Source organism: Musca autumnalis, unplaced genomic scaffold (genome assembly GCF_047663935.1).
Source record: "Musca autumnalis isolate F117 unplaced genomic scaffold, ASM4766393v1 scaffold_5, whole genome shotgun sequence".
Taxonomy (NCBI): Eukaryota; Metazoa; Arthropoda; class Insecta; order Diptera; family Muscidae; genus Musca; species Musca autumnalis.
The window spans coordinates 135108755-135180843 of record NW_027412088.1 but is presented as its reverse complement, the minus strand read 5'-3'; the positions used below and the strand labels follow the sequence as shown (position 1 = coordinate 135180843).

The following is a 72089-nucleotide window of genomic DNA, read 5'->3' as shown; positions in this document are numbered from 1 at the left end:
ATTCTGATGAAACACATGCAGAAGCTCCTCGAGGAAATGGAGATAAAAGTGCTGAGGAAATTCATGTTCCCAAAATACGTGATCGTTAAGAACCCAATGTTGAAAAAGAAGAATGCAGCAGCCAGGAGGTCCAACACGGAAGAGACAAAACTATGTGTAGCAGAATAATCCAGAAGTGCGATATTCCATTGGAAAGCTGCGTATTTTTTGTTTGCGACAGGTAAAGTTGGGCTATATCGGTTCACGTTTTAATATAGGCCCCTATAACGGAACCACCCGATTTCAGGTATTTTGACGTTTTTAGCTACATTTCAAACCATATTAGCTTTTATTTGGCATTCAAGGTTCAAAGTTGTCAAAAAATGATGTCAGGTTTTTTTCGTTTTTAGCTACATTTTCAGACTGAATTATCTATAATTTAGCATTTATTATATAGCCTCTTAATAATGGTACCTCTCGATTTCAGGTATTTGGAAGTTATTATCTACTTTTTCGGACTAAATTGGACGTCATTTAGGATTTAGGGCTCCCAGTAGTCAACAAACTTCTTCATTAAAAATTGTGGACCTAGGTCCACGTTTTGGTATAGCCCACATTACCATTACCGCTTAATTCCTAGTATTTTTAGTTTTGTTTCTATATTTTCGGTCTAAACTGGCTCCAATTTAGCATTTAGGGTTTGTAGTGATCAAAAACGTCTCCACCACGTTTTAGAATAGCCCCAATATTTTAGAGTTTTTATCTACATTTTGGGGTAAAATTAGATGTTAAAAATTGTATATCACAAATATTGTTTTTCCATTTAATAAAAATATATTTTTTTCGCGCTACATCAAAGATTTTTGGTATATAGGTTAAGAAAATTCCACAGTGCTAATCTGCTCGCGAACCAATTTCTGGTTGTTTTGATTGCGTCTACTTTTACTTTGACAGGAAAATCGTGAGAAGTGTGGTTTACTCAGAAATCGGAAGAAAACAAAAAAAAAGACAAGTTGGCTTCAACCCATTTTTTTAACATAAATTATCTTTTAAGGCCAATATTTTTCCACGTCCAAAAACATTTAATTTTATACAAATGTATTTAATTCATATAATATATAATCAGAAGTCGCGTGTAAACCTTGGCTTCAGCTATGTTAAATTTTCAAAAATATTGGTGATATAGCAAAAATTGTTTTTCTACTGGATACTACGAACCAACCAACTAATCAAATTAATTTTGAGGTCTGATGAAAAAACGTCATTTTCAAATTTCCTGGGTTACTTATATTCGATTTTCGCATTTTTTTCTGTTATGTTGGTCAGTTTGACCATTTTAGCATTTTTGCAGCTAGATTTAGCATTATTTTTTGTATTTAGCCGCAAAATTTTCGTTTAGCATTTAGCATTTTTTAATTATTAATTTAGCATTATTCTCTCCACAAAATTTGAAATATTTAAGTCCTTTTTATAAAAAAAATCTGATAAATGTTGGTTGAATTGAATAGAACAGCTGTTTGAACAACTCAAAACAACGAAGTTTTTCGTCTTTGCTCTGATTTAAAGGAATAAAATGTGAAGACAAATAAAATAAATCAAATAAGAAACGTTAAGTTTGGCCGGGTCAAACTTGTTATACGCTCCACCACGAAATATTCAGAACTGATATGGAATAATTAGCTTTTCTTTTTGTTACGAAAGTACCAATGCCACTATTTTAAGTGAGAAGTTTTTAACCACTATAAATACCAAATAACATCCAATTTTGCCCGAAATAAAAAATAAATAAAAACTAAAAAACACACTAAAACCGATGGTGCGGTTATATGGGCCCATACCGAAAAGTTGGCATATGTCCGTGGTTTATGATGAAGAAGTTGTTTAAGCAGTTTGAATCCAAAGTAACTCAAATTAGCCGGTACCTTTTTATAGGAACTATTCCAAAACGGTGACCTATGTCCACAATTTTTAATGGAGAAGTTTGTTGACAACCCCAAATTCTAAATAACAGTTAATTCGGTCTGAAAATGTAGCTAAAACCATTAAAGATACCTGAAATATACCTGGTTCCTTTATATGGGGCTATTCCAAAACATTAACCTATGTCCGCAATTTTTGGTAGATGTTTTTTTGACCGCTGGGAACTCTAAATACCAAAATATAACTAATTCGGTCTGAAGATGTAGCTAAAAACGTCAAAATGCCAGAAATCGGGTAGTAACGTTATATAGGGATTATTCCAAAACATGGACTCTATGTTCACAATTTTTGGTGGAGAAGGTTTTTGAAACCTTAAATACCAAATCATAGCTAATTCAGCTTGAAAATGTAGCCGAAAACAGAAAAATACCTGAAATCGGTCTGTACCGTTAAATAGGGACTGTATCAAAACATGGACCGATATAGTCCATCTTCGCAATTTACCTGCCTGCAAACAAACGCCGCATCTTTCCAAAAATTCAATGTCCTATCTCAATTTTTGTGGAAGCCATAGTGATTACCACAGAGGAATAGACATGTATAGATCGATTAACAATTTTACTGTAATTATGATTTCAATGAGCCACAAACGGAAAAACTAACTTATGGGTACTTTACACTATATGTTTTTACATATGAGCTGTCATTTTGCATATTTATTTTGTATGGGAGAGGTGACAACTCATATGTAAAACACATATCGTGTAAAGTACCCATTAATATACCTTCTATACTGTGGTGGAGGGTATATTTTATTAAAAAAAATAACGTTTTTTAATTTAGCATTATTTTTGGCATTTTAATATTTATTTTAGCATTTTTAGCATTATTTTAATGCTGATTTAGCTGTAACACTTTTTTAAATCTGGTCACACTGATGTTGGTACACATGTCTGTTATATACAGTGACTGTCCCTGAAAATGATGCAACCTGAAATAAAAAATATAAACTATGATAACTTGGAAACGAGTGGAGATTTTGTAACAATTAAATTTGTGGGCTGAATAGTTGTCTTTAAGATGGCATAAAAAAATATTCTGTTTACAGTACCGTTATACTAAAATTTTACCGAAAAACAAAAAGTGGGCATTTTTAAATTGAGCATTGAAAATGATGCAGCACAATAATCGTTCAATAATTTCCATTTTTTTTTTTTTTTGCTTTTTATGCCATTTTAGTAATCAGAATGGTGGAATTGGTTCCCTATCGTTTTCAGTAATTTTGTCATTGATTCCGATAGAAAAAATTATGTTCCTGGCGTAATTTTGGCATGCTTGTAATTAATGTCCCTTTGTAGGCAATTTGACTAGAAATTTCTAGTTTTTGAAGTTATTTTCAAAAAAAGGACTATGAGAAATCATTAAGGGTTATGTCCATAGTGCGTACAAACAATCTAACGATATATGGAAAGTCCTGTACGTATTAGCCAGGCTTACCCTATATTATACTAGTCTTTAAAGACGTTGCCCTGATAGAGGTAAAAATCAGGGCATAGACCAACATTTTTGCACTTTTCTTTGAAAATAGTTTTCAAAAATATTGTTAACAATGCCTTGACTCTATTTGCTTTTATAAAAACAAAAATTTCAACACCCTTTGTTTTAGTAACACGGTACCGTAAACAAAATATTTGTGTATGCCATCTTAAAGACAACTATTCAGCCTACAAAATTGTTTTTTGAATTGTTAAAAAAATCTCCACTCGTTTATCAACGTTCATATTTTTTATTTCAGGTTGCATCATTTTCACTATATTTGGATTGCCCGTTTATTTTTAACAGATAAAAAGGTTAGTCGGGTTTTGGTGTGCTCTTTGATTTTTACTATTCGAAAAAAATGGATCAAATAGTATAGTTCAAATTCATCTCGTTCAACTATATTTATCCCGTTGTTCTTAAATTTTATATAAGCCTATCCATTTTTGGCATACATACGTTTGTATGTTTAAACTTAATTACATATACATACATACATACATACATACATATGTATGTAGGTGAAATAAATGCGTTCTACATCTTTAATTTGTTTATTATAGAAATAAAACACAGTATACCATGTCTACATTTATAGTTTTTTTACTACAGATCATTTGTCAAAAGATAAGCCGAACTTGCACACTTCGCAATCATAATTCGGATTGTCAAGGTACTTATGAATATTTATTTTCATAAACAGAGAGGAAATTTTTCGCACTTTTTGATAACACTTATATTTAAGTTTATCTACATATTTGTTGGTATATGTATGATTGATAAGCAAAAGAGGTGTCTGGACTCTAGAGAATATTGTAATTTACACTGGATCACAGGGAATAAATGCAGTCACAAAGGCGGTTGTGCCAATTTCTAATTGTTTTCGAAACTTCTTCTGCAAACTAGTCTAGGGCATATATCGAAAATAAGAGCCCCAACTAATTCTTGGAAGTAGAGTTGTACAATCTAGTTCATTTGAAAGATCTAGTTCAATAGCTCAGCTCTTTAAACTGAACTAGGTCAGTAATCTAGTTCATAGTTCACTATCCAGTTCAATCATTCGGATAAAAATCGTTCTCCGGCTCTTAATCGGTCGTTTGATGAAAACGCATACATACACCAAATACAAACAAACAAAAGACTAATATAATTTAGCTACTTTATAACAAAAATATTACATTTACATGGTTTTATCGCATTCTTAAAGAAAGATTAATTATTTTTAGAAAAAAAACATCCTTCATTTAGTTGGCTGGCAAAAAATCTTATGTTGTGTGTGTGTGTAGAAATTGCCATTGCGAGAAAGCTTTGTGTGTGTGTGTGTTTCTTTTTATGTTTTCCCTTTTTCTATCCAAAAAGACAGATCCATTAGGTAATAGATTCGACATATTGTAATATGTTATGTCTCTATGTTTTTGTAGAAATCTTCATTTTCGGACAGCTATTCAATGTACCTTGATCCAAAACATAAACAAACTGATCACATTACAAAGGCATCCCTTACCATAGACGACGCCGTCACTTTATGTATTTGTGAACGACATGTTTAACTAGATTGTGAATCGTTCGTTGATCGTAGGGTCACCGACTGATTATAGTTCAGTGAACTATTGAACTATAATGAACTATATCGACTGATCTAGTTCATACGCTCTTTTCAATGAATCGTTCAATTGAACTAGTTCGTTCATGAACTATACAACTCTACTTGGAAGTTCCTATTCGCATTATTTTTAAAGTTTCCTTAACGTTTTTAGCCACAATGTGCCGATGGTCTCAAGGGGTTTACACCAGGATGTATGTATGTATTGTGTTTACCAATATTCGGTTGTTAACTTTGTTATTATTAATAACAATTTAAATTTTTATGTAAGGAAAAATTTTTGATTTGAGGGTATTATGATATTTCCCCCAGATCATGAGAAAAGTGGTAGGAGATGGTAACCCTGTTAGGATAACAAATGCAAATTTTTCCAAAAATGACACTAACATGCCCCAAAACAACAAATTTATGTCAAAAGTACAGCTAATTAAAACCGATAACACTATAATTTTTAATAGTATTCCCTTGGTGTTTTTGTTTTGAACTCCCAATTCTCAACGATCAGTCAATATTGTTGTTGTTATCCCATACAACTACAAAGTACAGAAACAACTTGTTGAAAGCTCTCTGTACATGACAAAGAACAACTGGACACAAAATAATTTTAAAAAATTGTAACGGATCCATAAATTTGAGTTAATGCGTAATCCTGGATGTGTTGCTTTTAATATGCTCAACACTGTAGGATCCATTGCATTATACTGTTTATTTAAATTAATATTCAATTAAGAAAAACATGATAATACAAAGAAAAATTATCTGGTACATCTGTGGGCCACAGTACGCAGTAAGTACACAGGAGAATTATGGCAAATCAAAAAAAAAAAGTTCAACACTAACGGTGAAACACATGAATAGCACGTGTAGAAGAGTCACAGGAAAATGAGGAAGGAGAATATATGTAGTACATATTATGTACATTTAGCGGTCAGTCATTATCTTTTTTTATTAAATATTGAGATAGCTGTGTCGATCGTTTGGCTAACATTGAAATAACAATTTCAATATCTCTTGAAACTTTGTGGGCCCATTTCTCTGTTGTTGTTATAAATAAAACCACAATTAAAAAACAAAACGCAAGTGCAAATTATGTATTCATATGTTTATGAATTTCCATATGTAACTACAAATGGGCAGCTAAATGATTCCATGTAAGAGCATAATGTCGGAGCAAACTTTGTATACCCTTCACCATGAAATATTCTGTACTAATATTAGTAATTCTGTGCTAAAATTAATATGTAATTAGTTTTCGTTCTGTTATGAAAATACTAAGGTGTACAACTTTTGGTGCGAAAATTTTCTGACCATTGGAAATCCTAATTACCAATTAGAGCAAATTAAAACTCCGAACTATCTGATGTCATGTAAGTGCTATATCCTATGTCCACAAATTTAGGTGGAGATGTTTTCTGACCAAATTATTGCTAAGTCAACCAAAAAACAGCTAAACTTCAAAATACCTGAATTTCGACGGTATTGTTATATTGTAGCTATACCAAAACGTGGACCTACATAAGTCCCAAAATACAAAATTTCAGCCATTTTCGTAATATAATGTGGCCGAAACCTTCAAAATACCGAAAATCGGGAGGTACGGTACTACATATGATGACTATATCAAACGTGGACAATTTTCAATACCAAACATCCTATACTAACAAAAGGGGCCAAGCCCTTTTAGATTTCTTGAATACTAACGACCTAATAACCCTTAACATAGGTAATAAAGCCACCTTTGTTAACAAGATTAGGGAAGAGGTATTAGATATAACAATATGTTCCGAAAATCTTATAAACGAGGTGCAGAATTGGAGGGTCTCGGAAGAGCACTCCTTCTCGGATCATCGTTATATAAGATTTGAACTAACACGGCCACCGCCGAAGCCTATAAGTTTCCGAAATAAATCCAAAACCAATTGGATAAAATGTGGGAAACTAATAAAAGACAGGCTAGGGCACGATAGATATGAATGCCTAAGCACGGAAGATATAGACAGAAATGTCAACATTATAACGGAGGTCTTAGTAAAGTCATTCGAAGAAAGTTGTCCCCTTCGAGAGAGGAAATCTGCCTACGAAAAACCCTGGATGACAGGAGAAATTCGTAACAAAGGCAAAGAGGTCCGAAGGCTTTACAACAGAGCTCGACGAAAGAAATTAGCTGTATTCTGGGACAACTATCACACAAAACTTAAAGAATACAACAAAAAGAATACAAATCGAAAACCCATACACAAACCGAGATGATGGTGAATGATATGGGAAATAAGATGGAAACAATCGAGGACACGCTGGGGCTTTTGATGAATACACATTTCCCGCCGAACACTGCGACGCACGCAGGGGTGCCGGTAATGAGGGAATGTGTTACAGAGGAAGTACCAACAATTGATGAAGCGATGGTAAAGGATGCCATCAAGAGATTCAAACCCTTCAAAGCAGCGGGGCCGGATGAGATATTTCCGGCCTTACTCCAGAAAGAGATGGACTTCATTGCGCCCAAACTATCTGGAATTTTTAACGCATGCTTAAAACTTGCGTATACCCCTAAAGCCTGGCAGGAGGCGAGGGTAGTATTTATCCCCAAACCTGGGAAGGCAAGTTACGCAATTCCTAAGTCTTATCGTCCGATAAGCCTAACATCCTTCCTGCTTAAAACCATGGAACGAATAGTCGACACCATGATTAAGAGCAAGATTCCAAACGATATGCTTAAATACAAACAACATGCATACGTTAAAGGTAGATCAGTGGAAACCGCATTACATGAGGTTGTACACCACATCGAGAGAACCTTCGACAGGAAGATGTATACACTAGCGGTATGCATTGATATCGAGGGTGCTTTCAACAACGTCAGCACCGAAACCCTTATCCAATCCTTAGATAAGTTTCAGGTGAATCGGGCCCTTAGGGACTGGATAAGCCACATGCTAAGGAATAGATGGATAAGCTGCGGGCTACTTGACGTAAAAATAAAGGACAAAGTTGGTCAGGGTACGCCACAGGGGGGGATTTTATCCCCACTCCTAGGGGTCACTACCATAAATAGCCTATTAAGGACTTTAACCGATGAGGGATTTGACCCAGTCTGTTATGCAGACGACGTTATAATACTTCTGAGGGGTAAGAATCCAAACTTGCTATGCAGAAGAGCTGAATCAGCCCTAAAACTAGCGTACAACTGGGCTAGACCAAGAGGTCTTAATGTAAACCCGGAAAAAACGGAAATATGTCTGTTTACTATGAAAACAAAACTGGGACACTTTGAAGAACCAGTTTTCCTAAACAAGACGATCAATATTTCCAATAAAGTCAAATATCTGGGAGTAATTCTGGATAGGAAACTTAAATGGAAAGACCATATTCAAGAAAGAGCCAATTAAGCTCATAGATGTTGGTCAACCTGTAGAAGGGCTATAGGCGCCAAGTGGGGTCTTAATCCTAAGATGACACACTGGCTATACAAAAGCGTAGTTAGACCTATTCTAACATACGCTTCAGTAGTCTGGTGGACAGCTATGGATAAAAAGTGTAATATTAAAATACTACAGAAAGTCCAACGAATGTGCTGTCTAAGTGTAAGCGGCGCAATGAGGACAACATCAACGAGGGCATTAGAAACTATTCTATATATGTATACACCCAATAGAAATCCAGATAAGGTATGAAGCGGCTGTCGCAGCTATTCGACTTAAAGCGATGGACGAGTGGATCAGTAAGGACCACGTAACATACCATCAAAACATTCTACAGGTAACAACGGGAGAGTCAATGGATAACATTGTATCGGACCGTATACCTGAAACTTTTGTAGCTGCCTCATGCGAGACATTAATTCCAGACAGAGACTCGTGGATCGGCGGAAATCTAGCACAAATGCCGACTGGAAACTGTTGTTATACAGACGGCTCAGTGCTAGGTGGGAGAACGGGACTGGGTCTCTTTAGAGTTAAGCGTCTCGGCTAGAGTTAAAAAATTGGGCAAAAAATGCCCACTTATCCCTATGGAATAGAGAGGAATTAGGGAAAACCACAAAAATCCTATGGGGAGACCCAAATGAGGAAAAAACAAAAAACCTATTACTGCTAGGTAAAGCAGAGTTGAGTAGACTTACAGGTGTTCTTACAGGTCACCTGGGCTTACAAGCTCATCTGCAAAAAATTAATTGTGCAGACAACAGCGTATGCAGGGCATGCGGAGAGGATGATGAAACATTGGAGCATTTTCTCTGCCAATGCCCCGCTTTCGCAAACATCAGATCCCAGTTTTTAGGGAACGATACAATACCAGATCTTAATCAGGTAATTGTAGACGACCTAAAACAATTACGGGATTTTGTTAAGGGAACAGAGTTCCTTAATTAATTTATAGTAGAGTCCCCTTCTTCAAAAAAAAACTTAGACTAGAGCGCACAACAGGCCTACTTCATGGCTTATGTGTATGTCCACCAGGACATGTGGCGAGTACTCGCCCCTCTTTTCAACCTAACCTAACCTAAACATCCTAGGAGTACTAAAAACTTCTCTAACAAATTATTCAGCTCTATCTTAAATATTGCGAGCTGTATCTTGATTTGAAGGACGGACAAAAGGCATGGTTATATCGACTTACAATTTTATGCTGATCAAGAATATATATATGTAGTTTATAGGATCTCCAACGAATATTTCGTCGTGTTACAAACGGAATGGCAAATATAATTATACCATCCATTTATGGTGGAGGATATAAAAATGGAAAATTGGGATTATCACCTTGCACATAACCGGATTTAATGAACCCACTGGGTCTCAAATGTCAATTCCATAGCGCAAACGTCAAATAAATCCTCATAAAGAAGGCTAACCTGGCAAAATGCTCTATTGCAAACGCCGTTTTAGCGACTATTGCGATATCTCCGTTATTTGACTACCTACGCCAACCTACTTTGCATCATTGTAAAGGTGAGATTTTTCTACTTTCATTGTCAGGCTTTGCTTTTGGAAGGTTCCTATCCAAAACTGCGATATTCGACATTATATTTCAAATCTCAAAAAATTGTGTTGGATTAGCGTCTATTACGATATCTCCGTTGTTTGATCACTGTAAATGTGATCTTTTCTTCTTCCATTGACGGGCTATGTCGTTGGAATACATGTAATAGAGACGGAGATATTCGCATAAGAATAAAACTTTGACTTTTTCTCCAAATAAGTTGTTTGCCCATTCCGACCCCTGAATATTATGCCACCACCACCAAATTCTCTGGGGCCTCAATCAGCAAAATATCCAATAAAAAAAATACGACCTGTAGCGTAATTACAAGGGTGGTTATAAAAAATCGATGTCGGATTTTTTTAGGTGGCACTCCCTAAAGAGTTTAGTCTTGTTAGATTTTAATATTGCTAAAGTTTGAGCACAATAGGAATATGTTAACACGTGTCACTAGGGCCTTAAAGTTTCCGAGGGCGCTATACATATATAGCTAATATTAAAATCCGAGCCGATTTTCACAATTTTTTGTAGAATTAGTTTTTTAGCCTCAACAAATAACTGGTAAATTTTTTCATCGATTAGACGATAAATGTGGTCTGTAGGGCGATTTGGTGAAAATTCGCCTTTGTCTCATACAAACTACTATGGAAACTTCGAGGCCCCAGTGGTACGTGTCAACATATTCCGATTGTGCTCAAACTAAAACCTAACACTTTAGGGGTGCCGCCTAAAAAATCCGACATCGATTATTTCCCTTTGAGTTGAAACCAGTCTAGTGATTACAAGTTTTAGAAGGACGGACACACATAACCAGATTGAACAGATCGTCGAGACATTCATTTTGGTATATATAATTATAGGTCTACGAGCATTTTTTTGATGTGTTACAAACTTTAGGGCCAAATCACGAGGGTATATACACTTTCATACGTGCAAAATGTTCCTCATCGAAATAACGGTTTTAGACCCCAAGTATGTTTGGACGAAATCCGTATCAGACAATTTGGAGTCGATTTAGCAATGTTCGTTGGTCTGTCTGCCTAGCTGGCTGGTGCGCACGATAACTCTCGAACGGATGAGCCGATTTGGTCCAAAATTTGGCTTTCATAATATTTTGCCCAAGCTTAGTTTAAGTTCGAAGATGGGCCATATCGGTGCACTCTCTCAGGTACCTTCCCGACAAAAGTTCGAAAATGTTCGGAAAATTTGTGCGGATACTTTGCACATCGTGAAATTTCTACCAGGCATAACTGAGGTTCCAATATGGACGGTATAAGGTTTTATTAGGGGCAAGTCCATACTTCCTGAGAAAATAGCCAGAAAGTTGTAAAAATCCCCTATGGCACAATGTGTGGAGGTTGGAGCACACGGTAACTCCCGAACGGATCTGCTGATTCGGTCTAAAATTTGGCCATCGTAATATTTTACGATTTAGTTTAAGTCCGAAGGTGAGTCATATCGGTCCATTCCTTTAGGTACATCTTCCACAAAAGTTCAAAAATATTCGGTAAATTTGTGCCCACGATAACTCCTGAAGGCAGTAACTGATTTGGTCCATACTTTGCACATCGTAATATTTCTACGAGACTTCGAACGGGCTTGAATATGGACTGTATATGTCAAATCCTTCAGGTACCTCGCACACAAAATTTCGGAAAAAAGTTTAGGCCTGTTTTCGAATCGCTTTTATCTTTGTTGTAACAACGTGTATTCGTTGTCCCCTTGACGACGGTGCAAGTTTTTTTTCAGGGGCAAGTCCATACTTCGTGAGAAAATAGCCCGAAAGCTGTAAAAATCTCTATGGCACTATGCGTACGATAACTCTCGAACGGATAAGCCGATTTCGTCTAAAACTTGGGCTTCGTAATATTTAGTCCAAACTAAGTTTAAGTTAGAAGATTGGCACTGTTGGTGCGCATCTTCCAGTACCTCCCCCCACCTCCAAAAGTAAAAAATGTCACTAAAATAGTACGCGCTATATCAGCTGAACGGAGCAACCGTCCAAACCTTGGATCTCAAAATATTTTAACCAAATTTAGTTTTACTTCAGAAATTGGTCTTCTCCTTAGGGACCTCCCCCCAAAAAAGTTCAAAATTTTTGTTTAAGCGCAGTTTAGGATCTGTTCCAAGAACCTATGGAAAATTATACCGATGCTATTCTCTGTGGTCCTGTTTAAGCGATTTTAGTTTTTTCGTGGGCAAGTCCATGCTTCCAGACATCGTGGCCCAAAACCTCTAAGTTATACGGTGACCAGCTGAAATGACTGGTGGGCACAAAATCTATCAAAAGGAATGAATCCCAAAATAATATCCTCTTCCAAAATGGACTATGTCGGTCCATTCCTTCAAGTACATGCTCCGCAACACATTTGAGCTTCAAACCAAATATATTTTTTGTCGGCAAATTTCAAAAAGGGCTACAAAATCCGTAATCCGTAGATTCGATTTTGTCAATAGATGGACGTTTCAATTCACACAGGCTGAGGGAATATCTATGTCGGCAAAGTCGACTGATACTTTTTTACTTGTTGGAACATTCGGCCATTATCTAGAAAACTTTGGAACAAGAGGTATATGAAGATGAAGAGGTGTAAAAAGGTGTCACCCTAGATATTACGGCATCTCAGGGCGTGTATCGCAGGAAGAATTAATTTCCCCTAGCAAAACAAAAATATAATGTCACAATCAACATCACAAATACTACCCGCTTTTAAAATTTCAACGCGATTTGAAAAGTGACCTTCAGCGGGATTAAAGCCCATATATTTTGAACATTTTCGGAGGAGGTACCTGAAGGAATGGTGCCGACATGGTACCGACATAGTCACAATCAACATCACAAATACTACCCGCTTTTAAAATTTCAAAACGGTTCGAAAAGTGGCCTTCAACGGGATTAAAGCCCATATATTTTGAACATTTTTGGAGGAGGTACCTGAAGGAATGGTACCGACATAGTACATCTTTGAACTGGATCTAATTTTGAGAGTTTCCTCTTCGGTAGTTATCGTGCCACCCAAACATTTTAGTTGGTCATCGTAGGATTTAAAGAATATTAACTAAATTATAAAAAATATATCATTGTAGTCGGAATCACGAGAACTACCTCCTATGACAGTTTTAAAGCAATCCTTGAACATCCCGTAAATCGTACTTAAGCGAAAATTTTTAACTTGTGTGAGGGAAGTTCCGGAAGAAGTAGTCCAATATAGACCATCTTCGAACTTGATTTAAGTTTGCATTTTAAAATGAGCGTTTTTACTTTTTCAGCATATGTACGAATATTGTTAATGGTACACTTTTAATTTTATTAATTTTCTTGTACAAGTTTAAACCGTGTCAAAAAAGATTAAAAAAATTATTATATAGATAGGTATAAATATTTTATTTTAAATTATTTTATTTCCCCTCTCCTATGTTTGTTAGCAAGCAACTATTTGACTTACTGTTTGTGTGTTTGTTGAAAAAATAAAAAATATATGCCCATAAAACATCCGATCGTACGAATAGCTGAGCAATAAAATGTTATTGTGTGTCCACATTTCGTTTCATTCTGGACATATTATTACTTTGTCTCAGCGGACACTTGCTCATCTATTTCTGATAACAAAACGTGCGATTTTAATGTGGGAGCGAAAATCCATAACCTAGAAGCCGCTTCACCTATTGAAATACATATATAATAAAAAAGTACTGATAAACAAACAAACATGTTTTATTCTGATAAGTGACTAAACTAACTTTAATTATAAAAATAAAAGTTTGTTTTTATTGTAAGTTTTAAGTTTCGGGTAAAATGTTTACAAAGCGACGACCTACGTCACTGTATATTATATTACACTTAAAATTTATACTAACGATTGAGCTTGTTATACGTTGTTCGACAACTCTTCCACACTTATCATGAGAGAATGTAATAGCTGACCAGCGTCCATTCTTGTTTCTACAGTTCATACGTAATCTGAATTTTTTTATGTACGAGTATGTATAGTCTATTTGCAATATTAAGACTCAAATATTCTATCCTCAATCACATGGATAACTGGAAAACCCCAAAGTCATAATTTAATGGGAAGATCAACGAATTTTATCGGTATAAATTACCATAGCTTCTGGTAAATAAATAGCTTCGTTCCAGAACTAATTTTTTTACACATTTAACACATTTTTCCCCAAAAATGCGTTCCTGTATACCAAAAAGTTGCGAAATGGTCACTTCTCTTTGAACAAAACTGACGCTGAATAGATTTCTCTTTAGAAACTTTTTACACGACAAATTTGAGCGAGCAAAAATGTGCAACATGTTTGCCGGCTTCTGATTGGCTTCTTGATTAGCATTTTACATGTCTTTAATACACCAAATAGAATCAGAGATATATATTTGTCATTTAAATAAAAACTTCAAATATCAAAATTGGATAGCTTAGGGCCTTTTGCAATAACGTTGATACTATAACATCAATTCATCACATTTTTTACTAATTTAAAGCTCAGGTAACCTAGTTTCTTTGCCAAGATCTCCCCTTGGAATATGTCCACCTGAAACAGATCACTGAGAATTTGCTAGTTTTTGTAAACAGACAATGCTTATAATATTCAAGCAAAAGTCGAAACGCATAATCCTTGATAGACCAGGCAGCCACAGTAACAGTGAGAGAACGCAATCTTGATTTCCCAGCTTTGGGAATGTAGGCAACCTTCATTTCTCTCCACCTTCATAAAATTAGCAATCGAGTCTAAAAGTGTGATTTCATTCGGCTACTCCATTTCAAGATGACCTCATGCCATGTCAGTGCTGCCACGAGCCTATTTATTGCGATGCATTCCTCGACATTCGGAATCGCAGCGCTAACTAAAGTGTGGCTATTATTCCCTTGGTCTCCAAATCTTGAAAACGCATGCTCAAGGGCATCTTATGCTTGGTTTACATTACGAAATCCACTCGATTTCAACTGTCAATTCCATTGCGTATACGTCAAATGAAAACTCATCTGAAATCCATTGGATTTCGTTTCGTAAATGTAAACCAAGCATTAGCATTGTTTTCCTAACCGAACAGATTATGAAAGTAGAGCTAAAAATATAAGACAGTATCGACGTTTTTAAATTTAACGTCACACATTGGGGTAAAATCCGTAAAAACGGAGACTAATTCAGGGAATCATTTGGGGTTTCAAAGCTTTATATTTTTCGAATCTCGGTGTTACATTAAACTGAAAAATTGCTAAGCACAACTTAAAGTTAATAAATATGTTTTTTATTAATATTTTAGTTTTAAAAGGTTACTCCCAGTTGCACATACATGCAACAATTTTTAATGTTTTTTTCTAAGAAATCTACCAAACTTTTAATGTTTTGTTTTTTCGCCTAAAATAGTATATTTTAAGCTACTTTCGGAATTTTGTTGTTTAAAAATTATTACATAGTTTTGGTCCAAACGACAGTCTACGAAAACTCTCTTTTTATTAAAGCGGTTTACGGTGACTACTCTAACTAGAAAACGGTTGAACCTATCATCCTATATTTGTGTGGGCTTATTTAGAATATAAAAACATTGCCCTTCATCGGCGGATTTTAGAAAATAGTAGGTTGCACAAAAATGGAGGACAGTCAAATAAATATAAAGGACTAGATTTCTATGTATGTCCTAAATAAGCCCACACAAATATAAGAAGATATGTTCATTAGTTTTCGTGCTAGAGTGGTCATTGATTTTAAGTTTTTATTTCACGTACAAAACACATTCGATTTTTCGCTTTCATATCTCAGTAATTTTTTTCAGATCCGAAATATACAACAATTAATATAGTGTCCATTTTTGGTTTCAGCTCCAATTAAATTTTTGTAATATTTGCTGATATTTCGGGATTTAAAAAACTTTTCTCACCTCTGCAATCGAAAAACTAGCTATATCCTACACTGACGAACAATTTTGTAGAATATTTTGAACTGAAACGTTTTAAAGTTTAAGAAACGTTTTAAAGGAGATTTTGAAAAAAGGGACCAAAAAGACCCCTTTGATGAACCACATGAGGGTTAATTTTTTAACAGAAAAATTCCTTGTCGGTATAGTTGTCAAAGACATTAACACCTAAAATGCAAGTATGCAAAAATATCTTGACTCGAATATTTAGAAAAAAAGTAGAAATGGGGAACTTGCCCCGCCTACTTAGGTTACTACCCGACGCACGTAGGGTGAAAATCCGAAAAAACGGCACTTAATTGAAAAATCGAAGCATATTTTTTTCTACCTCAGTATCCAAAATATAGCAATGTCGTGTGTTGTTTACTTTTCTTGTTGCACTTTGTTAAAGTTGAGAAATTTTTCAAGTTGTTGCGAACAGTTGAAAAAACATGAATTTTTGTGGTTCTGAACCGTGATTACGTAGTTTTTAATATATAAAAGTGTGATTTTTAGTATGGATATACCAAATAGAGATAATTTTCAATATTTTAGAAAAAATTGTTCTAACAAAAGTGTTGTAGAAATATGTCTAAAAAATCTTCAAAATATGTCCATATTTTCCATAACTTTGAAATGTATTAGAGTATAGAAAAAAAGAGTGGCGAGAAGGTCGTGGGAATTTTTTTGTATTTTTATCTTGAGTGTTCTCTTTGATTTTCCGCTTAAACCTCATGCCGTTTTTTGCGTATTTTGAGTTATGTCAAAAATTGTGAAAATAATCATGGTTCATAGTTTTGGCATTTTGGGGTTTTGTCTTTATTTTTTCTGCTATTGTTGTACATTACGTAGTGATTTGCATTGATCAAAGTGTTCATCCTACATAATAATATATATAATACTCGGCACTATATATAATAATCGAAGCTATATACATACATTATTTATATGAAATGATGGCGATGGGTGTTAATGCCGACACTTTGGAGTTCATTTCGTTCTTATGAACGTTTGTTTCAATTTTCATAAAAACTTCAACTCAGGGTGCAATTACCAGGTGATACAGTAATCCTAGCTAATGTCTATTCTGCTATGAGTATATATACATATATTTTTGCTCTAACAAAATAATAAAAACATATTTAAATCCTTCCAAAAATATAATTTTACTACGAGCTAATTTAAATTTTTTCAACAATATTTTACTTTTCTACTCTTTATGATGCATTTCTCGCTATAAACAATTTTAACATAAAAGAAGAATAAGGTGTGAATTCGCTTCCTGTGCTATCTTACAAAATGAATTAATTAAGAAATACATCAAAATCCTATAAACTAAGCATTAAAAACAAATTTAAACTGATTATTTTTATTATTCAGATAAAATCGACACTGCCAGAAATTTACCTTTCCCAAAGCAGGTGTTGCTCCCATTACACTATTTCCAAAAAGTGAAGGATTTTGTTAGATTTTCACCCACTTTTAATTTTACACGATTCCATAATCACTAATATATTAGTCGGTTTAAAATATTAAAACAACAACAATGGGATTAAGCCAGACTATTTTGAAAAAAAAAAACGAAATTTTAACAGATATCCCAATAAAAAACGCCACCAATGTTCTATTTAAATAAATAAATAATCAAAAACTATAAATATATGTATGTAAGCTAAATCACAGAACCGTTTCCAAATAATCGCAATAGAATAATATTTTTTTTTTGCCCTATTGTGCTACTTGGGGTAATTGTTGTCGCACAGTGTAATAATCTTGGGGAAGTCAAATTCATTCGAAACTGCATTTTTTGAGATGTGACACTCTTTGAGCGATATATTCTTGATCAGGGTAAAAGTCTGAGTTCGTTTATACACGTCAGCCTATGTGTTGTAATCACTCCAGCAACCAGAAAAATTGAGATAGGACTCTGAAACTTTGGGAAGATGAGTTTTTGTTTGGAGGCAGGTCAAGCTCGTAGATGGCTCTAAGTTTTGGTAGGGCCACCATATATCGGTACCGCCCGATTTCGGCTATTTTGACGTTTTCAGCTAGGGTAAGTGCTCCTAAGTTCGGCATGTACCAGTAGTCGGCATCTTTTGTATATGAACTCAAATAACTCAAAATTACTGTAGCAAAATATGAAAATAATCTTAAAAAAGCTTCAACAATACTGTCAGCTAACTTTGTGTAAAATTTCATAGAGCTATACCAGAATTTAACTTTTTATTAGTGAGCGCTTTTCATCACAACCGAAAATGCATGTCTCTTAAGAAAAAATTAGTGGAGACGTCAGCATAAATATGTCTGTAATTTTATTAAAATTTTCAACAAATTGTTGTTGTGTGGGTAGAGAATAGTCAAAAGAACCTTTAGAAAAATAAATTATTAAAATATTGTTGTAATCCTGCCATTTCTGCCGATGCCAAAGATTTAAATACATAAAGATTGGAAAACTCAATTGTTAACATTTGTCAATATATGGAGTTAAGCTCTGTTGTTATGATATCATAACAACATTCTGTTAAGTAGTTAACCATTTCAGGCGGTTTCAACCGCCAAATTCAATGAACTGGAAACACTCGATGTTTCATTAGCTAAAATGGTGGAGAAAAACTGGAAAAAAACTGGGTGCAAATGGATGTTAATGGAGGGCAAAGTCATTTGCAAAACTGGAGGGCAAATCGATGTTAAACACTTGGAAACTGCTATGAGTCCAACTTTTCGCTTTCCTACAATTTGTATAAGCCGAATTGCGCCTTAATGGAGTTTTTATCATTAACATACCCCTGTTGTTGGCAAAATGTTTTTTATACTTTGTTTCTTAAACATTTTTGCATTATGCATCTTTTCCAGTCTTTACAGTTCTATGTCTTTGCCGATGCCGACTTTAGGGACAGCTAAATGTAAAGTTTGCCAGAAGTCTGCAAAGAGTGAAAAACCTGAACGTTGTCCATAATTTTTAGCTCAAAATTGTACAAAAATGTTAAATAAATACTTTAAAGCCTATTTAATAAAAATAGCTTCAATAAAATAATGAATTTTAAGTGATTTTAGGTTATAATTGGCATTGTTTGAAGGGCTTACGTTTGCAATTGGGTAATAGTCGCCGACTATAGGAGCCACCGAGTTTATTTAAGCAATATATTTTAATATTCTTACTTTTTAGATGCAAATCAATGGGAATGTGAACTAATAATGCAGAAACTGTTGGCCTTTCAAATAATTGCCTTACGTTAACACAAGGTGCCGACTATTGGAAAATGTTGCCGACTACTAGCACAAAAGCACTATTTTTACAAATTCGGAAATTTCACAGGTTTTAAAAGAAATAATTCAATATTACTTTATATCATCGAATAGTAAACAAAATTTCGAAGCGAATAAGCTTTATTTCATTGCAATTAGACAATTTTTCTCGGATTGGTGAAGGATTGAAGTTAGGAAAATTCTTAAAGTGCCGACTATTGGTACACTTACCCTAACCTAAGGCTCGAAAGCGTAAAGGAACTTGTCCACAAAAATTGTATGTACTTGTTTCTAATACGAAACTAAAATTGCCATAAATAAATTCAACATTTCTTTTTTCAATTTTTCAATACACTGTGCGTCATATAAAAGAACAACTAAAAAGTTCTGTGTATATTTGAAAAACATATGTATGTTGTTTTGGGGGGAAATAAGCTCCAGTTCTCTTGATGGTTATTTTCTTATGCTCTGTGATTCTCTTTTACTCCTCCAAAATACATATATCAAATCTGCTAACTGTTATCGCTGAGGAGAGAATTGAGAGAACATCCAAACAACACATGGCCACTACAGCCAGCGTGACCGTTGTGCCACTAAAGTATCAATTTTGACACTTTTTTCGGCATTGATAATTCTGTGCCACTTTTTTATATTAATACCAATGGTACCACGCCACTATTTCATACCGTTTGACACTTTTTTAAATTACATACAATGTAATGTAAACACCCAATTTATCCAGATTCATCGATAGCAAAATTGGTTGGTACATACATATATAGTATACAATTTAAACCATATGGTTGTAGCAATGATTTGTACGCATTGTAGGTAACTTGCAGACTTACTATAATACCCTAGACAGACGGCAGAGTTAATTTGCATTAAAAATGTCCTAATTTGAATTAATTTTTCACCCTGACAGACGATAGTTTCTGCATTTATGAAACAGCTGTTTGTGTTGTTTGTTTGTACCCAGCAGACCATTTCATAAAGCTATACAAAAGTTCGCCACAATATGCGAATCAAATACACCTTCTACCATTGACATTTTCACCGCGATGAAGCAAAAATAAATTTAATTTATTCGCGATATTTTTGAGTCTTTTTAATATTATAAAAATATTGCAAAACTTTAAAAAAACATTTGAAGAAGATATAATTTTCGATAGAATTGGTACATAAAAAGAGATTTGTTAGAAGGCGTGAAAAACGATTAGCTGCTATTCTAATCGCGAAAGACCACTACTTATTTTAAAGAAACGCGAAAATTGCTGATTTGCTTTCCTTTTTTATTTTCTTAAACTTGGAAATTTGACCAAAGACAATAGATTTTCAACAGCATTGCCATATTGAAATAGCTAAATTCAGTTTAAATTTATTTGATTTTATGCATTAAGAATGTGGATAATGCACGAATTAATTTGAATTAAGGCAATTAATGCAAATTAACGCTGCCGTCTGTCTAGGGTATAAGTCAAAACAAAGTACAGTTCGTAGGAAAGAAAGGTTTTCAACTCAGATGCAGCAACAAATGTTCAGTCTAATTATCGATGAAACCACTGACATTTCTAATAAAAATGTTTGGTAATGGTAGTCAGACAGTTTGATCAGCATAACCGTCACACTCGAGACTCTTTCTTCTTATCAGAGCAGCTGAAAAGTGGATCAAGTGAAAATATTTGTAATATCATCCTATCTACATTAGAACGCCATAATATTCCGTTGAAGCATTTTGTGGTAATTTCTACGGATAATGCGTTTCTTCATTAAAACGCAAAATACTCAACATTTTCCACAATGGATGTGTTTGCCATTCCATTAATTTAGTAAATGCTTCATTTCTGAAATGCATTCCCGATAAAGTGGGGCAACTGTTAAGAGACATTTTTAATTTCTTTTTTAAATTATTTTAAAAGTGCATAGACAGTACCTGAGCACAAGCTTTTAAGGCTGAGTGATACAAAATGGCTTTCTTTCGAATCAGTATCAAAAAGGGTATCTGAGCAGTGGTCTGTATTGCAACAATGTTTTATTAGAGAACAATTTGAGACAAAATGTACAAGACAATTGGAAAAAATATACACAATTCAACATGAGCTGTCAATAACTAATAAGATATGTATATTCACAGTTTTTAGTTTATATTCTTAAAATGATAAACTCACTGAACGCTTTTTTTTCAAAACTAATCATCTCAAATAATATATCTTTGTTCCAAAGACATAGAACTGTAAAGATTGTACATAGTGCATAATGCAGTTCAATTTTACTATTAAACCATAGATGGTGTTTGTGTATAACAGACAACTAACAGAACCCGACGGCAACAAAAACAAGTACAACATAAATTCATGTCACCATGTTGGAATATAACATTATGTTAGACCTCCAGCGCCATCTGCCGATGTATAGTAGCAATGGAAATGTCCCATCTTGTTATATTTTATGTCTTTGTTTGTTCTATGCCAAAAGACATATCACTTCAACTTTTTAGAAACTTCTTTAAAAAAGAATTCATAACTTTTCCAGAAGTTTGGACCATTGACTATAAAAATAGTTTACACATCATGGATGCTGCCAAAATATATACAGGTCATGAGGCGGAAACTTTAATTTGTTCTAAATGAAATCAATGTTTCGCTAATTAAAGGAAATATACTTAAGTTTTACCAACATTTATGTGATCAAGACTGAATATTTTAAGATTTTTAGACCCATTTAATCTAAAATCCAATGATGATATAGATTATATTAATTTAGTGACTGAATATTCGTGCGTAATAAGTGAACTAAAATTATTAGAAAGCAAGTCGAATGATAAATCGTATTAGTACCTTTTTGAACTTTTCTGGCACAAAATTGGAAATTTAAAAAACAATCAAAATGAGTACATGTACCGTAATCTATATTACCGTAATGTATATGCGTGAACGGATAATGCAAGATTCCTTTCACCAACTAAGATTTGATATTGCATGAACACCTGGCCGCAAAAATGGATTTTTCTCGCAATATCCATCAAAATTGGTCAATCACTCAAAAAAGGCTATTGTGGATTAATGCAAAGAAATGGTGAATAAAAAGAATCGCGGTGCTTCAAACGGCATTTATAAGATCGTCACAGATGACGAATCTTGGATCTATGCTTAGAAGCCCGAAACAAAACAGGATCGACCTCTGGGTCTTCGAAAGCGAGCCAAATCCAACGAAACTTGTTCATGGAAGAAGACCTTCGAAGCAAATGGTCGCCTGTTTTTTCGGCAAAACTGGCCGTGTTGCGACTATACGGCTTGAGAAATGTAGGACAGTTAATTCTGAGTGTTACACTACAATTTGTTTGCTTGAAGTCTCCTGAGAAATTCGAAAAACGAACAAGAGGAGACGAATCGTTCTGCATCATATGCGAGCTCTCACACATCGATTCAAGCCAGCGCCTGTTTAACCAGGCAAAACGTGGAATTGATGTGTCATACGCCGTACAGCCCTGACTGGGGATCCAATGACTTCATTTGATTCCAGCACATCAAGAAAAAAGGCGTGGAGGTGTCTCAATCAAGCCACTGTAAACAACCCAACACATGGTCGTATGTCAAACTGTCCTGAGTACGCTTAGGCTAAAAACTGTCAAACTTTCCAAAAAAAATGTCAAATAACACCTGGCGACACTGCGTGTTGCCTAGGCCAGAAAGTTTTTGAGTGACCCTCGTAGAAATGGAAAAAATGCGACTTAATCTATTTTCTTAATATACTATATGAATAATATGCTATATATAGTAATAATATATACATATATAAGTGTTCTTGTTAAGATTTTATACTATTTCTTGTTTAATAAAAGTAAAAAAATGTGCCACTTTTTCAAAAGACTTGTGCCACTTTTTTTCGAAATGATACTTTTTGTGACACTTTTTCGAATTTTCCAGCGGCCACGCTGACTACAGCACTTGGCTCAGGTTTGGACGATGAGATGAGAAATCACGCAACAAGCCCGCAGGCAGGCATTTGTTGGGGCTTGTTTAACAGTTTTGAATGTTGTTGCTCTTGCCGTGCCTATTGTTGTGCTTTATATGCGATAACATTTTGCATGTTAAAGTCGGATGAGATATTTACGCTTTACACTTTGTCATCGAGTCAGTCGGTCGTGAGACACTGGTGCGAGTGGTTCGTTTAAATAGAATAAAAAAGGAATTGCGACGAAGAATACCAAGCGGAGTGTGTAGAACAAAAAAGAAAAAATCATTTTTGGCAGCATAATATTTTCTACAGCTGGTTAGTGTGTCTTGCAGCGCATCTTCTTATGTACATCAATTTGATATTTTCTTGAAAAGTGTCGATAAATGTCAAATGCAATTTTGCAATATTAGTACAACGATTTTATAATATTTATGCAATACATTTTTTCAATTAGATATAAAGAAAAAAATAATTTACAGTTTTTACGAGTCCTTATTTGTAAATTTTCGTGAAATTAATGCAAAATTCAATTTTAAGAAAAGTCTAAATTTTTATGTTGTAAACAGCCCATCGAAGGAGTAAAATATTATACACAGGCTCACACACGCACGCCCAGGAGGAGAGAGAGTGCACCATTCCCCAAAAAAGTTACGTCAAACCTTCGCATCGTTAAATAAAAGGTATGTACAAATTTATTTGTGTCGTCTGTCTGTATGTAGGGTACTTAATGGCAAATAACAAACAAACAAAAAACCAAAGAAGAGGAAACAAATCAGAAATTAAACTCAACATTCGACAAAGACTTTCTCCAATACAGGTTTAAATACATATGAAAACATCGACTAAAGTCTTAATATTGAGTAACGATAAATAAGGAAACAGCACAAAATTTGCAATGCGAATGCATTTTAACCTAAAATCAGTATGGTATTGTTGAAATTATCACCGCTAATCGCTCTACCGAATGCTACCACCAGTGCAAGCCACAATGCCGGCATTGTTCTAAAAAACCAATATGTACTGCAAAAAAGAAACTCACTGTCAAGCGGCATATGTAAATATTTTTTTTTCGAAACTGCATATAATAGAGTGGAGCGATATAAGATGGCAACTTTATATCTTATGTCTTATCAGACTTGAAATAACATTTGACTTTTATTACTACTATGGAGCTTAACACAAGTATGGTGAAAATGTGAATACTTAATAAACAATTTGAATAGTTAGTTCCTCTGAATATCTATCGATATTAAGTCTGTTTGATAAACTCAAACACTGAATGTTCTCAGTTAACACAAAATCCTAATATGTATGATTTTACTAATATTTTCACATTATATGTACTTCGTAAACAATATACAATGTGGAACAGTAAGAACAGCTGATTTCCTCCCTATTGTCAAATTCATTTTAATTGAGAATTAATCATATGACTAACGTAAACAAACATTTTGACAGCTTGGAGGTATTTTAATCACAAGTCATTTTGTTGTAGATACTGGTTTGCCTTATTTATTACATCATGATAATAAGGTACCTATAATGAGGGCAATTTATTTTATTTTCGTATTGATTTTCTGCTCAAAGTTTTGGTGAATCAGCTGTTTGCTTGTTTGCTGGTTTTTACAGGATGTTGTCTGTTAAATTTTTACAGTATTTCTACAGAAGAGACTAAAACTACCCTCCGAAAAACGTTATTGAGAATATCTTGCAAGAAAATTAGGAGCTAGACTTAAAGGATTGCTATTAGCTATTTTCGTCCAAAATTATATTTTTTTCTAAAGTATTTCGAACTTTTAATTCATATGAGTCCTTGCAAAATTTTTAATAATAATTATCGTTATTTTTATCTTTTTCCACAGCACAGGCATTCCAAAAGAAGAAAAGAACAGAAATTAATGATATTTTGCTTAAAAATTTTTAAATACCACAAATATAAATAATCCTTCCAGTAGTGAGATTCTCTAACTCATTTTTTGAGTTAACGACAAATGTCGGTAAAATTAAAACTCAAAATTATGAATGAAAAGTTCAAATAAAAGATGACAACACTGTTGCTATCGATAGAACTTTACGACTACTTTCTCTTGGTCGCTAACTTACTTAAAAATATCGTAAATTACCGAATTTTTAAGCATTTTAATTTTACCTATTCTTGTCGGTAACACAAAAAAAGAGAATCGCACTACAGGTGTACAAACTTTGCCACAAACACAGGCGCCATCTATAAATTAAAAATTTGTTTGTTTGGTCTCAATGTTTCCATAGTAGTTTGTATGGGGCCAAAGGTTATTTTTCACGAAATTGCTCTAAAGGCCACATTTATTGTCCAATCGAATAGAAAATTTTACCAGTTCATTTCTGTGGCTAAAAAAATAATCCTACCAAAAATTTTGAAAATCTGCTGGATTTTAATGTAAGGCTATATTTTAGGGCCCCAATTGGTGAAATATACTATTGGAGCAATATCAAAATCTTACCCGATTTACATAAATTTTTGTAGGATTTTTTTCTAGCCACAGCAATGAACTGGTAAAATTTTCTCATCAATTAGACAATAAATGTTGCCTTCAGGGCAATTTCGTGAAATTTAACATTTGGTCCCGTACAAATTACTATGGAAAGTTTGAGGCCCCAGTGGCACGTATTCCGATATTCCGATTGTGCTCAAACTTTGGCAATCTAAAAAAGCAGTTGTTTGTTTGTATCCAGCAGACCATTTCAAAAAGTGTTACAAAAGTTCGCCAAAATATGCGAAACAAATATACTTTCTAACATTTACTTTCTCGCCACGATAAAGCAAAAATAAATTTAATTTATTTGTGATATTTTTGAGTATTTTTATTTTAATATTAGTCCATATTTATATTAGGCAATTTTCCTTGCGGCAATTGTCAGTATGTCGGTGAGAGAGGGTGTTGAGAGGCAAAGGGTTACCATATGCCTCACCTCTCTCACCTTCAAACTGACAATTGCCGCAAGGAAAATTGGCTAATGTAAATATGGACTTATAAACAAGGCCTATAGAAGGTCGGCAATTCAGGGTTCTGTTAACAACTTTTGACAACAAACATAATAGATTTTATATTATTGTGATTTGAGTTTCTTTGTATTTTGATCCAAAAACCATATATGAAATTTTATAACTTCAACTCTTGCCACCCGAGTGATCTTTGTTTCCATAGCAATTTGTAACTCTAAATGTAATGATCATTGTTGTGGCTAAAAAACAATCCTACAAAAATTTGTGAAATTCGGATCGGATTTTGACATAGATATTTAGGGCCCAAAATCGGCCAAATATGTGTATTGGAGGTATATCGTAGGTTCCTTTTTACACGTTTAACATGAAACGAAGAATTTAAAGGTAGCAAATTTCAAATTCAATATTTGATGAGTAGGACCCTATTAAATTCTAAAAACTTAATTTACAAAAAAGTAAAAATGCAGCTGATTTTCACTTCTACCTTCTTTAATATACCTTGGTTGATGTAACACCTTCTTAAATAGGCTATTATAGATTTTTGTCGGGTTAACCACCTTTATGAGAATTTATTTGACATACATATACGCTATAGAATTGACATTTGAAACCCAGTGGGTTTATTAAATATGCTTATATGTAGAGGTACTATTAATAGTACGTTTATATTTATAAATTCACTCGATTTCAAATAGCCTGGAGCTATGGAATTAACATTTGAAATCGAGTGGATTTCCTAATTCTGAACGTACTATTATTCCGCCATGGTTTGGATTAAGTGTCATGCTACAAAAAAATTTGTGATAAGAAATTTTGTAAACAAGGTGAAAAAATTAAATCCTCTATGGTATACAGTGTTGATTTTTATCAAACCAAATTACAAGTTATGTTTGATATCTCAACGATAAAATAATTATTTTATTGTTGGTATTAATAGTATAAAGCAGTAAAGTTATAATTTTTCGTATATTGTTAACGACTAATTTTATTTACAACTACTTATTTCGACAGTGCATGTTTGATCAGCTGCGTTAATGCATTTACCTTGAATTTTTGTGCCAAGTTTAAAATCATTTAAAGATTTCTTGAAATTTAGTGGATTGTGGAGACCTTCATGGCTAGAATCAGTCGGTCAATCATTCATAATTTTCTTTGGTGATTATAGAGTTCTTAGAAACTTTGAGCCTAGTGTTATAAAAACTTGAACAAGTCGTAAACTTGTTTAAACGAACTTGATCATGTGAAATTAATAACCAATTTTATGCAAAATTTGTAAAAACATACAAACTTTAATGTTTATCATGACTATGACCTAGTTTAAGGTGTGATTTTGTCCTATGTACATAAACCATTCACGATCACCCCGTTATCAACCTCACTTTTTTGTCTGGACTGGAAGTTTAATATAAAAAACCCTCGACTTTGGTCTGTTAATCGTTGAAAACAGTCTGCCTGCCTTATCAGCATTCCTCAATTGAATTAAGAGATAGTGAATTATATAAATAGCTGTTATTAAAATAGGTACATACTTTTGTTGTTATTGTAAAAATTTGTAAAATGAAAACATATTTGTTGAAATAACTAAATTTATTCCGTTCAAAATAGATTAGTAGGTGCACAGATGTCAAAAAAGTATGGTACGATTATAACATTTGTAATGTATTATGGGGTTATATGTTAAACATTTCTGTTACTACCCAGCAAACACAATGTCGGACGTCCGACGCGTCTGCTCAAAGTCGGAAGTTTTTTCCGGCGCGTCTGACCGACTTCGGTCCGAACTCTGTCCGACTAGTCTGACGAACTTTTCCCGTCCTCTCTCTCCCTCCCTTAAGGGAATTTTTCTATTTTCTCTTGTGCTGCTTTGGCAAAATTAAGTGTAAATAAGCAGAAAGAAAAGAAAGTGTAATTGTTGATGCAGTTCGAACGAAAAATTGAGTGCTCGGGTTTTAATTTCTGTATCGGAGAACAAATTTGGTTTATTTTTGTTATGCGTGTTGATGCATAATAGTGTTTAAATGTTATTCATAGTGATCGGTTGCATACATATTTCTTTATTTTTATTAAGGTAATGAAAGTAAAAATTTTCTTCGTCAAACTTCAACACTATTCCGTGGAAAGTCGTATGTTTTATATTTGTATATGACCAAATTTAAGTTTCTGAACACTTTTATGTGTATCAAATTTTTTTGCATGTGAAGACATGTATTTTTTTCATATATTAATAACAATTGTTTTACATATTTCACAGATTGTGTTGACGCATTTGTTGTTCTCCACAGTTTGTTTTTCCACCAAGTTTAACACAGCATAAGATGATATTAAAACCTTTAATATGTTTATAATAGATAACCTTTTATAGGATTTGGATATTTCATGAATTAACTGTGTATTTTCAACATCTGTTAATAATAGAAACAAATTCTGTCGAATATTGGTAAATAAATCAGAAGTTCATACGATAGTTCATCAGACTTCGGACCAAATTCGGTCCGTAAGTCGACAAACACTTTCGAATTTCATAAAATTTTACTTCCGAATTCGGACCGATATCTGTCCGATAGTCGGTAAATAAATCAGAAATTTATACGACAGTTCATCAGAGTTCGGACCGAATTCGGTCCGAAAGTCGGCTAAAACATCCGATTTTCATCCGAATTTCGGTCAGAGAACACGTCAACCACTCCATATGACTTTCGGACAGAGTTCGGACCGAATTCGGATCCGAACTCGGACGTTTCATCCGACTTTCGGACCGAATTCGGTCCGACCTCTGATGTTTCTTCCGATTTTGGTTTGCTGGGTACTTATTCCTCTCCTCAAATTGTGATAAAATCTAATACAGGGCAATCATGAATAATTCCCTCGGAATTTTTCGCACGAAAAATAATTTTAAAAAAGTGGTATTTTAAAACGTTGAAAACTACTAGAATCACTTAATTATGGAATATTGATGCCGAAACGACAAAAATATTACCTTTTTGGACATAAATATGGAAATAAAAAATTATGAAATTGGGGAAAGGGAACAAATTCCGCACGGAATTTTTATTCATGATTGCCCTGATTGAGTTTCAAAATTTGCAGAATGTCTCAATAACTCCCCGAATATATTCGACAACCATCAATATAACTTAAAGTTTATCATTAACTATTAATACACTACTAAAATGCCGGTCTCGTGAATATTTACTTTTTCACAAATCGTGATTTATGGTCATATTCACTAAAAGATACGTCAACTATATGCATGTACGTACATTTCACATCCATACATTCATAGTATTAAACAAAACAACGACGTCGTTGTATGCAAACAATTGCATAATATTACATTTGTTATTTTAACATTTGGTGTAATTTTCCCTCATCCCCAACCCTTAACTCTTCTACACAATTATCCTAAATATAATTGTCTATTATCTACAATTTGGCGTCATGTTTTTTATTTTCGTTTTAAAATATATTCGCATGTTAGCTTGTTAATTGTTTATTTTTCATTTGAGTCGTAATATCAATAGAAAAAAACGTTTACATTATCTCTTTCTTTAAATTCTATACACTATGGCAGAAATGACGAATAATAGAGATAAGCAAAAAATATTCACTGAAAAAGAATGAGAAGGGTTGAAATTTGTGTTGAATGAAAAATTCACACATGAAGGATATTCATATGTATACAAGAAGAGTCCTTGGGCAGAACTAGTTTATAATTATAGTTAATTATACATGCATGTATGTGTGTTATAAAAATCAGAGAGTTTAATAATGAGTGTGTTCCCGCAAACAACAACTTGAAAATCTTTTAAAATTTTATAAAGTAAAAAATTGTAAATATTTACAAAAATAATACATTCTTGTAATTTCTGGAATGGAACAAGAATATAAAAGAAAATTAAAAAGTTATTGTGTCTTGATTAAACTAAAAACCAACATCTATTTACAATATTAAAACATTTGAGAAAACTTAAAATTTTGTATAAAAATTATATTTCTTAGGGCCATTATTATATGAATTTGAAAACGCAAAATAAACCAATTTGGAGGCATTCAAAATATAATTTTTACATTGAAAGTTAATACCTTGGAATTCAATCATCACTTTTAACATTAAGTTAACCCGAACGCTATAAATCTGTTCGGAAAAATCCAAACTATAACAAAAGATGACTTGTAATAATGGGGATTATACTTTTTAAGCATTTTTAAGAAGTAAATTTTTTCTCTAAAACGTATAGTTTTCCTGTGGTTTTCGGGCCTTTTTTGGAAAGTGTCGAAAGCTTTAAAGGGTAATATAGATGTATTCATTCATTCATGCCAATTCCTTGGTTTTTGATTAAGAAAGTACTCCTACTATACTCCTAACAAATCCCAGACTTTATATGAATGTAACATTTATGATTAAATTTGTATCGCATATTTAAATTTTTCATCAAAAGTCGAAAGTTACAAAAATTCGATTTTTCTGAATTGCTTGCGTTTTAGGCCGATTGCGTGGAAATGCATGGACCAAATGAAGCTTTATAAGCATGGTATGATAGATAACAGACAATACTATAACAAAATGCATAAAAAAACACAACATTTTGCGAAAATATCCGTGTTTCACGTCAATTTTTGCAACCAGTTTTTGTGACTTTTAAACCAGTGGCTTTATGTGGGTTAATTAGTAATTTACTCAAAGAGCGGCATAAATAAAAGTTGCGTTTTCTGAGTTAGCAATTTCGATTGTTTCTACGAATTCTACTTCATCTTGTCTCAAATTTTTAAGTTGTTATCTCAAAACCCATAGAGTTACAACTCATTTACTAGAAGTTTAACATAAATAAAAAAATTTGAGTTTATGAAACACTAAAACACTTCAAATCATGATTGATCTTGTACAGAAATTTATCACTGATATCTAGCTAGTTCTCTGCAAAATATGGTCCAAGTAGTTATATTTGTGTAATAATCTTTTTAAGTTAATTAGTTACATTTCAATAGGCAACTTCAAACGCATTTTTCTCGAAAGTGATTTTTTTGAGATGTGACACTCTTCGATATGTAAAAAACTCTTCTTTTTTAAATTAAAAACATACAAAAAATTGTTCGGAACACTGTTAATGTATTTACTGTATTTAAAATCAGTTATCCTCAACGGCTCCTTCCAACCTCTATGACGGATTATCAAGGTTCGACTGTACCACCTATGCTTTCCATGAAAATTCTAACATTTGGAAATGACAACTTTGTTTTGCCACAATATTTACCATTTTATTATTGTGTTTATGGAAAATATACAAATATAAAAACAACGGAACTCTTCTGCCATGTGCTCTAAATTTCTGTCATTTATTTAAATGAATGACCAGCGCCTCAAATAAAATCACGAGTCTTCATAAATTTATTTTTTATTAGATGAAAGAGTTTTTTCTTTGGCTTGACAATAGAATTCTTCATAAAATAGAATACACTGGGAGAAAAAATTAAATTGACATTATGTATTTATTTAAATGTTTACTATAATAACAAATAATAATAAAATTATAACTACAAAGCATGGTAGAACAAGAAAAGGTAGCAGCAATACCCAGCTGACTGAACTGGGTTGTAGTGTTAGTGTCAAATTCCATTCGACATTTTATGTATTTATTTCTATGTTCGATGTATATTAGGGATATATATTTTTGAAGAACAAATTTATTCATCAGAAAAAAAAACTATTTCCCATAAAGACGGCTTCATATCATTGACATGTAACCTCCTCCAGGTCCGAACGACATGCCGCACACTAAAGCACAGCTTATAGAGGCGGTACAATATTTGTTAATATGTGTGGAATTTTGTTAAACTTGAAAAGAATAAACCCCTAATAAACATGTGCTTTTTTGTTTTCAAAAGCAAATGATTGAAACAGCTTCTCTTTTTTCAATGAATTACCAGCGACCCGAAACATTTTTGCAAGTATTCTACTTTCTGCGAGAAATTATGCATTTAGTGGAATGATATGGAAACATTCAAATTGAAAATCTAACGAGTTTTCATTCATGTTTTCCAAAATATTCAATCAAATGTGAAAAATTATTAGTTTTTTATATTCCAATAATTTATAGACATTTCCTTGTTTTGTTTACATTTACGTTAACACTAAGGTTTACAAACAAAAACAAATTCCTTTGTGGTTGTTGTTCGAGTTGTATTTGTTGTAGTATTAACTTTACCTTTTTTTTGTTCTACCATGACTACAAAGCACTAGCAACAAAGGCTATCGGCTTAGAATTGACATTATAAACTAAATTGTAGAGCGTATGATTAATATTAAGGGGGTGCGTATGATAAATACCTCAAAAAGTATTACTAAACTTTTAGTATGTTTACACATAATTGGATTTAATAAATGTAATAAACCCGCTGGGTTTCAAATGTCAATTCCATTGCGTATATGTCAAAAATCCTCATAAAGGATGTTAACCCGGCAAAAAGCTATAATATAAACAGGCTATTACATTATTGTAAAAATACATTTACATTAGTGCTAATTACCATGATAATCTTCATATATTTGACGTATGTTTTTTGTACATTTTATGTCAAATTAATCAAGATAGAGATAATAATAAGCCCTTGTCAAGTTTCGCTCTAACACGCTTTTGGTGGAGCGCGTAAAAAGTTCGGCCTATCCTGAACTTAACGCCCGCCGCCTCCTTTCCATGTTATTATTATCATACAGAATTTTCACACATCTTTTATAATTAACACATTAACAGAGTAAATAGGTATGTTCATTTTCACAATGTAACAATGTACATTCTTCTTTTGTTATTATAACAACTACCTATTTATTATTCTATAAATTACCCTCATTTGTATCCTAATCTATAGAAATTGTTAATAAGAACCTTTCAATAGATACTAAATATACGTTTTCGTTTTTTATTCATTCATTCGTTAGACACTTTAACGCGTGACAATTTATATATTTTCTTGTAAGGCTTTTCGTCGTAGCCTTAAAAAAAACAAAAAAAAAAAACAGCGAATGTTCTTTTAACGCATGTATTGCCTGTCTGTCTGTTTGTCTATCATTAACGAACTCACAGTCAAGTGAATACCAAATGTTTGTCTATCTAAATATGTGCAAAAAGTGAGATGATGTGAATGTGTGTGTATAACATATACAAATATTAGAATAGGTCACTAAAAGTTGCGAATTACGAATATTGTTATTTAATTTTTTACTTTTGCTTTCATCATCTAATGTTATTAACACCTTTTTGTGATTAAGTGTTAATTAATCTATTAATAGAATTATTTATGAATGCTTTTGATGTTTAATAATATTAACATAATTTTAAAAAAATATTAAAATTGTTTAGTACTTACTATTATTCTTTCATTACTTATTTACCTTGCGCAAAATGTCGAGGCATACTTCTGGTGGTTTGAATAATAAGACATACACAAAAACTGAGACCATAGTAAGTCTCGACCAACTATGAGCTGCGCTGTTCCTTAAATTATTTATGGAATCTCTGTATTTAATGACAGGAAAAAACATTCGTTTAATTATAAATTAGAATTGAACAATTTTCTTGTTATTAAAATAATAATTGAAAAAATAGCGATAGTTGTATACATCCGTGTCTGTTACACATCCATGGAACACAAAAATTACCACTACTCCTAATATTCAAAGTATTTTCTATTTTTTCTATATCTTTCATTATCAACGAACCATTCCAATACACAGGCATATGTTTTTTGTATATTCTAATAAATAAGTAGTACATTGTCTACATAAGAATGCATATAAAATGTTATTTTTTTTTCTAAATATATTTTTTCTGATTGTTGACCTTTAACAAGCGAAATTAGAATTCTGGCCGTAGGAAATGAATTTCATGTGGCATGTGCAAAAAATTGTTTTCATACCTTAAATAATCAATTATGATTTCTATTAAAACATTTGCTAACAATTAATTAGTAATAAATAAATATAGAAGGGGTATTTGTAGGTGTGTCCTGTGGATCAATAACGATAACTCTAATTTTTATACCCTCAACCGTTAGGCCAACAATGTGCCTCATCGAATTAATGGTATTAGACCCAAAGTCTGTTTATAAGAAATCCATTTCAGACAATTTAGAGTCGACTTATTCCTGTCCCTCCGTCTGTTTTTTTCCGAACTTACATTTAATTCGAAGATGGACCTAAAAATTTTAAAAATTTCCCAAAAAACAGTTTAAGGACACGTCTCGGATAATTTGAACTTTTTGTGGAATGTTAAGCTCGCGGTCTCTATTAAGACGGGACATTTTGTTTGAAGAAGATAATAGCCCAAAACTACGGCGGTACGAACCAATGAGAACGATAACACACGAATTGAGTATCCGATTTGAACGATAGAAGAAATGGATGTACAAAGTCTTCGTACTATTTCTTCCAAAGAACACCTTCGCTAATGTGCTGTTTAAGGGCTGTTCGAGCATCGTTTTGCAATTTTTACTGATATAATGTTTTTTTATGGGTGCCACCGTGGTGCAATGGTATGCACACCCGCCTTGCACGCAGAAGGTCGTGGGTTCGATTCCCCGGCCAGGCAACATCAAAAATTTCAACGGTGGCAAAATACCCCTCAGTAATGTTGGCGACATTTCCTGAGTATTTCAGCCATGTAAAACTTCTCTATAAAGTGGTGTCGTAAGGCACGCCGTTCGGACTCGGCGATAAACAGTAGGTCCCATATCATTGAGCTAATATGAATCGGGGTGCACTCATTGATATGAGAGAAGTCTCCCCTGTCCCGTCTGGGATGTTTGTGGAACAATTATATAATGTTTTTCGTGGGCAAGTCCTCGCTTCCTGGCTCAACGATTCAAAAGCTTTAAAATCATACGATAACCAACTAAAATGGATTCATAATAACTATCGATAAGAAATACTCCCAAAATATGATTCAGTGTGTCGGTCCATTCCTTTAGATGACCCCTCCGCAAAAGTTCAACACTTTTTGTTCACTATTTTGGCGCACTCTCCGACATATAATTATCGATACTAGTAGAAGTTCCCGAAGACTGAACATAGAGTACACCAAATGGTGAACAAATAAGTATTGGGATCATTCTAGGGATTTGAAGTCGAGGCTTATTTGTTAGACTCCGACTCCAGCCAAATGTTTTTTCACGACTTCAACATCGGACGCGACTACGGAAATATATTCCAACACTCAAAATGAATACAATATCGACAGTTTTCTTGTCTATTACTCCTAGGATATTTGGAATTGAAAATGTGCTATATCGATCCACGTTTTGATACAGCCCCCATTAAACGGCACTAATTTTTTCATTTGATCAATGTACTTTATACATGAAATTTTATGGCGATCGGTTAACGTTAACCCGCGCTAACCGGGCGATCTTTGTTTCCATAGAAATTTGTATGGGCCAAATGTGAATTTTCACTAAATGATCCTTGACCGATCTCCATAGTACTCGTATGGGGGCCAAAGACAAATTTTCAGAAAATCGCACTACAGGCCACAATTTTCCAATGGATGAAAAAATTTAGCGGCTAATTGTTGTGGCTAAAAAACGAATCCTACAAAAATTTATGAAAATCGGTCCAATATCAATTATATTAATTTGTCAATTATAAATAATTTGGGTCCTCTAATATACCTAATATTAAAATCTAATTTTATTTTTTTGGATCGCTCTAAGGTACACATTTGATATAGATCCCATAAAACGGTACATCTCTATTTTCGGTATTTAGAAGGTTTTACACACATTAAGATATGAAGTTTATTCAGGTTTATTCTCGTCGCATGGGATTGATTTGTCTTAGGTAAGACAGGATTACACATTGCTTGATCGAATGAACCCAGAGAAAAAATATAATTGGTACAACAATATTTGAAGAACAAAATATATAAAAAATATATAAAATATAAATAAATATATATAAAGACATTGTTAGATTCGGTATGTAGTATTATGTCTCCAACAATTGTTTTTGTCAAATCCAACAATAGTTTTTGTCAAATTCACAATATTATTCTCTCTTCTTCGACAGTTTTTTCACATCTCTCAGTATCCGATGTCGTGCTTAATATTTTGAAAAAAATATTTTTTCTCTCCGTGTTATTTCGTCGGGATATGGAAATCGGAGCGCAAAAAGGCTTGCTTTGACCAATAATAATATTAAGAATTGTTATATGATTTTGGGGCAAAACGAACTTATAATATCCTCTCCACATTACGATGCAGGGGACAAGATGATAAATGTCACGAAATTCGAATTCGTTCAAATTCTGGTAGAAGTTATTTTTTAATAATCTTCTATTAAATGGTTACATACTCTGTTCATACCATAATCTCATGGCTTTTATTTAGTAGCATTAACAAGATCGCCTTACAATGTCCGATATGGTTCGTTCGTGTACACACACGTGTCAGATTGTTTGTCGTTACACTTATGCCCCACAAACCTTGACAGTGATCAATGTCAAAATGTGTGCTTGTTTGTCTGAGTGGTCGACGACATCTGTTTATGTTTTTGTTTCTGCGTCTATTTGAAAATCATTACTGCTCTTCTCCTCGGTTTTATTCAAATTCAACTAAACTTTAATGATGTTTACACTCATCTGTGGCACAGATACGATAAATATGGTGGTGATACAAAAAACGGGGGGTTTGAGTTTGAATAGACAAAATGTAAATAGTTTTTTTCATATCTTTAATACTGCAAAGCCGGCAAATGGTGATAAATTGCAATAGCAAATTTTATTTGTATACCTGTACCTATCATACACAGGGTTTTATTTTCCTGCTAATTGTTAAAGTAGATAAAATATTCAGGCATTAAAAATGAATTTAAGTTATTATTTATTTTGCTTAGAATTATAACCTCACGTTTTTAGCGACTTTTGAAATTATGCACATATTTAGCACTTAAAATTGTATTTTAACAATATTTTGTTGTTGGTTTTTTATGACGTCATGGAATGAAATGTTACTTTATTCTTTTTACTACCATTTTAAGAAGGACTTCTTCATTCCTTTGAATACATAAAAACACAATATAATATTTACTACTATTCGATCAACCCTTACATTTTATTTTACCATTTTAATTCTGGAAAGTTTATTTAACTTAGTTTTACTACCTGCACTACAGTATTCATTTTCTGTTGAATCCTAAGGACTATCATTGGAATAATTGAAAAAAATACGACTCACCGTTATTTTTAAACTGGTCATTGTATACTATCGTTATATCTATGCATGTATGTAGTACATATATAGTATGTACCTACATAGTTATGTATATAAAATCTACTATTTATGATTTAGCCAGCTAACGTTCTTTATCACAGATTAATTGGAATTGAGGTTGGTTATTGATATTGTTTATCTGTTTTTGTTTTCATTTGCTTGTCCTCGCCTAGGCAATAACTCACTATTGAGTGATGAGATTGTCAGCTCTATAAACATGACTTATTTACAAAAGGTGTGGAATGGTATGTATGGTCGACAGTCACCTCCTGAACTTTATTGCTTCTTGCAGAAGAAGCGAAAGCCAATAGCTTCCGCATAGACAGTTTGAAGTATTTATGGATATGTATAAATTAAGAGTAGTGCATATGTTTGTGGTTTGGTATCCCGAGATAGCATGTAGATAATCCTAACAACGTATTTTACACGCAAACATACATATTTGTATGAAAAAGTTGCCAGAAAATTGGTTACCAACAGGGTTGTCTTCTATCCACCCATCTGAAAAAAAACTAACAGCATGATTTACATGAAAAGTAACTACTTTCATTTTCGAATAATAGTAACTAATTTGAATCACTTCAAACATACATCAAGTTTTATCAACAAAACATTTAATATATTTAACTTCCATCTAAAAATATTTCTTATACACTCTATATAATCACGTGAATATGACGCCACTTATAATTAAATCCAAATGGCTGATAAAATTAGTGGAATAATATTCAATTGAATAAAAAAATCACAGAGTATTTGTTGTTATAACAGCATGCTTTGTCGTGATTTATTAACAATCATCTAATGGAATTACTTAATTTGTTTTTTCCATTGTCATCACCATTTTGTAACAAATCAAAATAATTTAAACGCTTCTGTTCAATTACGCCGTCTATCAGTGTGAGTCAATAATATTGAAAGTCAATTGAACATTTTTTCAATTGCAAATTTTCTTTTGTAAACAATTTTTTTACATTTAATAGTTTATGCAATGACGGAAAATTTGTATCCTACAATATTAATAATATCCTTTCTGTACTAATTCTCTCTACGGATGCTTTCTCCACTTATTGTACCGTATACTCTTTTCGATACCCAACAAAAAATATTACCAAATAATGGGTTTTTATAGTACTTTTTGGTTGTCATAACTACTTACAAAACCCCCTACTAACCCATTATTTTAACAAGGGCATGTCGCTCTGAATTGCTAGTTATTCTAAAACCGCTAGAATAACTAGTTATTCTATGACCACTAGAAATTGAAAAATAAACTAAAAACCATAAGTTGAGGTGTAGAATTTGTTCTCTCTGCTGGATTTGATTCCGCGAACTTCTGATTTGTAGCCGAACACACTACACCATGTGCTACGCGTACGATCAGTAGTTGTTATTTTTGTTTACATTACATTTTTGAATGGTTGACATAATGGCTAACGGATCCGAATTTTTGCTGGGTAGATACATGTGGATGTGAATTAGGGTAAACCTAAAATGTGTCCCAAAACCGAATTTTATCCTGGTCCCGGCATTTAGACACGGAACGCGATATTATTTTTTGTTGGTCAAATGCATCCCTACGTCGTTGGATTTTGAATTTATTTATTAATAGAGAATTTTGAAGGGTCAATAAATATTAGAAGCTGATATTTTCCTTGATTGACGCCAATACACTTTAACGTGCCAAGTTTGTACGATTTATGGCCAAAAATTCAAATTTTTTCAGATTTCCCCTTGAATTTCCAAAATATCCAAGTCATGCTTGTTGTTAGTCCAAAAATAAATCCCCAATTCTGGCTACGTTGGTGACAAGCAGTGTGACCCTACAGCAATTTGATTTTAGGCTTGCTTAGTGAGAGTAGGGATGCAGTTCTACGTCCGGAGATTGACTTTGATACCTTACTTCCAGGTTCACGCTGCCAGATTCTTTTGGTTTTCTCAAAGTAGAACTTTTTGGTTTAGTCGAGAAAGAAGCAGAGACACAGACCTCCACTTGTAGATTAGAAGACTGACAACTCCGTCTTGCTAGTTCATCAAATTTCCCTCAACATTGTAGTGTCATGGCACCCTACAAAATTGAACAACCCTTCCACAAGTTTTCAAAACAAATCAGCAATTTTGAACAAATTTAGGATTAATGGCAAAGGACCCTAGTGCCTTAAGAAAAGTATGACTATCCACACACACTTTGTCCACTCTACCGTGAAAAACTGTCATTCTCATTAGCAGCACTGAAGCTCCAACTTCTACCCATCGAAGATAATAGCTACGCTATGCGGGATTGGTCTGTCCGGCAGCCTCTAACTCCTAACCGGAATAATTATGTACATGTGCTATGTAAAAGTCCAGAGTTTGCGAAATTTTATCAGTTACACCCCTCGGCTTTTTTAATTAGCCCAACATGGCTGAACATTGTAGCATTTAAAGCCGCCTGGGGAGTACTGATGCAGCCCGCTACACTGTATCTCACTTGGACAGGTTAAGGTGGGATAGACCACTGTCCAAGCTGTAAAGCTATATATAGCGTAATCAAGCCTCTTAGTCGATGGTCGAACACCACACGAAGGTACTTCGCTTCCATAGAAAGGTTTAGTTGCACATCATCCAGTACAGGCGGAATAGTATTAACTCTGTTTTGGCTGGATTCACAGCAAGTCCGTTACGGTGTACACAATGAGACAGACAAAATTTTCCCACTTTTTCATCTGCGTAGGCACTACCCTAGCTCCTACTTTGTCAAATTCCCTCAAAAATCCCGTTCACCACTAGAAGCCACAGCTAGGGTTATAAAACTCCTTCATCCGGGTTTCCTCATGTGCCTGAAACCTAACAATGTTTGAATTGTTAGGTTTGCTTTTCAGCATTCTACCCAAGGCATATTCATATAAGGTAGAAGTGACAATCAGCTGTATTCTTACTTTTTTTGTAAATTTAGTTTTCAAAATGTAATAGGGTCTACTCATAAAATTTGAAACTTCGAAATCTGCTACCATAAAATACTGCTTTTCATCCTAAACGTGTAATAAAAACGACCTACTAGAGTTATGAATGCATTATATTTACATTTTGCTTCAAATTTGTTCTATTCTAGATGATTTCCAAAATGCATTTATGTTTTTCCTGAAAAAAAATTTTGGAACGACCCTATTATTCAATATTTTCTTTGAAAATTAATTTTCAATAACAACAATGTTGTTTTTGTAAATTTGTTAGTTGTTGTAGTTCATGCATATACCTTATAATAAATATACCTTGATTCTACCATTGAACACTCAGTAGCTCTACAACCGAATGGATTGATTTGAATTTCACTTTATTAAAAGCTCCATCTATATACATGCTCTCTTCAATATGTACCACAACTTCGTATATAGCTATTAAAATTACCAATTACCAATCACGTTGCCTCCCGATTTGAGGTATTTTGAAGATTTTTTAATAATTTTACAAAGGAATTGGGTGATAACGTAGACACTGGGGACGAAGAATTACTATGTTATTGAGATACTTTGTTATAAAGAAAATATTTAGTATGGCAATTCCGATTTTTTCCGATTTTTTGTTATCTAAAACTAATCGTTATATAGAAGTTTGATTGTAGTTGAATGGACTGAAGGAATACAAATTCAACTCTGTAGATTCGGGAAATAATATGACTTTTCCTCTTATACCTTTCTTTTCAGCAAACTTAAAGAGAAACTCTTTATGCTCTCCGTTATTTGGGGGTTATACCAGAATAATGTATATATTTGGATCTTTATTAACCACAGATACAGAACGATTTTGTAAAAACTTCCAGCAATATACATACATATCTCAATTAGCTCGGAAGTTATTACATTAATGCCGCAAGATCAGTGATATCGACCGCTTTGCGCCGTTCTGACTCGGCGATAAAAAGGATACCCATATAATCGAGATGAAATATAGAATCGGTCTCCAGTCTTCATTACTTTGTAGAAACATTCTGACCACACTGATTTTGAAAAAAATGTTTATTTCGATATTTATTAAAAATTGGATCGTTTTTATAAACCATTTATGGCCTGTTTCACTAAGACGATTCTAATACAAATTCGATTGAGCTGCTACCAAACTTCTGTTTTTTGAAAAATATTTTAATTGTCTTTTTTTCAATCACACAAACATTTCCTACAACAGTAGTTTGGCAGTAATTCTCATTTCAAAAAGTGAAAATAGTAGAAATATCAGATTCATTGTTTGTTTTAAAACGTCAGTTGTAAGATGATAGCTCGATTAACGTCATGAACTAGGGTCATATAATGTGCTTGATGGGTTCTATGCAAATTTAAATATTTTTTTAAATAAAAATTAATTTACATTACTTTACAACGCTGCTAATCCCCGTTTGATGGTCTTTAATTCCTTCCATAATACTGGTATCTTTCCTACATCCCTTCATGAATGATCCTCGTTTCGTTGTTCATGATAAGCATCTCCTTAGTGTCGTGATTTGAAGTAGCCACCCTACTACACCTACCATACCTACTATTTTCTTTTGTTTTATTAAATGCCTATCCGATAGCATTATTATTTTTTTTTTTTTGTTTTTTTTTTTTTTTTTTTTTTTTTTTTGTATGCCCGTGTGAAGCAATTAAAAACAAAACGCAAATCCAAGATCAAGTTTTTTTCCGCTAAACTTTGGCTAGACAATCAAAAGTCATAAATAAAAGTTGATAACTTTTTATGTTTTTGTTGATTTTGTTTCCATGTGTGTCAGTATAATGAACTCTTGATTTTTTTGTTGCCGAATAACAAAAAAAAAGAATTAAAAAACGATATGCATATGAACGAAAACATGTTCAAATATCAGACATGTGCGGCGATATCAAGACGAGCCCCCTATTAGCGTTGCTTGTGTGCGGTGTATATAATATGTACGTGTGTACAGATATTTATTAATATTGTTATTTATTCTTCTTTTATTCGAAACGAAGAAACGCCACAAGTTTTGTTATTCATTTTTGTATGGTAGTGTGGACTACAAAATTAACATACCTACAAACATATAATATAAAAGACTAAAATATACATAACATTATTTGGACTTTGTTCTCGAACATCGTAAATTTACATACACATCTAAAATATTTAAATTTAATTTCAACTCTTTCACCCAAAATATTGAAATTTTATTTTGATTTCCATGTTTTTACACAAAAACAAGTTTTAAAATTAAGAATGAATATTTTTTTGTATGAAAGTTACTTAAGCTGTTAACACGACTCATTAACATGTTAATTGCTTTTCATTAAGATAAACGAAGATTTGAAATGCTTTTTTTATCAGTCTGATTCATACCAACTTACACAAACTTATTTTAGGAACACCAACAAATCTAACCTAGTTATTCCATTAAACCAAGGTATATTAAAAGAAGGTAGATAGATGCATGAATTACAACAACTAACAATTATACAAAAACAAAATTTTCAATAAAGCATTCAGGGCAGTTAGGTATTTTTATTACGTTTAGGACACGGCACAATTACTAAGGTAGTGGTATCACACCAGCTGTTGGAATATGAAGTGTCAAGCCCTTTATAAAAAAAATATTTTTGTTGTAATTTCCCCAACAACATAAAGAAAATTTTGAAATAACATATTACAAATATGTCGATGCCACTACCTGGTCGATATGCCTTGGTTTAGGATGAGACAGAACATTTTATGGAAGTAAATTTCTTAATTTCATGAGTACACTTTATTATTAGCATAGTTATACATAATAGTACGTTTACATTTACGAAATCGAGTGGATTTCAACTGTCAATTCCTTTGTGTATACATCAAATGAAATCTCACCTCAAATCCATTGGATTTCATTTGACGTTTAGGCAATGGAATTGACAGCTGAAATCGAGTTTATTTCGTAAATGTAAACTTAGAATAATACGCTATTTTGTTCTTGTCGCATTTCTTTTCTGTGTGTACATATTGATCCCCAAAATAGTGACAAAAAACCTGCTTTATTTTCCGGGTAAAGTTGGAAAAGTTTTAAAAAACAAAATATACATATATAACAAAAATTACGCCTCAACCAAATATCTCCACGTGTTTAACATTTTTTTTTTTTTTCAAAAAATAAGAAATTCTCTACAGATTATATTTTAAGTGTGGGTGTTAATTAAATAAAAATCTCTTTTAATAAAAAATTTCTACAAATAATCTATATGTAAAATTGAATTTGGTATAGAATTGAAATTAGTGACGACAAAAAGCAAATGAAAACTGAATCTTTGCCAAAAAAAAAACGCACACAACTAAATGTCAACTTACCGTCAAGGTTAAAAGAGATCATTATTCCCAAATTTGCAAATTTTCATTTCAAATCGAGGTGTTTCAAAATAAAAAAGTGGGAAAGACTAAAATTTAAAGATATTTTTGCACCCAAATAAGCAGAAAAGAAGTCAATTGCTTTAATTTGGAAATTGGCTAATAAGTGGTAATTTTAAATATTTTCATGATTTTCATGGTATTAATAATTTTATTAAGGTTAAAGCTTGCTTCCTCACATTAAGTAGGAACATTAATATATGTATGTATGTAGGTATACATATATTTAGTTATTTATGGATTACAATGCTTTTTGGCGTATTTACACTCACTCTTGCTCTTTGAAGCAAATCTGTCCTCAATCTAGGATGTTCTACAGTGGTCAAGCGAAATGTCAATCGATTCGCAAATACACATACAAACAGACGGATGAATGTAAACAACAAGGGGGCAGAGGTCATAAGTACGAGAGAGTAGAAGGTGTAATAATAAATAACGTCACAATGTAGAAGAATAATAAGGTCATGTTTATATTATAGCCTTTTGCAGGGCTAACCTTCTTTATGAGGATTTATTTGAAATATAAGCAATAGAATTGACATTCCATGGGTTTGTTAAATCCGATTATATATAAACTTACTATTACAATTAAACTGAATGATCAAAACAAATATGACAGAGTGAGAGAAAGCGTACAACAAAAGCAATAGCAAAATAAAAATGAAAAATAGTGAATAAAATTCCATACAGTTATTGTAGAATGGATTCAAATAAAGTAAATGTTTAATGTAAATGTACCGCTAAAGATTAGATTTTTAAATTAACTGAAATTCATATAAATTCATTCTTCACTTTAAAAAAATCGATAAATATTTGTTTGGATTATTTTGAAATAAAAGTAGTATAGCCGCAAACATTTCATTCGAAAACGAAAGGACCTATCTTCATATAGTTTGGTGCGCGTATTAAATACATAAAAATCTTGTCTTTAAGCGAGACAGTTTTTTTAATTTTTTTCCTGATTATTGGTCAAAAAACGGTCATTTTTTGGCGTTAAAATCGAAATGTTGGCTTTGACAGGTCACAATTTTTTAAAGAAGATTTTTTGTTGAATTCTGTTTCACTTAAGGATAATATTATTGGGTTCTTAAAACGCCCACAAAAATTCACGAATATCGGCCCATTCGTTTTCGATCTATCGTTGGCACCGCAAAACCAAGGTGAATTTAATAAGGTGATCCAAAAGTCGAATTCAGGCCGTAGTCTTCATTTGCTGTCATATTTTTTGCGCGAAATATCCATAAAAATTAGAAAAAAACTGTAAAATATTCTTCGCGAAGCTTAAATAAAGATGTTGTACACAGATATTCCTTATAAAACAGAAATATTTGTTATTTATTTTTGATTAAAAATATGTTTTGACAGCAACTGAAGACATCAGTTGGTATTATTGTATCACCTTACACCATTCGCAAAACGCTTTTACAAATAATGGGTCACTTACGAAAGCTATTTACCGCAAAACTGTTTAACATTCCAAAAGTACTATAAGATGTGCTCTTTCATATGAAAGAAGGAACAACTTACAAATAATCATGAAAAATGAGTTTTTTTTTTTTTTTTTTTGTTTGCACAACTATGAATAGCCACCAGTTACTTTCTTAACAGTATTTTATTTATTTATTACAAAATTTAACTTATAACAAAGAACAGTATTTTAATCCCAGTAGTGGAACTCTGTAAGTCTTTTTTATTACCGTCAAAAAGCGGAAATATTAAGATGATGAAAATATTTTTAATGTGAAATTAATGCAAACACATTACTTCTTCAACCATGGTGTGCATATATATGAGAATTATATACAACCAATATAAAAAGTCCAGTAGTGGAATTCTGCAACTCAAGCAGAAAACGAACAATATAGTTCCATGTTTCGGTATACCCGTATGTCCCATATCACTATTCCTCCCGATTTAACGTACATATTTTTAAAGTTTTACAGTGGGATGATTGTAATTTAGTATCTTAGATGCTCATTGATTAGAATACATCGAGGTCTCATTCGCATTAAACATTGTTCAACACTATTAGCATTACTATGACAATTGGTAAACAGTTCAATTCTTTTACGACTTTTGAAATTTTTTCCATTTAAGAAAGTACTGCATATTGTGTTTTATGTCCTCTATAGCAGAATGGAAACAATATCTATGCATGCGATTTGAAACATCCGAGCAATATTTCAAATCGCAAACAATAATATTTATTATTAGTCGTATTGGCAAATCAAAGGTTATCTGCGACAAAAAATAAAAAAGCAAATAACGCAAACAAAATAAATAAGTTATTTATGACCAATGTAACGGGCTATGTATAAAAACATATTTTCAGACCTTTCGTCGGAATATTTGATAATAAGAAAAATGTTGAATGCATTAGCAAGAAAACAACTTTCTAAACACAACATTATACAAAATATGTAGATTAGTAATAGTTATCAGACCATAATACAAAATCTTAAAGCTATATTTTTATTCTAAAGATAAGAAAAAGGTATTATTGTTTTTATATTGAGTGCATTGAGTCATTCCCGATTTCCACAAATTTACATTGTCCGCTTAAATCTAATGTGAACTTTATGACAAAGTTCAATATTATGGCTGGACTGGACCTCAGTATAATTTCAATCGAAACAAAAATATTTTTATCGCCCGACACTCTAGCCTGATTATATAGCAGACCAGAGCAGCCTCCTTTGTTCCATTATACCTCAATTAAAATGCCATAAATCATATTAAATTTGGACTGCATTTATATTATTTTTGTAGTTCTTGTTATTCAAAACAAAACGAAATCAGACCGAAGTTCATAAAACGAATTTTTAAGATTGATCAGTCCCCTTGAATAAGGTTAATTGTTTCAATGTTTTATTAACCAAGATAAAATATGTTAAAAATAAAATCAGTAATAAACATTTTTGGGGAACGTGTTATATGTTATCAATGTGAAGGCATTAATAAATGTTATTGTATGATATTTTAAATTATTGCGTTGATTAAATTTTTAATACCACAGCAACAATTTTGGTATTAAACTCATAAATTCATTTTATAACATTAGATACTTAGTTTATTTTAAATAATGACCCAAGTGTAATATAGTACAGGACCGAATAGATTTTAGAGACTTCTTCAGATAATCTTAAAATTAAGAGTGACTATTCATTTAAATGACTCGAAAGTAGTTTATTTTGCTTTTAAAATCCAATCAATAGGGAGTATATGTCATCTTGTGGACTTTGTGCGACGATATGTTAGCTCTGTTGCAGAAGAATTTACAAGTTTTGAAATTTTTACTATACACATTTACCATAATAAAAGCTCTGTCCCTTTGCGTGCAAGAATCTTCAATTACTACTTTTTACTCGAAAAGCGAGTACACGAGTACATCAAAAAGCATAAAATTCATATATACATATATATTTGTATTTTTTTTCTTTCTTTTTAAATGGGAACATCCATTATATGTACAGTATTTTTCGGATATAAGCACTGCGGAAAATGCAAGCAATGCAATGCATATAAGGGGGACTTATATATCGAAATCCGTTTATAATCACAATCAGTAAAACCATGAAATATTCTGAACTAATATAGAATAATTAATGTTCTTGCTGTTACCAATTCCCACAATTTTAGACGGAGAAGTCTTTTGACCACTAAGAACCCCAAATAACTAATTTTAGAAAATTCGATCAACATGGACCTAAATCCGCAATTTTTGATAGATAAGTTTTTTGACCATGAGGAACCCTAAATGCTAAATTATAGCTAATTTAATGTAGCTGAAAATGGGGGCTATACCAACACTTTGACTATTATAACCAATATTCGAACTGCAAACAAAAGATGCATCTTTCCACAATTTCAGCGATCTATCTCTATTTTTGTGGCTGCTAGAGGGATTAACACAGACGGAGGAATTGAAATGCATATATCGATTCAGAATTTTACACCGATAAAAAATATTTATACTTTACTAGCTGAACCCGGTGCGCTTCGCTACCCCTCAGCACATTTACTTGTAGGCCAAATTCCGTCACACATTCAAAATTTCATTGAAATCGGACATATATAGCGTGTTTGGTATATCAAATACTTGAATTCGGACGAAAATATATATGGGAGCTATATCCACATCTGAACCGATTTCGATATATTTTAGCACATTTTTTGTAGGCCAAATTCCGTCACACATTCCAAATTTGGAGACTGTATCTGTAACCGTTCTATAGATATATGCAAACAAACTTTACATTTTTTGGAGGTACCTCCGATTCTGATGCTATATCTCCGGATCTGAGCAGAATTTCGAAACTTTTTATAACCTTTATTACTTTCAGGCGAGTAATATACCCTGAAATTTTCAGCAAGATCGTTTCAGCGGTTTTTGAGTCCATCAATTTTAAACAAACAATCAAAGAAACATACAAATATTTGTTTACTTTATGCCAAGTTTACACTTGCGCTCCAAAATCCACTGGATTTCACGAAATCTTGAAATACACCCCGGTGTTTACACTTATTTTTTGTTGATTTCAAACATATCACAATGATCAAGGTAGATGCATATGCGCAGCTGATCGAACATGAATTTTCAAAACAAATTTTGTAAATTGAATTAATCATCAAAAATATACGACAATATAGAACATTACAACTTTATTTGAAAAATTATAATAAAATTATCTATATATCGTATTAATTGTGTATAGTAATAAAAAAATGAAAAAATAAAAAAATGATTTTATCGTTGAGACATCATAATAATAAATTTTGATAGATAAAACTTGTGCTCAGAACTTGCAAAATATTACAACTTACAGCAGTTTTCCCGTTTAGTGCTAAAAATGCGTTCCCGTACTCCGAAATCTAGCAAGACTTGCACTTCTCTTTAAACAAAAATAGCGCCGAATAACACCCTCTTCTCCTGTTTTCTGCCATACAATTTTGGCCTAGTAGAAACTAGCAGCAATCATGTTCGTTAGCATCTAATCATGGCGTAAAACGTCCAGCTGATTGCTTTCAATCTGTCAAATTTTTTGTTATTGTGAAAAAATTGTATGAAAACGTAAACAAACATTTTGACATATTGAAGAATTTTCCGCCAAAAATGAGTTGTTGTTGTGCTACTTACGTGACCTATTAAATAGATCTTGGCATCTAATATGATACGTTGATTTTGACATTTATGCTGGAATTTTTGCAATTTTCGTCATTTTTCCGTTCCCGTATTTTTTAAGAAATTTGTATGGGGAAGCAATTTTTGACAATTTGCTCTTTTTTCTAACATTGCCATTAAAAAGTACGGCAACACAATGAAAAATAGCATTGTAACAAATTTAATAGGCCGTTTATATATAACAAGGTTAACCCAGTGGGTCTGGGTTTCAAATGTCATTTCCATTGTATATACTTCAAACAAATCCTCATAAAGAAGGTTAACCCTGCAAAAAACTATAATATAAACGCCGTATAATATTTTCTTCAAATTGTTTACAAATTTGTATACTAAAATATTTTGTTGCAGCAATTGAACATCTACCTTGTTTATTGTGATACGTGAAAAGTGTTGCAACTTTTGGTACTTTTTTAGGCAAAAACAGGGTTGTATATGATGTGTACTGTGATTTCGATGTTGATTTCGCTGAAATCACGAAATGAGATGATTTCATTTTTGTATGCGCAATCATGATAAATTTTGCTTGATTCCGCGCGAAATCACGAAACGACGCCGAATGTAAACCAAACATTATATATAGATAGTGTTGCAAATGATGCGTTACAAACGTACAAACAAAGTTAATATACCCTTCATACTATGGTGGAGAGTATAAAAAGCCAGTTATTTTTGCCTGTGCGTTGTACAAAATAGAATTGAATTTATTGCCTGGCATTTATAATTACTTTTTGTAGGAAATCTCATTTCCTGAATAATCGTTTTCAGATAATTCATTATCTCTGATATGACTTCTCTGATGATATCTTCATCCTTTGGCTCTCCATAACATTGTAAATTGCTATCAGATTGCACGAAACTCTTCATCGGGCATTATATCCAATACATGGTTTTCATTAACACCTCTTCCGTGGTTATTTCACAAAACTTGCACTGCACGTCAAAAACCGCATTGTATGTTAATACAAAAATATACCTTTTTAAATCACTTAATAATATTTATTGATTTTCTAAAATCGTCAATAATTTTTTTGCTTTTTGTCACCGCCATAGACAGTCAGTAGATGGAGTAAATGGTTTTATTACTTTTATTGCAATTAGTTCAGCTCAGCTTTCATAAATAGCATATTGCTTGAAATAACAGCTCCAGACGAACGCATTTGACTAAATCAGACTTTAACTGCACGCTCAATCTCCGAAGACTTGCGCTTTATATTGGGATTTATTGACGAGTCTTTATCCACTTAATTGTCTTTTTCACATTTAGTTCGTTTTTTGGGTATCGTAATATCCAATATGACAATTTAAACCCGGTGAACAAATTTACTATCATCCAAAGTATTTTGAGCCGGTGCATAAAAACAATTTTTTTAAGCCAAAACGAAAGAATGATGACCAAATTTCAAGTGCTTATAAGCGGAATGCATATCGTCACCATAAATGCCCAAAGACGTAATCCACATGAAAATCGAAATTATTTTTTTTTTTTTTTTTTTTTTGATGGAATCTTGTACATAAATCTAAAATACGTGCTCTGGCAAAATTTCAAGCTTCTAGGTTCAAAAATAATGATCCTATTTAAGAATGTTGTTATAATTACGGATCCCAAAACCATGCGTTTTCATGGTTTTAGTTTTATTACTTACCCCCATTCGTACGTGAGTGATACTACTCCAAATACTCGCCCTCATAAGATTGATATTCTATAAAACAGTTTTTCATTTTATAAGGTTTTTTGTTTCTCCAGTAACGCTTTGGTTTTGTGGGTTACATCTTAGGGCATTTATGGTGACAATATATCGAAACAATTTCAATGTATTTTAAACCAAAAATAACATTTGCACAAATTTCATTGCTACTATCTTTTGCTCTGTTCCAGAACCTGCAAGAAGCTACTAATTTTTACTACGATAACATTTTTCCTTTACGTTATCGGAAAAAATAATAAAAATTAGTAGATTCTTGCAGTTCTGGAACAGACCCTTTATGTATTTATCTTTATGACTCACTAAATCATATTTATCGATCGATTTTCCCTGATCTACTTTTCTCGTTTTGTTGACGTTCTTTGATCGGTCGTTGACGTTCGTTTGATCGGCAAGCTATAGAATTTTTGAAAAATAATTTTATTTTTGTTTTATTTTGAAATTGCGCAAATTTCCTATATTTTAGACACAATTTTCAAGTTGAATATGTGTGTATGTGTTTTTTTTTTGCAATTAAATCCGATTGCTTAATTACACTGTGCTACAGTGAAAATTTGCAGGGGTTCTAATGCATAAATTCGGTTTCGTGGGAGTCCACAGAAGACGAAAATACCTTTGGTTTCTTTGGGTCACTTCGGTTTTTCATTTTATAACGGTAAATGTAGTGAAAAATTGGCTTTCTTGGATTTTCAACTTTAAACGTACATTACTTCTTTTTTCCACAACCGATTTGAACACACTGTTTTTCGTTATAAAGCGGAGAGTAATGCCTTTCGAACAAACCATAGATTTTTAAAATTGGTTAACAAATGGCTAACTAATAGTGGTTTAAGTGTGACAAAAACGCATTAAAAAACAGTAAAATGTTTTTCCTTGTGCTCTAGGCTGCGTAAATGACACCTAACAGTACAATTATTTACAGTTAGCAAGTAGGAAATTTAGTTGGCTTTCCAAAATGGGAAAAACCAAGAAAATCCGTTGAAAAATGAATGCGTTATGGCATTTTTTGTGTTTCAACTTTTTGGTTTTTTTCATATTTTCCTTTATAAAACATTGATACCTTGTGCGTAATTGTTAAGCAGGATAATCACAATTAGAATCATACATGCTAAGATAACCCATCTTCTATAAAGGAAAATATGAAAAAAAAAACAAAAATTTTTCAACCGATTTCGTTGGTTTTTCCCATTTTGTAAAGCCAACTAAATTTCCTACTTGCTAACAGTAAATAATTGTACTGTTAGGTGTCGTTTACGCAGCCTAGAGCACAAGGAAAATCATTTTACTGATTTTTAATGCGTTTTTGTCACACTTAAACCACTATTACTAAGCCATTTGTTAACCGATTTTAAAAATCTATGGCTTGTTCGAAAGGCATTACTCTCCCCTTTATAACGAAAAACAGTGTGTTCAAATCGGTTGTGGAAAAAAGAAGTAATGTACGTTTAAAGTTGAAAATCCAAGAAAGCCCATTTTTCACTACATTTACCGTTATAAAATGAAAAACCGAAGTGACCCAAAGAGACCAAAGCTATTTTCGTCTTCTATGGACTCCCACAAAACCGAATTTGTGCATCAGAAATCCTGCAAAAAAATTTTGTCCACTTTTGTATCATAGTGTTATTAACTTTATTGGTTCATGTTAAACCTCTTTACTTCTATATAAGGGTATTTTTATATATCTTTTTAACGAACTTCTTAACATTGAAAATTCCGTTGTATCTGTTGCATATGTATGTGTTTCTATACAATTGTATACCAACCCAGCAAACACAATGTCGGACGTCCGACGCGTCTGCTCAAAGTCGGAAGTTTTTTCCGACGCTCTGACGAACTTTTCCCCGTCTTCTCTCTCCCTCTCTGAAGGGAATTTTTCTATTTTCTCTCATGCTACTTTGGGAAAATTAAGTGTAAATAAGCAGGGAGAAAAGAATTGTACATTTTTCGCTCGCATATTGTAAATGTGTAATTGTTGATGTGCAGTACGAACGAAAAATTGAGTGCTCGGGTTTTAATTTCTGTATCGGAGAACAAATTTGGTTTATTTTTGTTACGCGTGTTGATGCATGATAGTGTTTAATGGGCCGATTCCGTACAGCGAGTCGTGTCGCGTTGCCAAATGCAATTTTTCGATTCCGTATGGCAATATCGCCTGACGTCGTCAAATATTGTCGCCGAAATGTTAATAATAAAAAAAATAAAAATAACTTGTTATCGACGATTATTATCTATCGCTGTACGTAGTGCATTTTTTAAATTTTGTCACAGAAACGATAGACGACGCGACATGACTCGCCTCGCTGTACGGAATCGGCCCATAAATGTTATTCATAGTGATCAGTTCCATACATATTTCTTTATTTTTATGAAGTTAATGAAAGTAAAGATTTTCTTCGTCAAACTTCAACACTATTACGTGGAAAGTCATATGTTTTATATTTGTATATGGCCAAAGTTAAGTTTCTTAACACTTTTAGGTGTATCAACAATTTTTGCATGTGAAGACATGTATTATTTCATATATGTATTAATAACAATTGTTTTACATACATATTTCACAGATCGTGTTGACAAATTTGTTGTTCTCCACAGTTTGCTTTTCCACCAAGTCGCGTATTTAACACAGCATAAAATGATAATTAAAACCTTTAATGTGTTTATAGTAGATAAACTTTTATAGGATTTGGATATTTCATGAATTAACTGTGTATTTTCAACATATTTTAATAATAAAAACAAATTTTGGTCGAATTCTGGTAAATAAATCAGAAGTTCATACGATAGTTCATCTGACTTCGGTACAAATTCGGTCGGAAAGTCGGCAAATACTTTTGAATTTCATAAGATTTTACTTCCGAATTCGGACCGATATCTATCCGAAAGTCGGTAAATAAATCAGAAATTTACCCGATAGTTCATCAGAGTGCGGACCGAATTCGGTCCGAAAGTCGGGTAAAACATCCGATTTTCATCCGAATTTCGGTCAGAGAACACGTCAACCGCGCCATATGACTTTCGGTCAGAGTTCGGACCGAATTCGGATCCGAACTCGAACGTTTCATCCGACTTTCGGACCGAATTCGGTCCGAACTCTGATGTTTCTTCCGATTTTGGTTTGCTGGGAATAGAAATCGTTCCAAATTGTCATTGCATTGGATAAGCTGCTATATTCATTATAACCATGTTTACCTGTATAAACCAATTTACATCTTTTATGACTGGCACACGTTTCTACTTGTTTTGCAAATACTGTGTTTTTGGCAAACAAGTTCAATAAAAATTCAAAACTTGTTTCAAGTTCAAGTTTAAAAAATAGACACTCAGAAATTTTATACTTGCCAATACCAGATTTTTTGTTGACAAATGCATTGAATATCCAATAGGCGATCGAAAAATAACAACATAGTGGCTCAGTTGTTGAGTGTTGACGAAATTATTCACAAACTTTTCTGCCACCATAACAAAAATTAGTGCCACTATTTTAGTCTGTTATGGAAAAGTATTGTTAATTACCGAAATTAGACAAAAAGTAAGGAACTTACCCCCAGTTTTTGTAACTAATTTTTGTTCGTTCGTCTATATTCGAAATAATTTAAGCATCCATAGCTCTGCCCCCAGATGACATACATACATAATTTTTCGTAGACGCGTTCCATATATAGTAAAGAATTCCTCATTTAAAAATCAGCGCTGTACATTTGCGCTAAGGCGAGTAAATCGATCTACAAAATTTGACAATTCGTGTGAGGAGAATAATTTTTTTTACAAAAACAGGGGGTTAGTCTGACCAAACATTTAATACAAACCATATAATATCTAAAGAAGTTTCCTATTCCAAAGAAAAGACATAATTTAATATAACTAGAATCACGACTACGAGCCACTAATAATTTGCGCATTCTGTGAAGCTTTCTCGTAGCAACCTGCTAAGTACCCATGTGTCTGTCATAAGTCTTGATGGGGTTAAAATATTTTTCTTATTAAACTAATCCAAAGTCCTAAACTTAAATTACTACTGTATTACTAACACACAGTTGGCGAGATTCTGCAATGAGAAATTCGTGTAACCAACATGGGGAGAATTGTTTAAAAAAGACAAACATAAAATTGAACATCCATTTATTGCAATTATAGGATGTAATTTTTGATATTTACCCACGGTATAATAAAAGCAATTTGAAGTTGTTGCTCTTATTTCTATCATTCCAATTAACAATGCCAATATTATTAAAAATCCTTTGTTACCACGCAATTGTTTAACAATTCCATTTGTTGTTGCATAAAATTTGCAGCTATAATAACATTTTCCATACACTACTCGCTCACATTAAATGCTCGAGGTTCGAGGAAATCCACTGACCTACAGACATTCATTTGCCATTCACTCAGCAATTCGATTTTGTAATTCAAACAGCAATGTAAACATTACGAACTTGAAACAGAAAACAGAGTTTCACTGAATCAGTGTGACTTCACCAAAGTAGAACCATAAAGTAAAGTTGTTTTGCAGTTTCTTTCAGAAGCTGAAATTATAGTGTTTTCGGTACATGTATCACAGTGTGTCTTAAATGATTATTTTTAAAATCTGTCTTAAATTCAGTATTAAAATGTTAAGCAAAATCACAAAAACTCATTGACCGCAGTCTAAACATTTAGCCGCAAAGGCTCGTATAGTAAATGAAACCACAGTATAAAACCTTTCAAACGGCTTTATTAAATCTACGTCAGAATAATGAACAAAATGTACAAAATGTTTGCTACCTAAGCTTTAGATAACAGATAACAATACCACGCCAACAGAATCAATATTCCGCAACCACAAAAGCCGCATTGTTGGTTTCAATTTTCACACTTCGTTTATTGCCGTTTTTATTTTTGCAATTAATAAATCAAGACATCAACTGTCACATAATTCCCACAAAAATATAATAATTTAATTGATTTTTTTATACTAATTTCAGTTCAAAATGTTGTTCGGAGCAGCCCAATCGGCCTTTAAAGCATTGCGCCAAACATCACCACGTGTTCGCGTTTATTTGTACAACAAAAATGCCTACTCCACTCAGGTAAGTCCATCAAACCCGCATTGAAAGTTAGGATTTTTTAAGTTTGTTATCACTCTCTTCTTGATTGTAGGTTGAATACAAACCCATTCGCTCCGTGTTGGTGGCCAACCGTGGTGAAATTGCCATTCGTGTTTTCCGTGCCTGTACAGAATTGGGCATTAAGTCGGTAGCTATCTACTCGGAACAGGACAAAATGCACATGCATCGTCAAAAAGCCGACGAATCCTATTTGGTCGGCAAGGGCTTGCCTCCAGTAGAAGCTTACTTAAACATTCCAGAAATCATTCGTGTATGCAAAGAGAATGATGTGGATGCTGTGCATCCCGGTTATGGTTTCCTTTCGGAACGCAGTGATTTCGCCCAGGCTGTCATCGATGCTGGTCTTCGCTTTATTGGCCCCTCACCAAAGGTTGTCCAACAGATGGGTGATAAAGTTGCTGCTCGTATTGCTGCCATCGAAGCTGGTGTACCAATTGTTCCAGGTACAGATGGTCCCGTAACAACAAAAGAAGAAGCCTTGGAATTCTGTAAGAAACATGGCCTGCCAGTTATTTTCAAAGCTGCCTATGGTGGTGGCGGCCGTGGTATGCGTGTCGTGCGTAAAATGGATGAAGTCGAGGAAATGTTTATGAGAGCCAGTTCTGAAGCTAAGGCTGCTTTCGGTAATGGTGCTATGTTCATTGAAAAGTTCATTGAACGTCCCCGTCACATTGAAGTTCAATTGTTGGGAGACAAGGCTGGCAATGTAGTACATTTGTATGAACGTGATTGCTCTGTCCAACGTCGTCACCAAAAAGTTGTTGAAATTGCCCCCGCTCCACGTTTGCCCAAGGAAGTGCGTGACCAGATGACTGAGGCTGCTGTCCGTTTGGCAAAACATGTCGGCTATGAAAATGCCGGTACTGTTGAATTCTTGTGCGATGAGAGTGGTAATTTCTATTTCATTGAAGTCAATGCCCGTTTGCAAGTCGAGCACACCGTCACCGAAGAAATCACCGGCATCGATTTGGTGCAATCTCAAATTCGCGTTGCAGAAGGTATGACTTTGCCTGAATTGGGTTATACTCAAGACAAAATAAAGCCCCGCGGTTATGCCATCCAATGTCGTGTTACCACTGAAGATCCCGCCAATGATTTCCAACCCAGCACTGGCCGTTTGGAAGTCTTCCGTTCTGGCGAAGGTATGGGCATTCGTTTGGACAGTGCCTCCGCATTTGCTGGTGCAATTATTTCGCCATACTATGATTCCCTGCTAGTCAAAATTATCTCACATGCCAGTGACTTGCAAAGTTCCGCCTCGAAAATGAATCGTGCCCTACGTGAATTCCGTATCCGTGGTGTCAAGACTAACATACCATTCCTGTTGAACGTCTTGGAAAATCAGAAATTCCTCCACGGTGTTTTGGATACATACTTTATCGATGAACATCCTCAACTATTCAAATTCCGTGTCTCACAAAATCGTGCTCAAAAGTTGTTGAATTATTTGGGTGAGGTGTTGGTGAATGGACCACAAACACCGTTGGCTACCGGTCTGAAACCAGCTGAAATCAAACCACATATACCATCAGTGCCTTTGGGTAAGTGAGAAAAGTTTCCAGTTTTTGATAAAGACGCCTATCTAAAACCATTTCGGTTCTTATAATGCTAGCTAAAATGCAATAAATATGAAGCATTGAAAAAAGGGATTAACTTTCAGGAAATTTTAAAGTTAGGAAAATTTTGTTGTCATATTTTTTTCAATGGTAGAATGCACTCTGAACATGTGTGAGTTTGTAAGGGAAATAGTTATGATTATCATCGGTGTTATCATTAAAGATGTCCCATAAAAAATTAAGATTAAAAAACGGTGGTAATAGGTATTTTGAATTGGAGGATCAAGATTTTGAGTGAATAAAAAAGTCTATTTGAATCAGAAATAATAACTATATTGCTGTAGCTAGATTTCGTGCAGGTTTGATCAATGGTTATTTGTATTCTATACTGATTTGTTAACTTCAAAGGTAGCGAATTTTGAAGAATTGGGAATTGGGGGTAAATCAGCTTTTAAGGAGTTTTGCTAGGTTTTCACCTGATTTTTTTTTTTTTAATTTTTTAATTGGCATTGGGTCTTATATTGCACTTTTCTTATTATGTGTGATTTTAATTTTAAGCACAAACAATGCGCAAAACGACAAGAACGCTTTTAAACAAAATCTGTTTCAGCTTTTATTTAATGTACTTTTTTTAAATTAACAACCTTTCTTTTCCCTTTGTTTCTTAAATTTGATTTTCGATTTATCTACTTTTATGTGTTTTGCATTTTGTTATTAATCCACGCCTAAACCAAACAAAAAATCCAAACAAAACCACCCAAAATGTTGCATCAAATCATTTCAAAAATCAAATACCGAAAAACGCAAAATAAACTGTTCGATATCATAAAACCCACCATAATGTTGGCACAATGAAATTATCTTCGCCACGTTCTTATGAAAACATTGAAGATTTATCACCCGAGGCTATTGAACGTGAAACACGTGGTGAAGCTAAAGGTATGTTATACGCACAACAACTCCAAAGGTGTTCTAGGAATGTGGATTCAAAGTCTATCTAACAAGGAAGAAGATTTCATTTTTTTCATATTTGGCTTATTGTGGTTGTATGTCGGTATATATATTCGCACTTTGCAACTACATCAAAATTTGTTCATTTTCAATACAATATTTCTATTATATTCTTCTACAATACATACAATACACACTCGATAATCAGAAACTGCCGGTTTCAACATGGCGTTTTGCGATGATGGAAGTGAAAAATTTATATTTCAAACTATCATTCCCAAAAAATAGAAAATTATGATTTTAAAACGGCCAGAGTAGTTTGAACCAATTAGGTATCGAATTGGGTCAATAATGTGATTGGGTTACCCGGTAGGTAATATGCCATGGAACCCATTATAGTACACCACCAACATGAGGGTAGATCCTGGGTTCATATTTCTTAATGGATTACATTTTAACTTTTATTGAATAAAAATGAGTACGATTTAAACGGAATTCCATATTAAAAAATAGGCTATGCTTAGGCCATGTTTATATTATAGCCTTTTGCAGGGTTAACCTTCTTTATGAGGATTTATTTGAAATATAAGCAATGGAATTGGCATTTAAAACCCAGTCGGTTTGTTAAATCCGGTTATATATAAACGGGGTATAAGCAATGGAATTGACATTTGGAACCTAGTGGGCTTGTTAAATCCGGTTATATATAAACATACTATTAGTTTTTTTATACCACTGGGCACTCTATCTCCTCCCCGTTCTACAAACAGGTACAAGATTTTACATTGTAGTTGTCATAAAATGACTTCAAAGTAACCCTCATATATTGGCCTTACTTAGTAGTAGCATGAAAGAAGTTTCACGACGCGATATGCCCAAGTAAATATCCCATCATTTGGACCGTAGATTAGTCCATGCTAGTCGAAATGTACATATATTTGAATTTTCGAGTAACAAGGGCATTGAAATCAAAACTACCCCAAAATCTATATACAGCCAGTTATTCTAAACTCTCTTGAAAAAAATACATAAAGGATATTTCTTGGCTAAACTGATGTTTGATGTCGTTCGTTAAGATAAATTGTAATTCAATATGTGTATTGAAAATCCCATTTTATTGACAATTTCAATTAATGACTTTGAATCCACAAGCATCTATAATTTACTTTTAGTTTTTAAATTCAATATTTATGTTCGTTATGTACATTTATGTTTATATATTTACACACACGTACATACATACGTTCTTGATGTATATTTGTATTATTTAATAACCACAATGTAGATATTATTCCCCCCTTTATTAAATGTTTAGGACCCAAATTTAACAATCCCAACTAACCAAAACAAATATAATACGGGTGAAGGTTCTCAGTATTTTTATAAATCAAAATAAATAAAATCAATGCTAAAGCTTTAATGTATTAAACTTACATACATATGTACATATTATAATAATCTAACAAAATTAAAATAAAACGAAAGACAAAATCTGTCCCATATTTAAAAATCAATTAAGTAACAATGTTTTTGTTTTGGTTCCTCCCTCAATGCCATTTCTTCATGCCACTTAGTTACCGAACCTCCAAAAGGTTTGCGCCACATCTTAACTACTCAAGGACCTGAAGCTTTTGCCAAGGAAGTTCGTTCACGTAAAAATCTCATGTTGATGGACACCACATTCAGAGATGCCCATCAATCGTTGTTGGCCACCAGAGTGCGTTCACACGATTTGCTGAACATCTCACCATATGTTGCCAACAAATTCCACGATTTGTATTCATTGGAAAATTGGGGTGGTGCCACCTTCGATGTCGCCTTGCGTTTCCTTCACGAATGCCCATGGGAACGTTTGGAAGAAATGCGTAATTTGATCCCCAATATCCCATTCCAAATGTTGTTGAGAGGTGCCAATGCTGTTGGTTACACCAACTACCCGGATAATGTTGTTTTCAAATTCTGTGAATTGGCTGTAAGTATTGACATACACTCAATGAATTCTAATAACCAAGATTGTTCCAAATAGGTGCAAACCGGTATGGATATCTTCCGTGTCTTCGATTCCTTGAATTATTTGCCCAACTTGATTTTGGGTATGGAAGCTGCTGGCAAAGCCGGTGGTGTTGTTGAAGCTGCCATTTCTTATACCGGTGATGTCAGTGACCCCAAACGCACCAAATATGACCTCAAATACTATACCAATTTGGCTGATGAGTTAGTCAAGGCCGGTACTCATGTACTGTGTATTAAGGATATGGCTGGGCTATTGAAACCTCAAGCTGCCAAGTAAATTGAAAAAGAATTTTTATATATACCATAGATTGAGATTAACTCAACACTTATTCTCTCCACAGGTTATTGATTTCCGCCATTCGTGACAGACATCCCGATGTTCCAATCCACATTCACACCCACGATACCTCTGGTGCTGGTGTTGCATCTATGTTGGCTTGTGCCGAAGCTGGAGCTGATGTTGTCGATGTTGCCGTTGACTCCATGTCAGGCATGACCTCTCAGCCCTCAATGGGTGCCGTTGTTGCCTCTCTGCAAGGAACTCCCTTGGATACCAAATTCGAATTGAGTGATGTATCTGAATACTCTGCCTATTGGGAACAAACCCGTACCCTATATGCACCTTTCGAATGTACCACCACCATGAAATCTGGCAACGCTGATGTATACATGAACGAAATTCCCGGTGGTCAATACACCAATTTGCAGTTCCAAGCCTTCTCCTTGGGTTTGGGCGATTTCTTCGAGGATGTCAAGAAGGCCTACAGAGAAGCTAATTTGTTGCTGGGTGATATCATTAAGGTCACTCCATCGTCAAAGGTTGTTGGTGATTTGGCTCAATTTATGGTGCAAAATAAGTTGACCGCCGATGAAGTTTTAGAAAAGGCCGAAGAATTGTCATTCCCCAAGTCGGTTGTTGAATTCCTTCAAGGTTCCATAGGTATTCCTCATGGTGGCTTCCCAGAGCCTCTGCGCTCTCGTGTCCTTAAGGATATGCCACGCATTGAGGGCCGCCCTGGAGAGAATTTAGCACCCTTGGACTTTGACAAATTGAAGAAGGACCTTAAAGAAAGCCATCCTCACATTACTGAACGTGATGTCATGTCGGCTGCCTTATATCCCGCTGTAACCGAAGAATATTTGCACTTCCGTGAAGCCTATGGCCCCGTCGACAAATTAGATACACGCATTTTCCTAACTGGACCAAAGGTTGGAGAAGAATTCGAAGTTAATCTCGAAAAAGGTAAGACAATCAGTTTGAAGACATTGGCCATGGCCGAGGACTTGACACCTAACGGTGAACGCGAAGTCTTCTTCGAAATGAACGGTCAATTGCGTTCCGTATTGATTCGTGACAAGGAAGCTGTTAAGGTAAGAAACATTGTCTCAATGTCAAAGATTTCGATTACCACTCATGTTAAACATTTGTTGTAGGAATTGCACATCCACCCTAAGGCTTCCAAGAGTAATAAGAACGAAGTTGGTGCTCCCATGCCCGGTACTGTGATCGATGTCCGCGTCAAGGAAGGCGACCATGTAGAAAAGGGCCAACCCTTGGTTGTTTTGTCTGCCATGAAAATGGAAATGGTTGTGCAAGCTCCCAAGGCTGGTGTTGTTAAAAAGATGGAAATCAACAACGGCATGAAACTGGAGGGCGATGATTTGTTGATGACTATTGAATAGACTGATTCTGTCTAACGAATTATCATCTCAACTCTCTCTCTATCTCCCTTAGAAGTAGTTTTATAAACGCTAAAAACAAAGCAACAACTACCCTCACTTATATATTAAAAAAGAAGAAAACAATTGTGAGCATTATTTTAGATATATTTACAATCGACATGAAAAGAACAAATGTTCTCTATAGAGAATCCACGTGTTCAAACCAGTGATAGTTGTTATAAAGACAAAATAAAAAAAAACAAAAAGCCAACCAATCGAAAAGTTCAAAAATGAAACAAAGCGACGAAACATCAATTGTAATACATACATTATATACACCATACATACATACATATTTATAATTAAGCTTAAAACGATAATATGTACTATCAACCTTCTGTGTAACCTCCATTGCATATTCATGTTCAAGTGTTTGCTTTGTTACTTTATTATCCTTTCTGTGTTATATGGTTATCGATTGTCCCACTTTTACTTGTCTCTTAGCGGAATGCGCACAAAACGCAGTTTGTAAGTTTGTAATTATATTAATTATTATTATTACTTATATTATTATTTTTTTATAATTTTGTTTCCTCTGTTTTTATTATAACGATTTGTTATCCTTGCTGTTAAGAGCTATAGAAAATATTGTATATTCTTTTAACGTTCATTTTTTGTATCAACTTTAATTTAGTGAATGTTTTTATTTTTGTACTATTTCAAGTTCATACCAGCAATTCCTGTTGTTAGATTCGTTAAAACCATGTTTTCCTTTTATGAAAAAATCCATTTAATCATAACCGTTAAACTTTGAAAATAAATATACAAACAAAAAATGTTTTTTTAATTTTCTTTTTTTGACGGCTTACACAAGAAAAGTCGTGGGTATGAAACTCTGACAAGACACCATCACGGTTTTCAGCGTCTTAGATAGGTTCTACCAGAGTATAATAGATGTTTACGTAGTTTTTGTAATTTAGTCATCACACCAACCAAGATGAACTAAAGAGAATTAGAACCGGAGAACCTTTTCGGTCCATTGTTATAATCCAAAAACAAAGCCACAACTCGTCAAACAAAAATAACGCTTTACAAAACACTGATACTACCCGTGCTGATGTATGGTTCCGAAGCCAGGGTACTTGCGCAAGCAGATTAGGCAGTGCTTGGCGTGTTTGAGAGAAAAATTCTTCGAAAGATCTACGGACCGATCTGCGTTGACGGTGAATATCGACGTCGTATGAACCACGAGCTGTATCTGCTATACAAGGATATCAATATGGTTAAACGTATCGAGATGCAGCGATTGCGTTGGCTAGGCCATATAATAAGAATGAGCGATGATGAACCCGCTAAAAAGGCGTATAAATTCGAGCCACATGGCGGTGCACGCAGAATTGGCAGGCCAAAGAATAGATGGCGCAAACAAGTGGATGATGAGATGACAAGGCGCGGCATTCCAAAAAGCGAAGCACGAAACAGAGAGAATTGGAGATCTTTTCTTAGTTCGGTCTATGGAAAACAAATGTTCTGTAATGGGCCAGCTAAGTAAGTAAGTTATAATCCATTTTGTTAGAGGAGAAAAAGAAAAGTACTCGCAAAAGAATAGAATAAAAAGCGAAAGGAAGCGGTGTTAATAGAAGTTTAAGAAGGTTTCATGATGGTATTAATTCATTGGAGATCTCAGCACGCCTACATCAAAGGAAAATCAGAGGAAACCGCCCTACATGAGGAGGAAATTAATGAAATAAAAATGGGGAATTCAAACGTTACGCTGGCGACTTTTCTCGACATCGAAAGGGACCTTCAATAATGTGAAGTTTAATTCCATCCATACTGCTCTCAGCAACACAGGCATTTCCTCTATCCTTGTGGAATGGATTAATGAGATGCTGCACTCCTGTCGATAACTGAAATTCTTGTGTGCTTCGACCGGCTGAAAACTAAGGTGGATGCCTATGTGATGATGTGCGATGATGTGTACTCCTGCTAAGTGGTACATTTTTGCAAAATGCAGGTCATGACAATAGTTAACCCAGATAAGTTATAAATTGTATTAATCATAAGGAAAAGCAAAAATCCCAATTTCCTGCCTACAGTTTTGAACGGAGTTGCATTGGCACTTTCTCTAGATACAAAATACCTTAGTACAAAATCGTCTACCACCGTTTGACATTGAAAAGGAATATCGAGGAGCGGACGAAGAAGAAATCAATTGGGGACTGAGACCACAAGTCATACACTCACTCTATGTAACCGTTGTCCTACCCATCTTAACCTAACTCCGGCAGCCATAAACGTAATCCTGGATCTCCAACCTTTGGACATCTTAATCCAGTTTCAAACTGCGAAGACGTCTTTTAGACTTCGAGTCAGGATCATGGCGAACTTCGGACATGCGAAAGTCTTGAAATAAATCGATATATTATATGCCCATCTCATTCATGTATGACCCTTATCCGTTATTTTTCCTAGTAGGGACACATGGGCTAAAGTAGTTCTCCTCTGGATGGAGAAAGGCAATAACTAAGCTTAGTGATAGCTGCAGCGTCTTTCAGGCAGAGCTTCTTGCCATTGGGAAAGCAGCAAAATTGGTGAAGGGGTTTAAAAGTACTATATATGTATGCCGATGGTCAGGCGGATCTTTAGGCTCTCAAATCTTGGATCATAAACTCTCGAGCTATTCTTGATTACAGGAAAGCTCTGCACGATATACCCAATATCGATTAACTTTGTTGAGTTTCGGGTCATATAATATATAGTCCAGTCAAAATAGACATTGAAATAGCAAAAATTCCCACAAAGCTGAATTTTGGTGGAGAGCTAGGGTTTGCCATTAGAAGCAACGTCCTAAAAGTCCCCATCGATCCCATGTGTGCAAAAAAAATTATTCGGGGTCAAAGGTCAAAATTTAAGGGTTTTTAGGTTTTCGGATTTATTTTTTGAAAACGGTTGATCTAATCAAAAAGTGACTAAAGTAAATATTGTAGACAGAAAAATTATCTACAAGTTTGACATTTATAATTTTTTTCCTAGAAGGAACCATTCTTGAGATATAGCTGTTCTAAAAAACACATGATTTGTATGTACTTATAAGGGAAATATGCACATATTCAGACGAACCGGCTAAAATAAGCGAAATAATCGGGTCTGTCCCCCAAAAAATATATATTTTCTTGAAGAGCGAAATTGTAGCTATCTTCTAAAAAAAATTCCAACAAAATCGGAGTGTGTTTAGTAGAGTTATTCAATGTTAGAGCCATTTTATGCAAAAATAGCCCATTTAACCCACATGTATAATCGAAAGCCCAACGGGAACGACCCCAACGAAAACTCTCCGATTTTTTTCAAATTTTGTCCGAAGGTAGGGTTTGTTGCGCTGATTACGAAAATGTATAATTTTCAACGGTTGCGGATCCGGTTCGCCGGTTATTCGACCCGAAAGGCCAAATTTAAAAACCGGGTTAGACCCGGTTCTACTGAACCGATTACTGCAAAGTGGATATCGTTTGAAAGCTTACGGAAGTATCTAACACATAGTGTCGTTACTTTAACCGGTTCTCCTCAAAATGTACTTACGCGGCTAATTCTTTATTTGACCTTTAGATCACGATATCTCAAAAATGGTAAGTCTTTTTTAAGAATCATAAAGACCAATCTTGTAGACAATTATTGAATCTACAACTTTTACTTTAGCCGGCTTGTGCTAAGTCTTACCGTTTTTGAGAAAAATTAAAAAAAACTGAATAATGCCTCCAAAAATGACCTTTGACCCCGAATAACTTGTTTTGCACACATGGGATCGATGGGGACTTTTAGGACGTTGCTTCTAATGGCTAACCCTAGCTCTCCACCAAAATTCAGCTTTGTGGGAATTTTTGCTATTTCCCCCTTATACGCATGTCTATTTTGACCGGACTAATAATGGGAATTCCAGATGAATTAGCTCGTGGTGGCTTTAAGTCTACCGACCTACCAGTTAATGAAACTGTCCAGCCATCGGCAAACTTCGTGAGATCTACAGCAAGAAGGCACTTCAAAGATGGCTCTTGGAAGACATTCAACATATTACGAGTCATTCGGGTATGTGATGAAAATCGAATCGACTCGATTTGCAGAATCGAAATGGTATATAATCGGAGTGCCGCTGATAATACATATAGTTTTGCTTCGCAAACGGCCCTTATTTGAATAATATTTTTAAAATCCATTTTCAATTTCATTAAAATATTCACCAAAATTAGAGATATACGATTTCGATTTATGGCAAAACGAGTCGAATCGTTTTCCATCACATATCTGATTGTAAAGTGAGATCTCTTCAAAATAAATTGATCTATGCGAAGATGCATTGTTTCTACATTGCAACTGCGAATGCATCAGAAAAAATTATACAATTTTGCCTTTTTACTGCGTTAAAAATGCGCAATTGTTGCGTTTTGAAATACATAGCTTCGCAGTTATATGACGATACTTATGACATTTGCAAAGCAACTGACGTTTTGTCAGCTACTTTCAAACATTTACTTTGTAAGTGCCCCCAGTTGCAAACAAGAAGACAACGAATATTAGGTAAATATAAAATAGATACACTCACCTTCCTATCTAACATGAGACCAATTATCCTTTTTAACTCCAACACCTATTATGGCAATGGTAGAACAAATATAAGGTAAAGTTAATACTACAACAAATACAACTCGAACAACAACCACAAAGGAATTTGTTTTTGTTTGTAACGTTACTGCCAGTTGTATTTGTAAACAAAACAAGGAAATGTCTATAAATTATTGGAAGTTAAAAAACTAATAATTTTTCACATTTGGTTGAATATTTTGGAAAACATGAATGAAAATTCGTTACATTTTCAATTTTATTGTTTCCACATCATTCCACTAAATGCATAAATTCTCGCAGAAAGTAGAATTCTTGCAGAAAAGTTTGGGGTCGCTGGAAATTCATAGAAAAAGGAGAAGCTGTTTCAATGTTTTGTTTTAGAAATCAAAGAAGCACATGTTTATTAGGGCTTTATTTTTTTAAATTTTAACAAAATACCCCACATATTAAGTGTGTCTGCGTACTCGATAATTTGTAATAATTATCACAAATTATTACTGAATGTTGTTTTTTTACACAAATGTTCAGTAAAAGAGAATGAATTGAGAAACTTGTTTTGAAATTTTTACTACTGAGAACTTATAATTTTTACTGAAGGAATTTTGTTCAGTAATAGCCCGTTTCCACGGTACGTCGTTCGTTCTCTATTCGTTGTTCGACCCATAACTACGAATAAATTACTTAATTCCCCACACAAAATTCTATGAACGAACGACGATTTTTCTACGTTGTTCGATTAGAAATACTCTCCGAACGACGAATAAGTATGTTCCATCCCTAACAAATGAGAGAATTTATCGAAAAACTTAATTATGACATGTCTAAATTCAAAATAGAAAAATTTGTTGAAAACACAAAAATTGTTAGAAAAAAGAAAAAAGATGAATGAAAATTAATGAACAAAACATTTTATATAGATGCAGAAAAAAGCTGATTGTGTTTCCTTTTTAATTCCACACACATTTCTTGTCCATTAGTTCAAAATCGCGTAAAAAATCAGAAACAAAACGGAAACAAATAACTGAAAGTCTGTATACACAAACATTGTTTTGGCATGTCTCTCTCTCTCTTTAATTTTGAAAATAGAAACATTGATAGATAGAAATATATTGAAAATATATTGAAAATACAAAATTATTCAGAATTTATGGAAAAAATGAATGAAATGTGTGTAGTTAAATATAGAAGATACATTTGAAGTAAAGTCTATTGCTTTTCCTATTCATTTAATGTATATTTTATGTGTTTTCGGTTCAAATTATCCTGAAAATAGGGAAACAAAAATGAAGGAAATTTTGTTTATGTTTCTGTTAATTACGAATGGTGTCGTGGAAACGGGTTGATTCGTGTACGTCGTTCGACTGGCGAACAACGTAATTGAAACGCCCGTGTGAACATGACATAACATTTTGTAGCTTCATGCAGTTGTCAGAAGTTTAAAATATTCAAATATCATAATCGTAAATATTAATCAAATTGAAAATTTTTACTGAATGTTGTCTTTTTACTTTTTTAATTTGTTCCTTTGAAAGAGTATAAAATGCTTTACTCTCTAAAAAGAAGTTACTGAGTAATATTTACTGAGAAAGTATAAGGACAAACCTATTAACAAACGTTGTATCGCCTCTACAAGCGGGGATTTAGTGCGCGGCTTATCGTTCGAACTTGGAGGAGGTTACATACCATTGATATGAAGAAGTCTTTCTGGGAAATGTTTTTTTTCCGAATGATATATTTATTTTTTTTAAAAAAATATATGTCCCCAATGTACATCGAAATAGAAATAAATGTATAAAATGTCATATGAAATTTGACACTAACGTTACAACCCAGTTCAGTCAGCTGTGTATTGCTGCTACCTTTTCTTATTCTACCATGTATTATGGCTTGGAAAGGTACATAATTTTTAAATTTGTGCAAAGACATAAATACAACTAAGACTAGACAAAATGCATGCAACAAAAAAATGTTTACGAAACTTTGTATAGAAACATTACCCTTAACAGGTTGCAGTTAATTCAAAATCGCAACCAAGGAGGAACATTTCATGTAATGGTATCAGAAAAGAAATTTATGTATTCAAGGATCTATTCAAGAATAATTCTATGTCAATTGGATCGGTAAATTCGGTTAAATACGTAAAAATGTATAAAAGAAAAAAATGTTATATCACCATATCGTGATATAACATTATGTTAAATTCAAAAGCCATTTACTGAAGAATGATAGCAAAGAAAATGTCTTATCTTGTTGTATTTATGTCTTTGATTTGTGTTGCACTTTTTTTCCAAAAATAGTAAATAAGTTCTGGAATAGAGGTTATGAATCACTCTGAATATGACAGATAATCGAAAAATTAATAGTATACCCCCTGCTTTTGTAACAAATTTTCGTTCGTTCGTCTATATTTTTTAATAATTTAGGCATCCATAGCTCTGCCCCCAAATGACATGCAGAACTTATTTTTTGTAGATGCGTAACATATTTAGTAAAGAATTCCTCATTTAAAAATCAGCTCTCTATATTTGCGCTAAGGCGAGTAAATCGATCTACAAGAATTGACAATTCGTGTGAGAAGAATAATTTTTACAAAAACAGAGGGTTAATGGCCTTAAAGCATACAGAAAATCACTACGTTGTTCATGTAAAAATACAACATTTTATTTAAATATTTTGTACAATAAAGTCTAAGAAATTTAGCTCCTTACTTAGTTCTGTGACACGCTTGAAATGTCGCTGTACATACGGTGTAACTACTTCCACCAGATTTTTGGCGTTTAGTGAACGTTGTAATGATGGTTCAACCAACATCTCCTTCAGTAGGTGATGCAGCACAACATTGGAAACATGTGAGTAGCGAGCATTACAACTCCATACCTTAACATGATCCAATAATATTAGTTTCCGATCATTGTTTAATTGTGTTATTAATTCGCCAATAGACGCATGCTCACGCTTCTGTATAAATTGATTTAGAATATTATAAGTTACGCGAGGTTTGCCCAATTTCAAAGCTAAAATAAATGCCTTCTTCAAATTCTTATTTTGGTGCAACAGCGTTTGTAATGATTGTTCCTCCAACAATTCCGCTTGTCGTTTATCAATTTCAGAATTTTTGCATTCTTCCGTTACATCTTTCCATTTGATAAGTTTGGAATCAGCTGCAGCACTAAAGAAATACTTTTGCGTCTTTGAAGCAACCGCCAGAGACCACACACGATCATCATGTTCGTCCAGAGTTTGAACACAGGCATTTGTTTTAATATTCCATACTTTGAGCAGGCCATCGGAACCTGAAGATACGATATATTTACCATGATCAATAAATTCAGCTCTCAGAACAGTGGCAGTTTGTTCCAGACGTTTGAGGCACGATAAATTCGACAAGGACCACAATCGCAAACTACAATCAGAAGAAGTTGTCAAAACGATTTGATCAGTCGGTGAGAATCTAACACTCCAAACGCCACGCGTATGGCCTCGTAATGTGCCAATAATGCTGTGAGAATCAGCTGACCACAATTTGGCAGTTTTATCCTGAGAAGCAGTTGCTATAATTTTGTTATTAGGCGAAAACGACACACTGTTCACTTCTTTATCGTGGGCCAGCGCAGCATACTTTATAAGAAATTCATATTCCTCTTGTTTGGGTTTTGTTTTGAGGGACCACACCTTCATGCTGCCACTTTGACATACTGATGCAAAAATATTGCTACAATTAAATCCGAAGCTGATACAGCCGATAGTTGCCGTGTGACTACTGGTATTCTTGGCCAAACATTTCAAGGTTGCATTCTCCTTGTCCAAAGTCCATAGGAAAATGCTGTAATCCTTACCAGCAGACAGCAGTAAATTACTTGATCCGGGTGATGATAGTGTCATCACAGTATCTTTGTGACCCACAATGATGTTACAATTCATGTCATTCTCAATGTCATACAATTTGATGTGTTTGCTGTTCGTGGCTACAGCCAAAAACTGCTCCGTTTCGCCCAAAAAGCAAACATCCAAAATTTCATCATTAAATCCAATCAGATGTTTGAAACATTTTAGTTTTGGCTCTATCTCAAAAATTAATATGTTGTGATCCGTTGTTACCACCGCCAATTGTTTATTCTGGGAATTGTGCAGCAATGTGTTCAATTCGAACTCTTCCTCTTGACGTTCTAAAAGCACGGTTATTTTACCTGATGTACAGTTGATTTGCTTAAGGTTTCCATTCAGTCCAGCAACAATTGCATTAATGGGATCCTTATAAAAAACGCCTACTATCTCTTCGTACAACGGCACCACTTTCAGTTGTTTACCATCGGCTAAGCTCCAAACTATTAGCACTTTGTCCCTACTCACCGACACTAGATGTTGGCACTCCACAGTGCTGTCCGAGAAGTCAAAGTCCGTAACTTGGGATAAATGTCCTTTCATTTTAGCTTCCAATTCCTTGCTCTCAAAATTCCACTTGTAAATTGCATTATCAGCCCCAGCAGCAAATATTTCTTTTTTACCAGGATTTGGATGAAATTGTACCAAATTCGCAGGCCCAGTAAATTCTTTCAAGGCGCACAAACATCTGCTATTCTCGTAATCCCATATTCTTAGCGTCGAGTCGGCTCCACTTGTACAAACTAGTTTCGCATCAGCACTGAAGGCTACCTTAACTACAGGTCCTTTGTGTTGACTTTTCCATAATTTTTCAACTTTGCCAGTTGGCAGGTGCCACAACCGAACCAAGCTACTGCGATGTACTGTGACCATATATTCTTGATTCGACGATAAATCAAAGCTGTAGATGGTATCGTCATTCTCTTCTTCCTCAGCACCCGTGTTAATTCGATCCCCATCCTCATTGTAGTTCAAACCATAAGACCGATTTACCAGACCAGTTTGGACATCTACTTTGGTTATTTCTGATCCATTTAAGCAGAAAATCCATTTACCATCCTTACTCCATGCCACATCTCCGCCAGCATAAAAATTGGCATAACGCGCCTGAACGGCAAAACTGTGCAAAGACAAACCACATTAAAACTTTTCGATTTTTCGAATTCTTACGTTTTCTAACCTTTTTTCGTTGATATTTAATGCCATTTTTGTAAATTTTTCATTAAAAATATATCTTTCTGCTAGAACAAGATCTTCAGATCTTCTCAACGTAAAAATGTAAATAAAAGAACATGTGCAAGCCTGTTGAGAACGTTGCCAGATAGAGGAATTTTAGTCTGTGGTGGTAGGCAATCTAGTTCATAGTTCACTGTCCTAGTTCAAAAAAGTATGAGTAACAAACTAATCCTTGGTTTACATTTACGAAATCCACTCGATTTCAACTGTCAATCCCTATGTCGAAGGTCACACTAGAGTGATTTCATTGAAACTTTTAGGTATTTATAGATCTAGTTGCCCACTACAGCAACTTCATGATATCAATCTATTGTGGAACTCGACCCTTGTTTTCATAAAATTGTTTCACTGAAACACTCTAGTGTGACCCTCGACTTTGCGTATACGTCAAACGAAAACTCATCTGAAATCCATTGGATTTCATTTGACGCTTAAAACTATGTTTACATTTACGCAATCC

General features: G+C 33.7%; 2 protein-coding genes across 3 annotated transcripts; one reads left to right on the top strand and one right to left on the bottom strand.

Moving 5' to 3' along the window:
• Positions 1–23120: 23120 nt before the first annotated feature.
• On the top strand, positions 23121–62035 carry PCB (Pyruvate carboxylase). 2 transcript variants are annotated; one of them, XM_073988207.1, is made up of 9 exons: positions 23139–23438; positions 23690–23803; positions 55569–55673; positions 55744–57253; positions 58160–58207; positions 59794–60191; positions 60246–60505; positions 60574–61603; positions 61667–62035. In XM_073988207.1, the coding sequence occupies exons 3-9, from the start codon at positions 55575–55577 to the stop codon at positions 61913–61915; spliced, it is 3594 nt and encodes a 1197-aa protein (XP_073844308.1). In that variant the 5' UTR covers positions 23139–23438; positions 23690–23803; positions 55569–55574; the 3' UTR covers positions 61916–62035. The 2 variants fall into 2 exon arrangements, with proteins under 2 accessions (XP_073844309.1, XP_073844308.1); XM_073988208.1 differs by lacking the exon at positions 58160–58207 and having other exon boundaries at positions 23121–23438.
• Positions 62036–69146: 7111 nt separating this feature from the next.
• Positions 69147–71741, bottom strand: LOC141387555 (transducin beta-like protein 3). The gene is made up of 2 exons (XM_073957438.1): positions 71574–71741; positions 69147–71513 (listed from the first exon to the last, which is right to left on the bottom strand). Exons 1-2 carry the CDS (start codon positions 71597–71599, stop codon positions 69176–69178), a joined length of 2364 nt encoding a protein of 787 aa, XP_073813539.1. The 5' UTR covers positions 71600–71741; the 3' UTR covers positions 69147–69175.
• Positions 71742–72089: the final 348 nt, after the last annotated feature.

What these genes read in the sequence shown, in the direction of transcription:
- PCB (XM_073988207.1), top strand. Translation starts at nt 55,575, where the DNA reads ATGTTGTTCGGAGCAGCCCAATCGGCCTTTAAAGCATTGCGCCAAACA. An exon ending in TATACCATCAGTGCCTTTGG is followed by an intron (nt 57,254 to 58,159) that starts GTAAGTGAGAAA and finishes AAAACATTGAAG; the next exon opens with ATTTATCACCCGAGGCTATT. An exon ending in TCAAATTCTGTGAATTGGCT is followed by an intron (nt 60,192 to 60,245) that starts GTAAGTATTGAC and finishes TGTTCCAAATAG; the next exon opens with GTGCAAACCGGTATGGATAT.
- LOC141387555 (XM_073957438.1), bottom strand. Translation starts at nt 71,599, where the DNA reads ATGGCATTAAATATCAACGAAAAAAG. An exon ending in TTAAATATCAACGAAAAAAG is followed by an intron (nt 71,514 to 71,573) that starts GTTAGAAAACGT and finishes GTCTTTGCACAG; the next exon opens with TTTTGCCGTTCAGGCGCGTT.